The sequence below is a fragment of the Nelumbo lutea genome, chromosome 5, assembly GCF_056320005.1.
Source record: "Nelumbo lutea isolate HS-2025 chromosome 5, American lotus-T2T, whole genome shotgun sequence".
Lineage (NCBI taxonomy): Eukaryota > Viridiplantae > Streptophyta > Magnoliopsida > Proteales > Nelumbonaceae > Nelumbo > Nelumbo lutea.
Genome location: NC_142688.1, coordinates 37,361,584 through 37,423,522, shown reverse-complemented (window position 1 = coordinate 37,423,522; position 61,939 = coordinate 37,361,584). Strand labels below are relative to the sequence as shown.

The 61,939-nt window shown below is 35.4% G+C and overlaps 4 protein-coding genes and 1 long non-coding RNA gene across 6 annotated transcripts; 3 read left to right on the top strand and 2 right to left on the bottom strand.

Moving 5' to 3' along the window:
* Nucleotides 1-8,003: 8,003 nt before the first annotated feature.
* LOC148851769 (uncharacterized) lies at nucleotides 8,004-8,993 on the bottom strand. The gene has a single exon (XM_088945707.1). It carries the CDS (start codon nucleotides 8,991-8,993, stop codon nucleotides 8,004-8,006), a length of 990 nt encoding a protein of 329 aa, XP_088801833.1.
* A 14,128-nt stretch (nucleotides 8,994-23,121) lies between these two features.
* Nucleotides 23,122-24,189, bottom strand: LOC148851768 (putative indole-3-pyruvate monooxygenase YUCCA11; the record flags this gene model as incomplete). Its single annotated transcript, XM_088945706.1, has 4 exons — nucleotides 23,122-23,310; nucleotides 23,448-23,570; nucleotides 23,660-23,893; nucleotides 23,971-24,189. Coding segments are annotated over 4 exons (765 nt in total), but the record flags the coding sequence as incomplete, so codon positions are not given.
* Nucleotides 24,190-31,562: 7,373 nt separating this feature from the next.
* LOC148851767 (uncharacterized) lies at nucleotides 31,563-32,345 on the top strand. Its single transcript, XR_016099069.1, has 2 exons — nucleotides 31,563-31,954; nucleotides 32,160-32,345. It is a non-coding gene; the product is annotated as an uncharacterized LOC148851767 (long non-coding RNA).
* A 5,650-nt stretch (nucleotides 32,346-37,995) lies between these two features.
* Nucleotides 37,996-49,894, top strand: LOC148851766 (ras-related protein RABC1-like). 2 transcript variants are annotated; one of them, XM_088943885.1, is made up of 7 exons: nucleotides 37,996-38,262; nucleotides 38,397-38,554; nucleotides 40,146-40,214; nucleotides 41,909-41,974; nucleotides 47,828-47,949; nucleotides 48,090-48,218; nucleotides 49,538-49,894. In XM_088943885.1, exons 2-7 carry the CDS (start codon nucleotides 38,419-38,421, stop codon nucleotides 49,643-49,645), a joined length of 630 nt encoding a protein of 209 aa, XP_088800011.1. In that variant the 5' UTR covers nucleotides 37,996-38,262; nucleotides 38,397-38,418; the 3' UTR covers nucleotides 49,646-49,894. The 2 variants fall into 2 exon arrangements, with proteins under 2 accessions (XP_088800011.1, XP_088800012.1); XM_088943886.1 differs by having other exon boundaries at nucleotides 38,011-38,262; nucleotides 38,408-38,554.
* A 6,429-nt stretch (nucleotides 49,895-56,323) lies between these two features.
* LOC148851765 (uncharacterized) lies at nucleotides 56,324-56,800 on the top strand. The gene has a single exon (XM_088945705.1). The coding sequence runs from the start codon at nucleotides 56,324-56,326 to the stop codon at nucleotides 56,798-56,800; it is 477 nt and encodes a 158-aa protein (XP_088801831.1).
* The last annotated feature ends 5,139 nt before the right edge of the window (nucleotides 56,801-61,939 follow it).

Below are 61,939 nucleotides of genomic sequence, written 5' to 3'. Positions count from 1 at the left end.
GCTCTTCTCAACATTATTTATTAATAGAGAGAGAGAGAGAACGTAATTGAATGGGTGCCAGTAAGAGTTTGCTTCATTTGACTATAGCATCATTGTGATAAAATTGCTATTAAAGCTCAGTTAGGAATAAATATAAATACAAATATGGACAATATAAGTACATACAAAATAATATATTGCACTTTATATATTTGTATTTGTACACCTTCCATAACATCAGATTTCTGCATTTCTTTTGGATTTTTCTTTGGCTTTAAATTTTATACAATCCACATGAAATTTAAAAAAAATGAAGTCCAGTAGTTCTGTTAACTAGTTGTTTAAGCTTTAAAGTTTAAATTAACAAATCTTTGGCTTTTCAATGGTGGATCCTCACTATAGTGCGCACTGACGCACTAGGCACCATGTAAATGGGTGTGCTCTGCTGTATACAGTATCTAGGATCTAGAGCTTTTGTTGGTTAAGAATCGCTTAACCAAATCTTAACCATGGTCCAAATGGTTCAACCTCTAGCTTTTCAACTCATGTCATCTGATGAGTATCACGAGATGAAATACAAAACAGTGTACATAGAAATAGTTATTAACCCATTTCATGCCTCTGTAATCCAGATAAAGCTGAAGCTGTTTGATTGTCTCCACCACCGAATAAAGCACTAGAGTTAAAAGAATCACAAGATGTTGTCTTCTTCCTCTATTTTATTTTTTTAGCCAAGTCTGTGAGTGTTAATGAAAAAGATACCCATGTTCCATTTGTCTTATTAAACTGACATTCTCAGAGATACATTCTGCATAAAATTCTCCACCGACCTTTTCTTTTCTTTCACCCTAAAAGCTAAAATAGTTCCCACTTCTCATTTCGATGAAGCCAGAATCACAAGTTCAGAACAGATTTTTTCTGGGTAATTGGAAAAATATTAACCAGAACATCTGATAAATATATTGTGATCAATAGATAATAAGTGTATTCCGAAAATGGTATCTGTTGGTCTGAATTTAAATTTTAATCCGATTCGCTTAAGGGTGATCCAAATTCAATTCATTCATATATTGAATCTGACATGGATCTACCGCTATTCAATTTGATCTCTTGACATTTAATATCTATATTTAGATCTAGATCTGCTGACCACAATGCATTGTTGGCTACATTCATCCAATTGTACATCGAGATATAAAATATAAGAGATGTTCTCAATGTACAGCAAGATAAACGTGGACAGCAATATGTTGTGGTTATCACATCCAAACTCAAAACTTTATGCCACCTTTGGGGCATAAATTGGGACCATTCATGTCTATTGAATATTCTGTTCTGGCCTTGTATGAGGGAGGAAGAGTTGGTCTGCCTCCACAGGCTGCAATCAATCAAGTTTGGAATATTGCTTGCCTTCTTTTTCTGTTGTGCAGGAAGGGTTTTAATCGAGAAGAGCTTTTACCAATCAGAGCCCCTGAATCTTGATAAAATTCAAATATATAACTAAATCGCCTGGTCAGAGAGGCTGAAAACTCGGCTGGAATGTAAGAATTTGTCATTTTTACCCCTGGATTATGTATCTCTATAGCGTAATAAGTTTTAAGCTCAATAAACCTTAACAAAATATTGAGCATAATACTCAAGATCAAAATAGTGATATCAGAGGCTAAAACCAAGGTCACTTATGCATCAATATGCAGAGAGTTTGGAGTTTTGCATGTTTGGAATGATAAAAGGCATCCCTTTAATTAACCTGTTTAAGAATTATCAAGCTGATTAAATGACAAAAAATAAAGTATTAGTCTATCCATACACACCGATACCCAGTTTTTGATATCGGTGAGCATCAATATTTTGATCCTTGATGATAACCAATCAATTGGTATCATAAAAGAAAGAGGTAATCGATCAACTGGTATTCCTCAAAAATTCAAAATTTACAAGGGAATTCTGATTGGTCAAAGTTCTTTCATATCATTCTATTCCTGCATCATAAAAATCGCATTTAAAATGAATACCAAATTTACTACTGATGAAGGAAGATTTGGCCCGACCTCTTCATTATGTGATACGTGGCAGAACAAGGGATACACTTCGCCGAACTGACTCACCTTGTAACAGCTCGGGATACACTTCGCCGAACTAACCCTTGTAACAGCTCGGGATACACTTCGCCGAACTGACCCACCTTGTAACAGCTCGGGATACACTTCGCCGAACTGACCCACCTTGTAATAGCTCGGGATACACTTCGCCGAACTGACCCTTGTAACAGCTCGGGATACACTTCGCCGAACTGACCCACCTTGTAACAGCTCGGGATACACTTCGCCGAGCTGACCCACCTTGTAACAGCTCGGGATACACTTCGCCGAACTGACCCTTGTAACAGCTCGGGATACACTTCACCGAACTGACCCACCTTGTAACAGCTCGGGAAACACTTCGCCGAACTGACCCTTGTAACAGCTCGGGATACACTTCGCCGAACTGACCCACCTTGTAATAGCTCGGGATACACTTCGCCGAACTGACCCACCTTGTAATAGCTCGGCATACACTTCGCCGAACTGACCCACCTTGTAACAGCTCGGGATACACTTCGCATCATCATCTGGGCACCAAAGCCAAACAAGTCGTACCATGCCTGACACCAGGGAAGTCCGTGCCCGAGGGCGCCACACCTGACTGACTTGGGATCTGACGTTTGGCAGTAGCACTCTAAACGGCCACCTGCCACCGCCACTGACACCGCCATCTCCAGTTAGACGGTTAGGCAGTGACGGTTCTGTCTCAGTAGAAGGGACGACGGCCGAGTTGACAAGCGCAAGGGTAATCATACCCGGTCTGACAAGGGCCTCAGGACGAGTACACGAAGTGACTATAAGAGCCCCCTGCCCCCCGACAACGGAGGTATGCAAACTTTGCGCTATCTGGTATTACCTTGCTTTTGAAGGATTCTAACTTGAGCTTCGGAGCCTCTACACCGGGTTCCCCCCGGAGCTTTCCCATCTCTTCCGTTTCAGGTTCCTTGCTACCCCCGTTCAGAAGCAAGGCAGCGGACAGCTAAGACCAGCCGGATCACGCTCCATCAATTGGCGCCGTCTGTGGGAAAACGCTTCAAAAAGCCTCCCTCCAAACTTCGATACCCCCTTTTTTCTTCAAAAAACCCAACACTCATGGCCTCCTCCAGCAACACCGGACGTGGCACGGAGACAAACGCCACCGAGGAGCAACTTCAGGTCCCCGTAGTGTGCATTGGACAGTTCACCATCCCCCTTTCGGCGGATGGGATCCCCATCCTGAACACGCCACAAGCAGTGGCACCCGTAAGCCCTCCTACCACAAACGCCCCCCACGAGTTCTCTCTGCATCCATCACACCTACAGAAACGAGTTCGACATAAAAAAAAAGCCGCATAGCCAGAAACCTACCCGAACTCAGGCCGGCTGCAAAAAGCTCATCCTCCGTTAAGTAGTGGTGGCACTTTAAGCCTTGCCGTGCCCACTGCCGGAGACCCTTCACCGTCTCTTTATCAAGAGTTACACCCAAATCGGGAGCGGCCTCACCCCACCCGGTCTGAAAGGGCCATCCTTGTGCACTTCGCACGCCAAAGTAGTCCCGCTTCCAAGCCGGGACCTTATTAGGAAGATCGTTCAGAAGCTTGAAACCCTGGCGAGGAGTAAGGTAATACGCCCGTCTCCCCCCAGGAAGAGAACTCGCCTGTCTCTTGAGCATCAAGATAGAGGAGAATATCTCTAAGTCTAAAGGAAAGTTCTGCTCGCAAAAAAGGGAAATTGTCCCCACCAGGTTCCGGATAGAGTTCGGATGAAGCTGGCCAATGGTGACACCGAAGTGGTTTATGACTTCGACGAGAAGGGGATGGAAAGGAAGTCGCAACCTTGCAGCAAGCTGTCTCGAAAAATCACGATCTCGTACGGACCATGTTCCCAAGGAAAGCTACCCGAAGGAATAAAATATGTGTACCCCCCAGGAAGATTATAAGACAGAAGTATGGATTGAAGCCCCTCAGGCGTCATGGTCGAAGGGCCAAACCGGTCTAGCATCCGACCTCGGCGGGAGGTAGACGCCAAACTTCCCGAAGCGACTCGACCTACTGGTTCGTAGTCCTCAAACTCCACCTCAGGATCACTGAGGCAGTCTGGGGACACAGCTCGGTTGGTGGAACCTACATCGGCCCTACTCGAAGAGTCGTCTGAGCTATCAAAGCTAGACATTGGGGAAAAGATGAATTCAAGAAAGTACTCACCGGAAAGTTTGAAGAAAAACTAAAGAACCGTGAACTGTATAAACAGCCTTGACGCGAGCTGGAAAAGACTTGGACGCGAGCTGAAAGGTTGGACGCGAGCTCAGTAGACAAACCGCAGAAGTGACAAACAACCGGGGTCACCCACTATTTATAGCTACAGTAACCAAGAATCAACCGTGCAGACCGAAGACGATCCGACGGCCCACGTTCTTACCGGTCGCATAACCCTTAAGGTCGAGACGTGATTGGCGCACGTCTTTCCGAAAAAAGCGAAACGTCAGCGCGTCTTTTTGAAACCGATGTTGCTTCGACACGCGTTTTTTCGAAACTGACGCGCCGCACGTCTCCATGATAGTCGACCGCGCACGTACAGCAGTGGCGTGCCTTTTTGAAATGACCCGCTGTCACGTCCCAGCGGCGCGAGTTGGTTTGAGATTTAAAACGCGCGGTCACAACCACCAGCGTTCTTGAGTAAGCACGTTCCCAACCTCCTCGGAAACCGAAAGAACCCTAGCAAAAGCGTCTCGTATAGTGAAGGTTTGAAGGACGGGACAAATCCACCAGCTACCTCGCGAAAACTCCTCGCACCATGGCAAGACCCTCGGCGCAAGGAGTGGGGGGCAATTGATGAAGGAAGATTTGGCCCGACCTCTTCATTATGTGACACGTGGCAGAACAAGGGGATACACTTCGCCGAACTGACCCACTTTGTAACAGCTCGGGATACACTTCGCCGAACTGACCCTTGTAATAGCTCGGGATACACTTCGCCGAACTGACCCACCTTGTAACAGCTCGGGATACACTTCGTCGAACTGACCCACCTTGTAATAGCTCGGGATACACTTCGCCGAACTGACCCACCTTGTAACAGCTCGGGATACACTTCGCCGAACTGACCCACCTTGTAACAGCTCGGGATACACTTCGCCGAACTGACCCACCTTGTAACAGCTCGGGATACACTTCGCCGAACTGACCCTTGTAACAGCTCGGGATACACTTCGCCGAATTGACCCACCTTGTAACAGCTCGGGATACACTTCACCGAACTGACCCTTGTAACAGCTCGGGATACACTTCGCCGAACTGACCCACCTTGTAACAGCTCGGGATACACTTCGCCGAACTGACCCTTGTAACAGCTCGGGATACACTTCGCCGAACTGACCCACCTTGTAATAGCTCGGGATACACTTCGCCGAACTGACCCACCTTGTAACAGCTCGGGATACACTTCGCATCATCTTCTGGGCACCAAAGCCAAACAAGTCGTACCATGCCTGACACCAGGGAAGTCCGTGCCCGAGTGCGCCACGCCTGACTGACTTGGGATCTGACGTTTGGCAGCAGCACTCTAAACGGCCACCTGCCACCGCCACTGACGCCGCCATCTCCAGTTAGACGGTTAGGCAGTGACGGTTCTGTCTCAGTAGAAGGGACGACGACCGAGTTGACAAGCGCAAGGGTAATCATACCCGGTCTGACAAGGGCCTCGGGACGAGTACATGAAGTGACTATAAGAGCCCCCTGCCCCCCGACAATGGAGGTATGCAAACTTTGCGCTATCTGGTATTACCTTACTTTTGAAGGATTCTAACTTGAGCTTCGAAGCCTCTACACCAGGTTCCCCCCGGAGCTTTCCCATCTCTTCCGTTTCAGGTTCCTTGCTATCCCGTTCAAAAGCAAGGCAGAGAACATCTAAAAACAACCGGATCGCGCTCCATCAACTACCATTTCTATGATACCGATTAATTGGTTATCAACTTTTAAGTATCATGCATTTTGGGTATCATAGTCGGACTCGTGCTTCACAGCTAAGCGTCAAAGGCTCAAAGACTTCCTTCGTTCGTGTGGTAAAGGCGATGATGGAAGCCCATAAAGGATTAAGCCCTGTGAATTCACAACCTCGGAGGCCATTTCTAGTATTGTTGATATTAGGCCCAAAGTGCACTTTTTACCCCAAGTGTTCTTATACATACTGCTTTCGGCCCATACGGTCATTCCTACTGTCTTCTTTCCACGTGGCCAACCCTCCAACCATTGGCATCAGAGGCCCATCTACTTTGTACCCTCTAATCACAACGTTTCGTTAGAGACCATGTAATTATCCTTGCTTATTCAAAGCATTTTTTTTTGGCGGATCCAGATTTTCAAACCATCCTTCACCTTGACGGTTAGACCATTCGGTCCAAAAACCGGTCAGGGTATAATTATATCGGCTCTGTTTCACCCTTAAACCGTCTCAAAATCTGTTGAATCAGTCAGTAACCCGTTGACCCAGGCTGTTGAATCATTGATCCGTTTAATTTGAATAACGGTTTTTAGGTCAAATTAAATTTTATTTTTTTTAACTTTTAATATTTTAAAACATCAAGGGCTGATCTATTTGGAGTGGACGGTCAAACCACTGAACCAAAAACCTGTGGCCAAATCCAAAACGGTTCCAGTTTGGGTCAGCTTTTAAAACATTGGGTGGCATTGTATGTAAACATTCTGCAATTTGAGAAAATTTTTGTGTGTTGGTTCTAAGGATGAATGTTTTTCTGCATTTTTTTAACCTTTTCTGTATTCAGTTGATCTGGAAATGCAATTCCACCAAGAAAACGACCTTTTAAACCACAACCATGTAGTTTACTTCTATATATACTTGACCAGTTTTTTTATTGAGACAAGCTAAGCTGCTCTTTGGTTTTCGGGCTAACTGCTGTCCAATTAACTGTTGGCCCAATCCAGTGATAAAACAGTCCAGTGTCCGGTCCAAGTCTAACAACACTATCCCGAAGGCCAAGAAGATGTGATGAACCAAGATCGAACAAATGGGGTTGAGAGGATCCATTAACTTGTATTATTTATATGCGGTTAATCCACCGGTAGCCATAATCCAACTCAAATCATTTATGCAGTTGGTGGTTCAACCCATTTCCAATCCACTAAGTAAATGGACTGGTACAGGTTATAAATGGGTGGGTCTAGGTGGGTTGGATGGGTTAGCAGGTTGTTGGGTGTGAAATTGCCATGCACCCTATCTCTCCTTGTGAGAGGATTGTTGAGGATATGGGGATTGTAGAAACATAAAGCCAGTTGATAAGGATTGAATTACTAACAGCTCCTGGAGATTGGAAATGTGATAACTGACACAGCTCCTATCATGCCATTAATTTCTATTGGGCTGGTGACATGTTTGATGTCGATCGTGTCTTTCTGAAATTCTCTCACAAGCTTGAACCATTGATCAGGGTCCAATGTCAATCTATTTTCTCCCATCTGTTTGGTTCAGTCAAGAGTCAGAATCGAAATCGAAATTAAAATCAGCCGGAATGGATTTTCATTCTCAAAGGAGGGGAAAGGATGGCCATTTCCTCAAATAGGGGATACCATTCCACTAGAAATGGGAATAAAATTCCGATTCCTCGCAATCAAATAGCTGGAATCGAAATGGCCACGGAACCCTAATTGCCATTTGGATTGAATTGAGCCAAGTCATGAGAAAGGAAGAAACGTAGTTAGTTATGGGATTGAAACTAGTTCTGAATAGCAGTTAATAATAATAATAATAATAATAATCTATATATTCAACTGAAAAGAAAACCAAGAAAGAAGAGAGGAACAAGGGATATGAAATTCCACAAATGCAAAATTACCTTCTATTAGCAAGTAAAATACACAATTCATCGAATCTCTGGTTCAATTAAGAACATATCTCTATCTCAATAAACAAAAAAAAAAAAAAAAAAACAATGTACCAGAATTCGGATCAAACGTAGTAATTCTCTAATTGAATATCCTTCCCATGCAAAGGCACATACTCTCCAAGGTAGACCTCAAGGTGATCCGCCAAGCAGGACTTGTCTATGTTCTCATGGTGATACGACTTGCAGACAAAGTAGATAACAGTTTGGACGACCAAAGCCAGGAGCATCATCACGAAGAGAAACATGCAGCAAATGATCCCAAACACAACTCGGTCCCCAATCCCCAATGAAAACCCATGAACAACCAGCTTCTCAAACGCAGAATGGATTGCTGCAAAACCAAAATTAAGCACAAGAAAAATTGCACTCGCTACCTGCGTCTTACCCTTGATCAAATCCTTGCTCTTGATCATGGCCTGCATTCCATACGAATCTTCCAGAACCGAAACCACGCTGGCCAGATGCCATACCACCGTAATGTAAACCAGTCCAACCGAGTATAGCACCAGCAGGACGAATATAATCATGGTTGCAGATCCGAAGAGGATGAGAAAAATGAGTATGATCAATACAGCCACGATGTTGTAAGCGAAGACGATGATGAAGTTCCATAAGAAGGTGACCATGAGCCTCTTCCAGACCTTGGGGACTACACTCATTACCTTCTTGAACGTAATTTCCTTGGCTGTGTAGATGCAGGCGACGGTGTAGACGACTGCCGATGTCGATAAGAGGGAGAAGATGAGGACAGCAAGGAGGTACACGGCCTTGAAAAGCCAGAAGGCGGTCCACTCCGAGGAGAGGCGATCAAGAATGGTGTTGTATGTGGGGCTGTCCTCCGGGGTGTTGTCTAAGGAGTCCTGGTTGTTGGTGATGTTGGCGAAGAAGAACTCGGTGACTTGGATGTGTGCTAAGAAGATGAAGGCGAGAGGGAGGATGAGAGCTAGGGTGATCTTGATGAAGATCTCCCTCCATGAGAGGATGATCTTGATGGATTCTTTGAAGATGCCAACGATACCCAGGAACTGGAATTCCTCTGCGTCTGCATCCATGGTTGATAGTTTCTCAAGATCGATCTCCTTGGGAGGAAGGAAGTTTTTGTTGTTGCGGGGTTGTCGGGACTCGGAAGGCAGAGTTGGGGTTGTGAGAGAAGAATGAACACGAAGATGGGTTGATGGGTCGTGGGTGGTTTCGTTTGTAGAAGAGCCAGCAGAGAGAGAGAGAGAGAAATGGCCTCAACTTTGAATAGGCAAGTTGCCCTTGGGTCTATAATTTGCCACCTGTCTTTATTTCAGATGGTCTAGATTTGGGACCTACAATTAAATGGGGCCCACCAGGGTCTGCTTGAACCATTGCCATTGTGTTATAGCTTGATAAGCCTTCCTAATCCTACCATGTTTCAAAAAGAGAAATAGAAATACAAGACTACCTGAACCCATCTAGATCTACCCATCTCTCCTGATGTCTCGTATTGAATTTGAAATTCCAAATGAGTTGATACGGCAAAGTTAATTTGCTATTAGTTGTTAAATCACTAAAAATCTAAAAACCACTTAAAATGAATAAAAACTTGTTACCTTGCCTAACAGCTTATTTTAATTTGAATGGTCATGCATTCTCACACAAAAGCATATCAAAGCTTGAACCATATATGGATAAGCATAGACATGCCTATATCTTGTTCCAGAAAATGGTGAAATGTTTGATTCGGTTTTTCTATAAAAAAAATGTTGCCTCAGACCACACCTAAGAAATAGGGAAGGCATAGTATGAGAAAACATGAATGCAATATTTTCTGAGCTTCTTGCCTGTTGCTGCTAACGATACTAGTATAATGACGTGGCATCAATGTGGTATCATCTAAAGCATTGGATAATGTAGATTAATGCTGAAAATCACCAGATGGTTGAATCGGAAAAACTAGGAATCAGTCATCTGATTGGTTCCGTTTTCCCTAAAAATCAGATTCCCCTCCCCCCAAAAAGACCGTTGATTTTGGTTAGTGAACCATTGAACCGGGCAGTTAACCGTTCAAACGGTTTTGACATTTTTTTATTTTTTTGAAAATTTTTTATTTTTCTGTCAAAATGGATCGAGCGTTCGATTCAAATGGTCGGACTGTTTGACCCGATAACTGAACCCCTAACTGGTTCGGTTTTAAGAACCATGCTGAAAACTGTTATACAACAATGGTACCAAATAAACGGGTGTCATTTCCACAAAACAAAAAAATCTTATGTGTTAGCATTGATGCCAAGCAAAAAAAAATGTTGTTTTCTTAGAGAACAATCCAATAGACCTCATCCATACAGCACCATTTTCGACCCTCAAGCAACAGCAACAATGTTAAACACAAGCTTAACTTACATTTGGATAAATTTCAGGATATGTGTTTTTGAAGTCCCAATTGTAGGCTTAACACCAGCTTAACTTACATTTGGATAAATTTCAGGATATGTGTTTTTGAAGTCCCAATTGTAGGCTTTATGTTTATGGGCTTGGCTGCGTTTGGAAGAGGTGTAAAACCTCATTAGTGTATTACACTGATGACGTTTTACACTGAACCTTAAATATATATGACCGTTGTATTTTGAAATCGATATAAAAAGTGGTTTAAGTTTTACATCGATAAAATTGATGTAGTTTTTGCATTGATTATCAATTATCAATGTAAACGCATGCAAAACTGAATTAAAGTGTAGTTTTACATCGATAATAATTACATTTGTTTACCATACGCGTACAAAAGCGAACCAATGTAAATTTTACGTCGATTCTTGATTTACATCACATCAAAATACAACCTAAAGTGTTTTCAATTTAAATTATATTTTTAAAAGAAACATTTATCAAATACTTTCTGTCACATTTTTATTTATAAGAGCACAAAGTTCAAGAGAAAGATATCCAAACAAGGCTTAAGTTCTTGAGAGTATAGAGAAGGAACATCTTACGTGAACATATGTCCAAGAACCACAACATTTTCCTCAAATTGCAATCTTAATATATTTGTTTAATTATAGGATCAGGCTTGAGAGATAATAAGTATTATTTACCTGTATGAGAATTAATGGATTAATTATCCTATCTACAAGCATAACTGCGGAACAATTTGGTGAAGGTTCAAAATATTGATTTTCTAAAACATATTATTAGTGGGGTTCGACTATATGAATTTTCACCAAAATTCCGAATTCCCAATCATAGTCCCTCCCGTCCCACACAAGTACTTCAGTAACCAAGACATAGACAATGACATCGCTAGCCTCAAGAAACCCACCGCGAGGAACCCCATCACCGCTAAACCGATGGGTGATAGTTGCAGGGACCAACACCAGGCTGAAAATTACAAAGAGTGGTGTCACCACCACGATGCCACTGAACAAAGATCCCAGATCCGTATCTGTCTCCGGCAAAGACGCAGATGGGCTTTAATTTGGGATTGGGGTGGAGCAACATCTCTGTCATTTCTCCATCTCCCTTACCGGTAAAGGAGTCACGAGAGGTTGCCGGCAAAGGCGGAACACCTTCTCCGTCATCATCTCCATCTTCTGACCCATGTATCCTGCTGCATCCTGCATGCGCTGCATAGACAATAACGCCGCTAGCATCAAAAAACCCACCGCGAAGAGTCCCATCACTGCTAAACCGATGGTGTGATTGTTGCAAGGACCAACACCAGGCTGAAAATTAAGAAGAGTGGTGTCGCCACCACGAGGCCAATGAGCGAAGATCCTAGACCCGTATCTGTCTCCGGTGAAGATCTTAGATTGACTTTAATTTGGGGTTGGGGTGGAGCACCATCTCTGTTATTGTCTCCATCTCCTTTACCGGCAAAAGCGTCACGAGAGGTTGCCGGTTCTGCAAAGGCAGGGATTAACGCTACCAATGCTGGTGCTGCAAAGGCGTTGGAGGGTATTTGGGTTGTAACAGAAAAGAGTCCAAAAAACTCTAAGGTTGCCGGTGATGCAAAGGCGGAAATTGACGCTACCCGTTGAAGCCTAACTGCATTGAAGCTGGAGAAGGCCTCTAGACCTCCGTGGTGCAGCTTAATTTGACCTGCAAAAAAAAAAGACAGGAGAAAAACATGTATAGAAAGACCAGAGAAGCTACAACCATTAGATGTGGAGAGAGAGAGAGAGAGAGAGAGAGAGAGAGAGCATATGCAGGAGTGTGTACCAGCCGCTTGTGGACGGTGGAACAGTGGAGAGCGGAGGTTGTGGGAGAGAAAAGCTACTGTTCATAGTCTCCCACGTTGAGGCGAAAAACAGAGTAGCAGCGCAAAGAACATGTCCTCTCTGTTTGTCTTTGATAGGAATGGTTCTTTTCGTTCTCGTGGAAGTCCCTGTGAGCATACGAAGGCAAAAGAACACGGTCTGATGTAGGAATACCGTGATTTTTCTCTAGAAAGGCTTCCTAAAAAGATCCATTTTATGAAGGCCGTTAGGAGTTGCTTGCCCCTTCCCGGAATCAAAGAAACTCGGCGGTGGGGTCAGATTTCTCCTTTCTTTATACTTAGACCTCCCCTTCCGCTTCCTACTCTGGTCTTTCTTCTTGAGAATGTAGAGGGTAGTTTGAGCATTATGTAACATTAAATGATACACATATACACATGAACTCACGTGTAAACGGTGTTGATGGAGAGCATAAGGGTAGAGCCAGACAATTATTAGAAGTTTAAAAAATTTACCCTTATTATTATATATAAAATGCATATATCATATCACCCCCAGTCCTATAGTCCACAGATATTGAGATATACGAGGTCACCTCCTAGCGGCTAAGCGTGCTAGAGCTGGAATCATTAAAGGTTAGTTTTGCATGGCTAGAGCTATTAAGCGTCAAAAGTGTTCAGTTGAAAAAGCTGGGGCCAAAGCAATCTTAGGCGCTTTGGAAATTGCGAATAGAGAGCGACTTAAGGGTGTCAATGGACCGCTGTCCGGTCCAAAATTAATTTGAAGGGATTGGATGAATCAAAAGGACATAGTGGATCGGATCAATGTGGTCTAAAATATTTATTGGATTGGATTAGACATAGTGGATTGGATCAATGTGTTCTAAAATATTTATTAGATTGGATTAGACCTGATTTATCATAATAAATTTATATTAGATTTATTGGATTAAATTAATATACGGTCCATTGATATAAGATAAGAATATAAGTATCAGTATATCGGGTTTGGGTTGAAACCCATCTAAAATTGAAATGAATTTGAATAAATTGGACGATCCAAACATTGAATTGGACAAGTCCAAAATGAACCAAATTATTTATTGGATTGGACTGGACCTGGTCCATTTGTAATGGACTCACATTGGACTGGATTGGATTGGACTAAATCTAGTCCAATCGACACCCCTAGAGTGACTCAATGATTGTGTACTTTTCTTATTTAATATGTTTTCAGTATTTATTATATTTTTGTAATTATTATTTTTATTATGTATTTATTATATTTTCATTATAAACTTATTTTCAATGATTGTGTAATTTTCTTATAAATTTTCAATAATTATTGGATATTAAACTATTGTTATTTATTAGAGAGTAGACTATAAATTTAGTTGAAATTAGGAGTGTTCAATGATTGGTTCAGTTTAGTTGCAAGTTGTTTTGTCGACCAAATCGATCTGGTCAAATCCATAGTTTGTCTCTCAAAATTGATTGACCATTAGCTAAAATCCACCAATTCGGGTTGTATCGATTTGGGTTTATTTTTTGTTTAGTTTGTTTGTTCAAAAGATTTAAACTTAAAAAAAATTAACTTTAAATTTCATAAATTACAATAATATTAATAAAAAATAAATTACAAAAATTAAATATATGATATAATATATTTTAGACTAAAAAATATGGGAATTTTCCTACTTTTTTGTATTAAAAAATTAAATTTAAAATATAAAATATTAATATATATATATACACTTATTTATTAAACCAAAGCCAATCTGAAATACTAGAAAACCGACTAACTCGAGTTGAGTTTGATCGGTTTGTTTATTAAAAAGTTCAAATATAAAACAATTATATACTCTTATGTATTTCTATTGTTTAACTTTCGCTTAACAAAGCACGAGTCACCATCATCATGCCTCTCCTTGCTCCATTATCCCCACCCTACATTCTCTTTGACTTTCTCTCCTCTCCCCTTCCCACCACTCCCATTAAGCCATGTCACCCAACTACTTAAAAATATTCCTATAATCTCTCTCCAAAGATATTTAAACCAGTAGGAAAGTATCATGTTGCCCCACTCCCTAATGAATTCAAAAAATGCATCCCCCCAATCTATACCACTCTCCCTCATTTAAATATTCATATTAATTAATAAATAGTTAAATATGATTAATATTCAATCCCACCCATATTCAATGAGTATTAAATAGTGTTATTACCAAAAGTTAATAAATATAGTTAGTAAATTACCAAAAGTTAATAAATGTTGTTATTAATTAACCCATTAACAACATTTTATAGAAATTGAAAACTCTTTAACTAATTTCTATAAAATTGATAATTATATTTAACAACTATCAAAAAGTATAAAATTTTAGTTATTGTTATATTATAATTAATAACCAAAAACAAATGGTGGAACAAAATATTATAATGTTAGAAAATGAAACTATTACTTAATTTATTTTGAAAAATAAAAGATATATTAGTGTAATTTTGTTAGTAAACTACCAAGTAAAAATATATAATTAATAACAATTTAAAAAATTTCAATAAATCACCATAATTACACAAATATAATAAAATTTTCAAAAAAATTCATAAAACTACATTATCATAAAATAACAGTTTTGAAATCAAAAGATATAAAGTATTTGAAAGTTTATTTAAAATGAACTAAATAATTATTCAAAATTATTAGAATATTTTGGAAATTTTAGGAAAATTTATTACATTTGATAGATTTTGGAAAATCATTGAAAAATTATGTAATTTTCATTGCAAATTATTGAAAATTATTAAAGATAAATGACTATGGAAAATGAAAAACTATAATTTGAACAAATAATAACACAAATTATTAAGATAAACTAGTATAATATTGAAAAAAGGAAATTATTGGTTAATTTATATTAGAAATTATAAGATAATTTAGTATAACTCTATAAGTAAACCATTTAAAAAGAAAATAAATTTGAATAAATTTTCAAATTACACAAGTACAAAAAATTTTCTAAAATTTTTATAAAATTACATTTTTGAATGTTAAAGACAATTTAGTGTACTTTTAGAAATTTACCATGTGGTTAATACTCAATATATCATTTTGATCATTTCTATCATCAAATTGAATATTGGGTTGACGGGGACGGTGTTTTCAAAACTGTATCAAACCATATGGTTAGACCGAAAGATTGGGAACCAGACACCATTTCTCCTCAAAACCTCTTTTTGTCCAAAAACCGTTTATTTGGTTAGCGAACCGCTGACCTGGGTAGTCGAACCATCAACCCGGACAACAATTTTTTGCCTTTTTTTGTTTTTCTAATTTTTTATTTTTTTTGTCAAAGCGGGTCATTTGTTTGACAAATAGACTATTCAATCCCAGAACGGTTCCCTATCCGGTCCAATTTTAAAAACCTTGGATGGGGAATGGGTGTCTTTATCTTGAGATTGGCTTGGTGTGTGGCATGGCCTGGCCCATGGACCAACCCGACCCACGGCATGGCAAGGGTCCGTGCGGGCTCGAGCCACGGGCCATGCCGAATCGACCCCCCAAATTATCCTAGAGGGAGGCATGGCCCGAGACTCCTCATGGGTCAACACAACACGACTCGCATTATGTGCAAGCCACATGCAGGTCGTGTTGTGCCGACCTAGCACGACCCAATATTGGGGATGGAGCAAGGAAATTCGAGGAGTCTCCATCCTTGATGAGGAGTGGGGCGCCTTGCCCCTAAACTACTCGACATTGAGGAGTGGTTACCTTACCCTAAACCCATGTGACACTAGGGACGGAGCGGGGATGGGGTGCCCTACCCTGAATCCACCCTGTTGTCATTCCTATATAATTGTTAATTATTAGTGGAATTAATAAAATTGTTAGCTTTTAAAGTTTTTTTATTTATTTTAAAAGTAATCAAATTTTCATTTAAAAATAATAAAAAGAATAAAATTTATTAAAATTACTACAAATTATTAATAAAACTAAATTTATTAAAAAATATTTATTCATATTCAATTAACAATTGTTATTTTTTATAAATCAACATTAAATGAAAAATAAAATTATTAAATCTTTCAGATTTTTCCCGTGCACCACACGGATCCCTGCTATTTTAAATAAAGTCTAAACAAAAAATACAAGTGTAGGTAGGATTTGGTTAGGCTATGTGGAGGGTGGCCATCAACTAGGGGGTTATGTTAAACATGAATGACAAGACTACTTAATAGGGAGTCCAATGATTGAGTGAATCTGGGAATGAATGAATCTCTCCGCCTCGAGGAGGGTTCTTATTTATAAGGAGGGATCCCAAGATCCCGAAAAAAATGAACAAAAAAGTGATTGAATCCTATTAGGAAAGGGAATATTAGATTTGTTGCCGATCGTTAATGAGCATTACTAGGGTTTTGCCATGTGTTTTATGAGATCTCTCAAGGTTGACTTTCCTTTTACCCGAAGACTCTTATAATCCATGCATATTACTTCCTTTCACACCCTACTTGGCCGACGTGGCACTGGTAACATTATTGTTTGGCGGACGCATCCAAACTTATGTGGCATGTTACCACATGCGTAATTTAAAGTCATACGTTTAACTAATATTCAATTCTGGCTCATTGTGACCTACACTTCTATAATGGTCTAAGGTTCATCACAGGTCCGTGTATCTCCGAGGTTCATCACAAAACTGTGTGTCATAGATTTATCGTGGAGTCATACACGTTCAAGGTTCATCGTAGAATCAAATTCATATGAAATTTATCGCAAGTTTAACTAGAACTTATTTTAAGCTCAGGTAAAGAGTGAGTCCATCGCGAACATGTGATGAACCGTGAGTTTATCGCAAATGTGCTATGAGTTCATTGCAGGTGACCGGTAAGCTAAAGACTAATTGCAGGTATCCATATGGTATATTCAATGTCTTCTTGAATCTGAAGGATTGAGCAAGCACTATTTACCTACAAAAAGTATTTTTAATTATTTTCATCATATGTATACATGTTTTTTATAAAAAATAAATAATTTAGCAATCTTATAAAAATATAATATAAAAAATATATATTTATAAATATATAATACATACTGGATCGAATCATGATCCGATCGATTTGCACCCCTAGGTAAAGAATAAAAACTCTTACCTATCAAGTAAGCTCCTATATATGAATTCTTAAGTCTACAAATAATTTTCATATAGAAGTTTAGGCCTTATTTGGATAGACTTTGTGAAAGTATTTTCATGATTTTGAAAGTACAAAAGTATGAAAAATGCCACATTGTGTTTGGATGGCATCCTACTTTGACTTTCATCTATACTACCTATAAAAGAGCGAATGCCCTTTCTTTCTAGAATTTTCATTGGATTTTTTCTACTCCTTTGTCGAAGCATACACAACAGGCATAAAGAGGCCATATATGTCCTTTACTCTCACTTTAAAAACTTCCCACCTATAACCGTTTAGAAACTACCACTTGTAACAATTCAGAAACTACCCATGAATTATAAATAGTTTTGTCTTAAAGATACTATCACATGCAAATGCATGTACATGTTTACTAGTACTTTTTAAAAACACGGAACACCCCAAAAGCATAAAGTTGACTTTTATTAGTTTGTGCTTTTGTGGAAGTTTTGCTTCCATCACATTACCACCTTTTCAATAAAACCCCTCGATTGAGACTCCCCCATTCGCTTGTCACCTTCAAGCCCTAACCTCTTTGCTATAATGGATTCTTGCTCCACCATTGCCACCAAAAGCATAGTCCTTGTCGGAATTGCAGGTATGGATCCTGATTTCATATCCCCCCTTTTAATGCTTTTTCTCCATTTCATGCACTATCTTCAAGCTTAATGGCATGTGTTGTTGCATGTTTACCACCATTGGAATCACTGTCGTTGAGTTCTTCATTTCCTAAACTCTTCTTGAAGGTTAACGGAATTTTTTTGTTTATTTATTGTAATGTTATAGATAGCATTCTACTTGTACAAAACTAGTTCATTGCTTGTTGATCAACTGTCTCTATCAATGAACTTTGGCATGTATGTGTATCTTCGATGTATACAAGTGGCTAATCATGGGTAATAAGACATTTGTCATGTGTAAGATCAGATGAATCATATGACTGATAGTGTGCTTTTGCCAAATGGAAAATGATTATTTTGTTTTCTAAATCATACTTTACAATTTTTTTACCCAAACAGTTTTCACATAAAAAATACCAAAGTAAAAGTTGTTTACATGCTTTGTACTTTTGTACTATTAAAAGTACAAAAGTAGAAGTCTATCCAAACATAGCCTTAGAATATGAATCCTTCTTTCCTTTTTTTTTCTTTTTTCTTTTTCAAATTACCTGTAGGAACTTCATTGCAACTGATTAAATACATTAAGTCCATGCTTTTAAATGGAATTTAAATGGATCCATGCTATAACATGCTTCAAATGGTGTTGTTTAGATGAGGTTATTAATAATTAGATATGTAATTGTCGATCGAAGATAAGGATGATTACTCTTTTCTCAATCAAAACTTAGGGTCCATTTAACTTGCAGACAAGACCGGAATTGAATCAAAATCTCCTAGAATCAGAGTTGGAATCACCTATTCCTCATGCTTGTTTGGTTCAATCACGAATCAGAATTGGATTCTGATTTTTGCCATTTGGTTCATTGGGAGTTTGAAACGGAATCAACTAAAAATTTTCAATGTTGTATTAATCTATTTGTTATTTTATTAATATTTTTTGAATATATATAATTATTATCTTATTAGTATTTTGTTATGATTCTTTTATTAGTATTTAATAATTAATATCTTAGTATTTATCATAAATTTATGAATATTTTATTAGTATATCATTATATTATTATTACTTTAATTATAATATATTAATATTCTATTGGTACTTAATTATTATTAAATAAACAATACCTTTTCTTTTTATTAATTATTTTATTAATATGTTATTATAGTATTACTATTTTATAAATGTTTACTAATATTTTGTTATTATTTTAATTATTAATATACTCTCATTTTTTATTAATATTTTATTATTTTAATTATATTATATTAATGTTTTATTTATACTTTACTATTATTATCTTTATCTTTGTTTATTATTATTAATTTATTAATATTTTATTATTTTATTAACATTAGTATTTAGGTACTTTTTGTCATGAGTTCTTTATTTCTTGACATACTCTAGAATGGGATTCCCATTCCTTGGGGGTCGGAATAGCCATTCCTCCATATGAGGGAATGGGATTCCATTCCAACCAAACAAATAATAGGAATCAAAATGGGCCATTCTGATTCCAATTGTAGATTTGTAGGCACCTATTCTTAGAAACCAAACAGACCCTTAGCGACATGAGATCAAAGGTGTGTAATTGCAGGCACTCTGTGGCAAGGTCGATGGACTTCATGTAAACCCTGCTTTGCGTCCCTACTTCTTAATCTCCTATAATGTGTAACTGTATATAGGTTTTTTATTTGACTTAAGAGATTAATTAATCACTTTTTTATTTGATCTATATTGTATATCTAATTTGAATTTCTTATTTAATTTTAAAAGTGATAAATAAGGTTTATATTTGATAACATATTTCATCTAAGAGAATGAAACCTACACCATTAAAAGCCCTTATAGTGAGCCTTTTGCTTGAAATAGGAAATCAAATTAAAAAGATTATTATGGGTCCTAAATATTTTTGAAGTGAATACCTTTTTTCATAAAAAGCAATATGTTAGAATTTAGCATTATTTAAGAGTGGAGTTAACCGCTCTCATTTTTTTCTAAAAATACATAGACACATGCAAAAAAAACTTTATTGAAGAGTAAAAAAAACACTCTATATTTGTTTTTTTAGAAGATAGTTCCATTTGTTTAAAGTAAAAGCACCCTATTTTGAGGGTTTTCCTTTAATAAATATAAAAGACATTAAATGTGGTGCTTAAATTAGTGTTGGACATTTCAAATTAAATATAAATTGGATGAATGTATTTGAAACTTTGTATATGATCCAAAGTAGGTCCTAAATTTTCTGACATAATTGCAAATAGATCCTTCTGCTAGAATCTTCTAACAAGAGGCATGAAAATGTCCAAAATACCAATAAAATTATTATTGACCAAAATGTTTATTTTTTGAATGTTCTCTTCATATCAATTGTTACGCCAAATCTTTCCAATCTCTTTTTCAAAGTTGATTTATTTTCCAAATTCGCCCTTGATATCAATTGGCCAAAGGTAAAGCTACAACTTTAAATTCTCTTTATTATTGTTGTTCATAAATATTGTATTATTATTTTTCTCTAGAAGCCAACCCCAATAGAACTACATGGGTATTTTGGACATTTTCGTGCCTTTGTTAGAGGATTCTAATAAAGGGGTCTACTTGCAACTATGTCAAAACATCAAGGGAGGTGATTGTAATTACCAAACTTTAAGAGAAGTTTCAACAACGGTCAAAAAGTTCAAGGGGTTTCAACAATTTACCCTTAAATTAATGATCATACATTCCAACAATTTTTAAACTCAATTAAAACTTTTCCTAAAGTAATTTTTTTCTCAAGGTTCATAGAATTGACATGTATCATTTCTTACTTATTCATTTGGAAGTTAATGCCAAATTCATTCAACATAAATTAAGTCTCGAGAAATACAAAACATTCCCTTAAAAAAGATTCAACATTTAAATAAAGTTAAAAGAGATTAAATGCATGGAAACAAATTATCATTTAGCATATTAGCAAACATAAGTAATTACTATTATCAAATTAGGAAACATGATTGAACTTAATCGAAGGGAAACCTAGATCAGGAGGCACATTTTGTGAAACCGTGTATGGAGAGGACTTAGCTAAATTTCCCTATGAAAATTCATACTTTCATAAAATGCAATTTCTAGGGTAGAGAAACAAGTTTATATATCCACCATAAAAGTATTTATTGTAGTGTGCAAATGTTGCACACCTGGCTATACTATTGTAGATATTGCATTGATTTATTTTGCAAACAACAATGTTGCATCCCATAGTATTTTTACAATACTTGTAGTATAATGGGCATTATTGTATCACAACAATGTTAAAAGAACGTTAAGAGAGAAAAATGTCAATAAATTGACTATATTTTTTATTTAGCATTCAGAGTATTTTTTTTCTATTTTTACACAAGAAAAGGAAGGGCATCACTTAATTACAAGTTTGAGTCATATTCATTGTATCCTCCATGAATTTATGATAAATAATTAGTAAAGAAAAGGTGAATAGAAAAAGGTAATAAAGAGTTTTTTACATTCTAAAAACATAGAAACTATACCCTAAAAAAATGTAGCAATTTTCAAAAGAAATATTATCTAAAACACACCATAACTTTTTCACATCTCTTAAACTCACCAATCATCATGACTTTTCAAAACCTCTAGAGAACCCTATATCAGTGAATTTAATTGTCCAAAGCTCACCTTTCGTTAAGCTTTCCATTAGATCACTATTATCGACCATTAACAAAAATTGTTCACATAAGCGTTTAAATATTTTGCACGACCAAACTACCTATAAATGGCCAATCAAGCTTATTAAATATTTTTTTATAACAAAATTATCCATGACCTGGGTCCAAGCCTACACTAGGCTAATAAATTTTTGAGTCAAACCTCAGCATAATATTTCAAGCAGCCCAAGCCTAACCCAACCTACATTACTTAAAATATATATGCATAATTATTATATATGAGCAATCAGGGATAATTTTGTCATGAAAATGTTTAATAAGGTAGACTGGCCATTTTTGGGTTAGTTTGGTCATGTAAAATACTTAAATACTTACACCTTCTTTTATTGCTCACTAATGGTGACGGGCTCTTTGAAGTGAGTTTTGAAAGCAATAAAAATATTTATTGCTCCCTTTTCAAAAATATTTATTGCTCACTAGTGCAAATTTATTAGCACAACCCACATAAACATGGTTAAATATGTAAGTAATGATTTTATCATAGAATTCTTTAATTTTATTCATTCTTTAATATTCATTTTTAATCATTTATCCTATACTAGGTTTGAAAGAAAACTATTGTGAAATTTCTATTAAACCAAAGAAAGCTTTATGGATTAAAGTAGGAAAATGTACCAACACACCAAAATCTAAACCAATTTTTTTGAACCCAAAAAACAAATTAATTGCTATTACATATTAATCTAAACCAACATTTACTTATGTTTTTAAAATATTATTTATCTATTAGATTAATTAAATAATGCATAAAATTATAATTTATATTGTTATTACATAATTTCATTATGAATTTCATAAGAATATAAAGTTATTAATAATATAAATATGGAGTTAACAGATATCACTTTTTCTAAGAATAGATAAGCACATGCAAAAAATAAAAGACTTTATTGAAGTGTAAAAAAACCATTATATAAATATTCATTTTTTAGAAGATATATTGCCATTTGTTTAAAGTAGAAGCCCCCTAATACAAAGGTTTTTCTTTAATATATACAAAAGACATTAAATATGGAGCTTAAATTAGTATGAGATATTTCAAACTAAATTAATTAAATTGGATGAATGTATTTAAAAGATTGTATATGATTGGCTAGTATTGTATTACGTAATGAGCAAAAAAAAGTTAAGGGTATAGTAGTGAATTCAATTCCAACTTTAGTCTCAAGGCATATTCAGTTCAAGTTTGAATTTCCTACCTACGTCTACCCACATATCATTGTAGACACATATGGAAACATCTCATCTTTCTACTTAGTATTATGCATGGGAATAGTGTTTTGGGTAGACGTGGGCAAAGTTATCATGGGTAGGAGATTTGGAGTCATTCGGTTCAATCTTACCCAAATGTTAATTTCAACTTTGCTAATACATATCATATCATATCATGCGGTGAGACAATTGACAACAATGATAAATTACTAATACCCTTTCTAATACACCAATAACATAGTTGCCTACTACAATCCTGATGCTTTAGAACAATTTTTTCTTGTTATGACCAAATGCCATGTTTATATCCTCAGCTATGTTCTCTGCATCCATGGACACCCCTCCAAGACCTCTACTTGAAAACCCAGCAAAGTAAAGACCATTCTTCCCTTTCCATTGGTTGGGAAAAGGTGTCTTAGGCATCCCGTTATCATTTAAGAAGTCACCACCCACCTGTCAAAGAAAAAAAATGCTAGATTAATTCCAAAAGAGGAAGATTTACATGCTTTTATTTCTCTAAAATAGGAAGTTCTGTCTTATGTTTGGAAGGGTTGTGAGCTCAAAACAACTAAAAACAATGAAATGAATACCTCAAGCCAGTCCTTGATTGTGGTCTTGAATCCAGTGGCAAAAATTATATCATCAAATTTCCACACTTTGTCGTTCTCAAATGTCACATTGGTTCCTTCAATTCTCGAAATCCTTGGGAAAACCTATCCATAATTATAAGAGATAAGTCTAAAAGACAGTTAATAAACTTTAACAATATGAGAGGATGCAATACTACATGGGTAATAAGTACCTTGATATCTTCATTCACGATCAAATCCATTGTTCCAACATCTAAAACAGGAGATCTTCCAGTGGTTTGTTTGAGATGAAATGGACCCTTTTTAGGCCTAACAATCCCATACCTTGACAAGTCCCCATACTGCAATTTGGAAAGCATGGTCACCAAATTGTCCACGAAAAACATTGGAAGGAACTTTAGTAGATTCATCCCCAAATACACCATCTCTCTAGAGAGAACATGGACCTACATCAATATTAATTCAAATCAATACAATTAATAAGTTATTTCAGAAAGAACATTGTAATATCCAACTATCATACCGGACTCTGAACAACTATAGATGTTTTTGCTCCAAAATAGGCAAGATTGAAGGCAATTTCCATGCCAGAGTTCCCAGACCCAACAACCAAAACATCCTTACCAACATATTCTCTCCCTGATTTGTATTGGCTAGAGTGGATAAAACTCCCCCTAAAGCTGTCTAGACCAGGAAACTCAGGGATATAACCTTGGCTGTTTTCCCCAGTTGCCACCACCAATCAAACAAGTAGCTCTCTCTCTCTCTCTCTCTATCTATCTATCTATCTATCTATCTATCTATATATATATATATATATATATATATATATATATGTAAATCAAAGAATGAATACAAAAAAGATACTTGTTTTAGATTCACTATTTTTGGCAAATGGTAGAAATTTAAAGTTCTCTTTTCTACTGTTAGGATTCCACATTTAATAAGATTCTATTCCTATTCTTTTAGGATAAGTTTCTTTTTTTTCTTTCTTTTTTTTTTTTTTTTTGTATTTCATATTAGACATTACATGGGGATTAAGGGGTGGGGATACCATAAATATCTAGTAGTCAAAAGCCATAAATTGCTCTTCACTACCTATTAAATCAATCTTTAACTTGATGTTTCCCTCTAACTCAATCCAAATTATCCTTGAAAAGTAAGTAATTCATTAAATATTCCTTCTGATTGCAAAAAACCAATGTGGTAGATCACTTTTAGCAAAATGTAAAATCATGGCAAAATATAATATAGGGATATATGTGGGGTTTAAACAATTTTGATTAGCAAAAATTGTCAAAAATGAAAATAGAAAAATGCATATAGGGGATTAATGAAAAATATAGCATAACAAAACTAAGAATACAATTGGACTCCAAATGTCATTAAATATGTATATTAACAATGATTATCATGGTAACCAAATAAAATTGGATTGAGGACCATTTTAACTAATAATACATTGTCAACAAGAGGTAGTTATGAAAAAACATATACTGATACATATTATATTTTAACAATTCATCATCAGCATTTAAACCTTATCCTAACTATATGGGGATGTCTACATGAATCCTATTTTACAATTGTATTTGTTTAGTGTCATGTTCTCACATCCATTATTAAATCAAGGGTAAATTATTGAAACCTTTACTAAAGTTTGATAATTACAATCACCTCCCTCAATTTTCAGACACAGTTGCAAGTGGATCCTTCTATTAGAATCCTTTGACAAGAGGCACGAAAATGTCCAAAGTACCCATGAAGTTATTTTTTGACCAAAATGTTTGTTTTCTGAATCTTTTCTTCATATCAATTGCTACCCCAAATCTTTTCAATCTCTTTTTCAAAGTTGATTTATTTTTCAAATTCGCCCTTGATATCAATTGGTCAAAGATAACGCTACAGCTTTAAATTCCCTTTATTGTCGAGTTCATAAAGTTTGTATTAATTTTTTTTTTTCTGTAGAAGCCAACCCCAATAGTAATTGCATGGGAATTTTGGACATTTTCGTGCCTTTATTAGAGGATTCTAATACAGGGGTCTACTTGCAATTGTGTCAAAACATCAAGGGGGGTGATTGTTATTACCAAACTTTAGGGGAAGTTTCAGCAACAATAAAAAAGTTTATGGGGGTTTCAACAATTTACCCTTAAATTAATGAGCATACATTCCAACAATTTTTAAACTCAATTAAAACTTTTCCTAAAATAAGTTTTTCTAAAGGTTCATAGAATTAACATCTATCATTTCTTATTGCTTATTCTTTTGGAAGATAAAGCCAAATTCATTGAACATAAACTAAGTCTTGAGAAATACAAGACATTCCCTTAAAAGAGATTCAACATTCATATAAAGTAAAAAGAGATTAAACGCATGGAAAAATTATCATTTAACATATTATCAAACATAAGTAATTACTATTATCAAATTAGGAAACATGATTGAACTTAATCAAAGGGAAACCCAGATCAGGAAGGCACACTTGTGAAACCATGTATGGAGAGGACTCAACTAAATTTCCCCATAAAAATCTACACTTTCATAAAATGCAATTTCTATGATAGAGAAACAAGTTTACATATCCACTATAAAAGTATTTATTGTAGTATGTAAATTATTGCATACTGGGTTGTACTGTTGATATCAATTGTAGTTTGCTAATTACAATCAAATTCACCCTTAATATCAATTGGTCTAAGGTAAAGCTACAACTTCATATTTTCTTTATTGTTGTTGTTCATAAAGTTTGTATTATTTTTTTTCTGTAAAAGCCAACCCCAATAGTAACTACATGGGTATTTTAGACATTTTCATGCCTTTGTTAGAGGATTCTAATTGCAACTGTGTCAAAACATCAGAGGGGAGATTATTGTAATTATCAAACTTTAGGGGAAGTTTTAACAATGATCAAAAAGTTTAAGGGGTTCAACAATTTACCCTTAAATTAATAAGCATATATTTCAACAAATTTTAAACTTAATTAAAATTTTTCCTAAAATAAGTTTTTCTCAAAGTTCATAGAATTAATATCTATAATTTCTTACTGTTTATTCTTTTGGAAGATAAAGCTGGATTCATTGAACATAAATTAAGTCTTGAGAAATACAAAACATTCCCTTAAAAGAGATTCAACATTCATATAAAGTTAAAAGAGATTAAACGCATGGAAACAAATAATCGTTTAGCATATTAACAAACATAAGTAATTACTATTATCAAATTAGGAAACATGATTGAACTTAATCAAAGGGAAACCATGTATGGAGAGGACTTGTAAAACCATGTATGGAGAGGACTCAGTTAAATTCGCCCTTGATATCAATTAATCAAAGGCAAATCTACAACTTTAAATTTTCTTTATTGTTGTTCATAAAGTTTATATTATTTTTTTTTATAAAAGCCAGCCCCAATAGTAACTACATGGGTATTTTGGACATTTTTGTGCATTTGTTGGAGGATTCTAATAAAGAGTCTACTTGTAACTGTGTCACAACATCAGGGTAGATGATAATAATTACCAAACTTTAGGGGAAGTTTCAGCAACGGTCAGAAAGTTCAAGGGTGGTTTCAACAATTTACCCTTAAATTAATGAGCATATATTTCAGCAATTTTTAAACTCAATTAAAACTTTTCCTAAAATAAATTTTTCTCAAGTTTCATAGAATTAACGTTTATCATTTCTTATTAATTATTCTTTTAGAAGATAAAGCCAGACTCATTCAACATAAATTAAGTATCGGGAAATACAAAACATTCCCTTAAAAGAGATTAAACACATGGAAACAAATTATCATTTAGCATACTAACAAAAATAAGTAATTATTATTATCAAATTAGGAAACATGAATGAACTTAATCAAAGGGAAACCTTGATCAGGAAGGTACGCTTGTGAAACCATGTATGGAGAGGATTCAGCTAAATTTCCCCATTAAAATTCACACTTTCATAAAATGCAATTTCAAGGGTAGATAAACAGGTTTACATATCCACTATAAAAGTATTTATTGTAGTGTATAAATGTTGCACATTCGATTGTACTATTATAGATATTGCATTGATCTGTTCTGTAAACAATAATGTTGCAATGTTGCATCCCATATAGAGTTCTTTTGGTTGTAACATATACAACCTAAATGTGCAACATTTCTAACCCAATAGTGTTTTTACAGTACTTGTAGTATAATGGGCATTATTGTATCACAACAATGCTAAAAGAACTTTAAGAGAAAAAAAAATGTCAATAAATTGCCTATATTTTTTATTTGACTTTCAGAATATTATTTTTTTTCTATTTTTACACAAGAAAAGCAAGGGCATCACTTAATTACAAGTTTGAGTCATATTCATTGTATTCTCCATGAATTTATGATAAATAATTAGTAAAGAAAAGGTGAATAGAAAAAGATAATAAAGAGTATTTTACATTCTAAAAACATAGAAACTATTCCCTAAAAAACTCTAGCAATTTTCAAAAGGCATATTATCTAAAACTCGCTATGACTTTTTCACATTTCTCTTAAACTCACCAAGCATCATGACTTTTCAAAACCCCTAGAGAGCCCAATATCAGTGAATTTAATTGTCTAAAACACACTAGAGATACCATTATGTTTTTCTACTGTGATCACCCAGTTGAGCAATCACTGTAGCTCAAAATCGAGTGAAGAAGACAATGTTTTTGGCGGGTCATGGAGAACCACCCAATCTAGATCCAAATCCAAATTTATAATTTAATAGTTCTGAAATTATTAACAGTATCAGTAATTATTTATAATTTTGAAACTATTAACAATATTTAATACTAAATACTAATTACTGTTTTTTTAAATAAAATTTCACCCAAATTATTGTTAATAATTAGCAATTCTTCAAATACTCTTAATAGTTACAAAATTTATTATAGGAACCATTTACCATAATTTCAATAAAATTACTATCAAATATAATATTTTCAGAAAACGTTATTATCAAAACCATTATTATATTACTCTCACAAAATAACAGTAAATTATTCATAGTAGTTGTTTAATTAATATTAAATATCAGAATTAATATTTTCAAAAAATAATATTCATAGTAAATTATTCATAAATTATTCTTAGTAGTTATTTATTAATTATTATTAATTAATATTATCTGAAAAATTTTATAATTTCTACTAATAATAATTTATATTGGTTATAAAAATTAATTACTGAAATTAAAATTATCCATCAATATTTGAAATTAACAAATTCAATAATAATTTAATAGAATAATTAGTTTATGGAAATCAATACCAAAAATTACTAAAAATATTTTATTTCAATTGTCCAATAATTTCAATAACTTCTTGTCATTATTATTTTTTCTCAAAAAATGTTTATCAGTAAATAATTTCAGTAATATCAATATAAAATGGTAGGTTATTGGTATTTAATACAATAACCATAATTAACAATCTTTATTAACAGTAATAACCTTATATATTTATTAACAGTATTAATACATTAAGTAATTTCAGCAATTATTTTCTAATTATTACCGAAATTTAATGGTATTATCTTATTTTATATAAATTTATTACTGGAATTAAAATTATCCATCAATATTTGAAATTAACAAATTCAGTAATTACTAAAATATATTCTGCAAATTTCCAATAATTATGAAAATTATAATATAGTAATTATTTATAAAAATAATTACCAAATTCATGATAATTAGTTTATGTAAATCAATACAAAAAATTGCTAAAAATTTTATTACAAACTTCTTGACATTATTATTTATTTTTTGAAAACAATTTTATCAGTAAATAAAATGTAGGTTATTGGTAATTAATATGAACCATAATTAACAGTCTTTATTAACAGTAATAACCTTATATATTTATTAACAGTATTAGTACAGTAAATAATTTCAGTAACCTTATATATTATAACTTTCTAATTTAATCCAGTACCTAACAAATATTGATAGTAACGATGATCATCAAATTTAAACCAATATCTAACAAAATTTGATAATAAGAATAGTCATTAATTTTAACAATCTTCAAATCACAAAATCCATAAAATTAAACCAAAGATCAGGTATATAGACTAAATTACCAATTAAAATTTCTACAAAATCAATAATTTAATGACTTTCCAATTTACCAAACACCAAGGTAAAATTACCAAAATTAATTTTCAAAAATATCAATAATAATTTAATTTTAGTAATTAATTTTTAAAATAAAATGATATTTAATTTCAGTAATTGGATTTTTTAATTTTAAGTTCGATTGCAGTAATTGGATTTTTTATAATTTCACTAATTATAATTATAATTTCAATAATTATCCATCAATATCCATTAATTATTTTTAAACCATTATTAATAATTTCAAACATTGATGGATAATTATTTTCAATAATTAAATATTTTCACTAATTATCAACAACATATTTATCCAACAATTATCCACCAATATTTGAAATTACCAAAATCAGTAATTTTTAGATAATAAATTACTAAAATATATTGTACAAATTTCCAATAATTATGAAAATTATAATATAGTAATTACCAAAAAATTACTAAAGATTTTATTAGAAACGTCTAATAATTTAAAGGCAAAAAATTCCCAATATTTATGCGTAAATAATTTCAGTAATAACCTTATATATTTATAACAGTATTAATACAGTAAATAATTTTCGTGATTGACAGTAATAACCTTTATATATTTGTCATATTTATATTAATAACCTTTATATATTTGCCACATTTATACCATAATTACTGATAACAGTAACTGTATTTAACAGTATTAATGCTGCTAATTAAATTTTAAAATTGACCGGATATGGGTCGGCGTCCATTTAATTTTACCCACATCATAGTAGTTAAACGGACCGGGTTGTGTATTAACCCAAACCGTACCCAAAGTACCAATCGTCAAAACGGACCGGATATGGGTCGACGTACTTAAGCCACACCGGATTAGTTAAACGGACTGGGTCGTATACTAACCCAAACCGTACCTGAAATAACAATCGTCATCTTTGCCCGATTTACGTCTACAATGTCGCTCGGAAGAGTGAACGTAGTAGATGTAGGTGGTGTTCGGAACCACGTAAATCTCGTAGACAGGACCATTTCACGGGATTTGGTCGAGTTAGGTTGGGTGCGGATGGGACTGGTCCTATCCACACCTCAATATAGCATGAACAGGTTCTATTTACACCCTAATTTTTCATTCACAGCAAAATCTTGTGGTTAGGGACCGCTCACACTTGATTTTTGATCCCCTACTTCACACTTTCCCTAAAAGGCTATCCTATGTCTGTTTCACATTTTAATATTTTTGTCAATAAGATATTAATTATTTTACTTAATTTGTTTAATTTTAATGTTTTATCAATAAAATTATATTTTAAATATATTTTTTAAAATTTTAATTATTTTACTATTATTTTTATAAAAAACTAATGTTTATTAGTTAATATTAATTCATTGATGCATTTTTCAATATATTTATCATATAAAATGCAAAAATTAGATATTTATGATTAATTGTGTAGATTGAGATTTTCGAACCGCCATTGACCCAAACAGTCGGACCATTCAGCATAGGAACCCGTTTTTTGGCCAAAAACCGTTGAAAAAGTCAACAACCCGTTCAACGGTTTTTTATAGTTTTTTATTTTGAATTATTTTTTTATTTTTTTAATTTGTTTGTTAGAACGGGTAGTCCATTCGAATTAGACGGTTGGACTGTTGACCAGGAAACCGGTGGCCATAATGGTTCCGTTTCCGGGTAGTTTTTTAAAATGTTGGTGTAGATCATTCATAAATGTATATGAGACATGGTTTCCAAAACCGGACCAGACCGAACGATCGGGCAAGAAAAACCGGTAGCCGGTTGGCCCCTACATCCGGTTATACTAGAAACTGGAAATTCCAAAAAAAGAACATTGAAAAAGTCAGAAAACCACTGATCCGAGCAGTCAGACCACTAAACCGTTCGACCTAGACAGCGGTTCGTGGGTTACTTTTTTTATTTTCAATGTTTTAAATAAAAAAAAAACAAAAATAAAATAAAATGTCTTCAATATCCCCAACCCAGAATTGAACATTAGTCCCTTTAGGGTTAGAACTCCATTTTCGTTCCAACCCTTCCCTCCTCTCAACCCTTACACCCAATTAATGGCGACCAGCAACAACGAGTTTACAGTAGTAAGAGTTGTGATGGCCAGAACTTGTAGACTCCAGTAGTAAGAGTTGCGGCGGCCAGCACTTGCAGCGGTGGACGACGAATTTGCAGCAGCTGTCCGGCAAGTTTGCTGTGATGGGCGGGGAGAAACACTTGCAGTGGATGGAAGTAATACCACCATTGGGCATTGGCAATTCTGCAAGTTGGAGCAGCACTTGCAGTGGCAACTTGCTGCGGCCAAGCCCGAGCCCACCGGTGGCAAGCCCACTGTCACACCACCATTACCAGCACTTGGAAGTGAAACCTTAAAGGACCTAAAGGTATAATTTTTTTTTTTTTTTAATTTTTTTTGTGAGGTAAACAAGTTAAAATTCTTTGCAGCCATCAACTAGTAGTTGTAAGAAATGGGGATGATGATTTTTTTGGTGTGTAAGTCGTTGGTTTTTTTCTTTCTTTTTTTATCTAGTTTATGATAGCCTCCTTAGTTTACTCTGAGTAGGATCTCAATTATTTACTGCCCTCCAGTAACTGTTTTATTGAGATGATGTTTTGGTCAAGAGGAGCTCCGGAAAAGAATGCTGCACTACTCTACACTGGTTGGATGCAATATTGTTTTTGGAACCATGAAATGATAGGTGCATTTCCATCCCTTTAGATTTTCAAGTTTTTTATGAAAATTTTTCTTACTGAAATTTCTGTTGCTTGAAATTATTAGAAAATAGTGTTGGGCTGGAATAGAATTTCTGTTGCTTGAAATTATAAGGGGTTTCTACAATTCTTTGGGAAGAAATCCATACAGTTCCATGATGAACATATGACATGGAATTTTGAAAAGGCTAGTCAATGCTATTTGAATTGCCTGATTTCTAGAAGATATGGAGATTGATTGTGAGTGTTTTAACACCTAGGAGCAGTTCTAAAGAATTCTCAGAAATTGAAGAAAAACAGAGTTATGAAGTTATTGCTTGGTTGAAGCTTAGGGAGCAGCATTTATAGGGAATCTATCCCTGTGAATCTTGATTTTAGGTCAAGGATTTTTGCATTTTAAGATTTAACATTCTAGAATTTTTTCTGTATTTTTTGCAAATTTCTGTTTTATTTTTCTGTATTTTTTGATTTTTTTTGTATTTTATTTTTATATTTTCTATGTGCTTTGTAATGTATTGTTTTTTTATTTAGATAGTTTTATTTTCTATATTTTTTCTGTTTTTATTTAATTTTATGCTATTTTTTATTATTTATAAATATTATTATTTTTAATTTATTTATGACGTCATGTGGCAAACCGTTTGACCTGGACGGTTGAACTGCTTAATCGGAAACCAGTCCCTTGGCCGGTTCTATTTCCAGTTCGTTTTTAAAAACCATGATATGAGATACATGGATTTAAAAAGTGTGGACGCCTACAGAATGCCACTGTGGGTGTGTACTAGTCCAATGACTGGTCTAATCTACACAATTTGTCTACAATTCAGAACAGTTGTGAGTTCTGGTGTGGTGTGGATCGGTCCCTGCCATAAGGCGTGATTCACACCCACCAAATTTTCATTTATACTAAAAGTGCAAAAAAATTAAATAACAGATTAAAAATGCAAAAAAAATTAAAAATAACATACCTGTGTTTGCAGAGTTTCTAATTATAGAAAAGGATAGAAGTAGCGTGTTGGCTCTAGATTTGTGTTTAGAATCCTGATAAATTTGGATGATAATGTGGCATGTTTTCCTTCCTAAATTATTGGGGAAAAAGGGAGATTGCCATGCTGATATGGCAACTCCTAATGTTTCTAAAGGGAATCTTGTACTTCCTCTAAAATTGCTTGGTTGGGGTAATCAAGTAAAGAGAGAGCTGATGATATGGCAAGCTCAACTATACACTAGTGGAGACCCATGCGATGAACAAGAAAACCTAAAAGATTGAATAATTTTATTTACTATTAATTAACTGACAAATTAATAATAAAATTTGATGTTAATTAACTAAAAACATTCAAGTTATTATTAATATTTAAAATTTTAATAATTACATGTTTTTATTTAATGTTGATTGATTCACAAAATATATTTTTTGTTAATTTATTATGAATAAATAATTTTATTAATAATTTATCATATTTTTAATAACTTATATTATTTTTATTATTTCTAAATAAATTATTGATTAAATTTAAATAAATAAAAATAATTACAAAAGTTAATATTTTTATTAACTTCACTAATAATTAACAATTATATAGGAATGGCAATGGCGCGGGGTTTGGGACAAGTCACCTCCTCCTTGTCCATACCCTGTACTCAAGACACTCAACCCCATCCCCACTCTATCCCTAGTGTCGAGCGGGTTTAGGCCAATGCACCCACTTCCCTAGGGATGGTAATTTTCCCCATCTCCCACAAAACCCAACTTCCTTGGTGTTTTGGTAGGGCGGGGATAGGGATTAATAGGAATCCACGATCGGGGTTGGGGGTGGGGATTGAGGTCCCCGCCCCACCCTAGCCCTAATATGTATACGCACACATACACACACACACACACACATACACACACACACATATATATATATTTTATACATATATATATATTATATATATATTATTTATATTATATATATATATTATATATATATATATTATTTATATTATATATATCAAAACATATTTAAAACATTATTTATAATTTAAAATTTTTATTTATTAAATAAAAAACTATTATCTAAAAACATTTCGGGGATTCAGGTCCTCATGAGGAACCCATCCCCGTCGGGGATTGAGGATGGGGGACAAATTTTATCCCCGATGGGGATGAGAGTTAATTTCAGAATTAGGATCGGAGATAGGGAATATGATCCCTAGCCCGAACCCACTCCATTGCCATTCCTACACTTCCCATCAAGGATGAGGAATCCTTGAATTTTTCCCCACCTCGTCCCTAATGTCAAGAAGGTTTTAGGGCAAGGAACCCACTCCCCATCAAGGACAGGGAGTTCTTGAGTTTTTCCCCGCCCCACCCTGATGCTGGGTGGGTTTAGGGCAAGGCACCTACTCCCCATCACTCTGTCAAGGCTGGAGAAATGCCCCCTCTTCTTGAGTTTTTCCCCATCCTGTCCCCGATGTTGGAGCGGGTTCAGGGAAATGTCCCCACTCCTCGTCAGGGGTGGAAAATCGTCGAAATTTTCTTGCCCTAGGGTAACCACCTAAAATAATCTAATTTGTGGTTATTTTACAAATAAGATTATGGAAATTTGGGGGTATTTTAAGAATTAGATTATAACAATTTGGGGTACTTAATAAATAGAATTATGGAACCGTAAGATTATAAGAACTTGAGAAAAACTTAGAGATATTTTAAAATTCGATATTAAATCTAGGGATATTTTACTAATTTACCGTCAACTTCAAGATCAGGGAAAACTTGGGGCAAAAATATTTTCCCCATCCCTACCCCCTCCTTGCTCAATCCCCATTTAAGATAGGGAAAACTTGCCCCCGTTCGGGGTGGAGTAGGACAAGGCCCCAATTTTATAGGGAAAATTACCACCCCTACAATTATAATTAATGAAAAATATAAAGTTAACATATCAATGACTAAGATACTTAATCACTTAATAAATGGTCAGAGATTAATATATTATCTAAGTTAATATAACTAATTAATTTTGAGCTAATTAAATTATTAAATATTAAAAACTAAATTAATATAAAAATTTAATTAGTCGTGTCTAAGTACATTTAATCTAACTGTAGTTTGGTAATAATAAATAAAATTAAATTAACATATTATTTGTATTATCCTAATTAATCATTTTACCCTTTAGCGTTAGTTAATTATAATGTGATTTAATTACATTTATGTGGTTAATGTGTAATAATTACATTGACATAATATGAATCAATTATCATACCTTAACATTAAATTTGTCACCGTTTAACGTTGATCAATGTTAATTTAATTACAACTAATCAGTGTGATTTAGGCTTAAAAAATCAATGTGATTTAATGACTGTCACAACTTAGCCAATGCAGCATTGCGTGTAGGTGAGATGACCTGACCCGTTAACCCAGATATGATCTTTCTATCTTCACCAATGTAAAGAAATATTTCATTTTAATATTCCGAGTGATCCGCATTTTCAAACAAAAGAGATGCCACAGTTTTCTGATAATAAATTTATTACTCAAAAAAGTTATGTAATTATTTTCAATAAATAAATAATTTTTATAATTAAATTGTTTACTATAATTACGGTAAATAAAATTTTATTTAAACAAAATTTTCAAGTAAATAGTTTATTATAATTATGGTAAATTAATTTTTAATTTAAACAAAATTTTAAAACAAAAAAAAATACTGTAAATAGTAAATAACATAAATGGGTCGGATATGAAATGAATATAACAAAGATATAATCCATTTTAATCATGATGTGTTACCCGCATTGCATCTACAGTGATCGCTCGAATGGGCAACCACAGTAGGTGAAGCTGGTCTACACAGTGCGATGCATGGACCTGGTGATGATTTCCATTTCATAGTGATCATTTCCAACTAACAAAGTGCAGTGGAAGTATGCTGGAGAATATATGAATGATTCACCTGAAATGGAGGTTTCAAACCAATAGAGGTATGCTAGTAGTGATTTCCATGTGTACTACTCCAAAATCGCTCAGAGAACAATGGAGTGGAGGTGTGCTGGCAGTTCGAATTACTTGGATTGTTGAGCTACAAGATAAGAAAATAATACGTTAGCAACACAATGGGGCTCCCTTGTATGCATTTTGTATGTATTTAGCAATACAGTTCCATGTTTTTAAAATTTTTGAAAAAATAATAAAAATTTTAACATAAATTAAATAATATATACAAAAAATTTAAAAATATTTTAAAATTTTATTTTATATAAATTTTAATGTATACAATTGTTTATATATGTAATAATAAAATAAAATAATATAATAAAATTGAAATAAAATTATATATATTAGTATATTATATATCTATTATATATATGTATAATATATTATATATATATATATATATATATATATATATATATATATATATATATATATATATTTATAACATGCGGGCCATGGACAGCACAACCTGCTCAATCGTATTGGCCGATGGATCTAAAATCCTAGGCCTGACACAACCCATACAATTGTGCTTGACATGGATTGCAGTCCATCACGCCGAATCGTGCCAGGCTGTGAGCAGCACCCATGTTCCCTATTCACAAAGGGGATGGGTTGTGGGGAGGGCTCTGTGTGAGTAGGGATGTCAATGGATCGGGTTAAATGGTAAATTCGCCTGACCCAACCCTATAGGATCAGATTAGGGTAAAGTGTATTTGGTTTATGATCGGGTTAGGGTTTTGATTCTTTGACCCGAGTAAGATTGTGTTCGGGTTTTGGCTGACCCACCCCATTGGGTTATGATACTTTGCATATGTATCAAGTATTCTTATAATTTTTTAACTTATAACTATATAGGCTTAAAGTTTTTAATCTAGTTATACCTTGATTTTGATTCTCTTCTTTTTTCTTAAAATGAAAAAATAACACCTTAGAATCTATAAAACAATTTTTTTATTTAAATTAATATATTTTAAATCTTCAAAATATATTAAAAAATACATTCAAAACTATACGGATCAAATCGGGTTAGAAACGAGTTAAACTCTATACGGTCGGATCGGTTTCGGATTAGAGTGATGGAGGCTCGGATTAGAAATTTAGAATTGGGGCAAACTCGTGCCGAGCTCGACCGTTGACATCCCTATGTGTGAAGACCCCATCCCATGTCGGTTGGGTTGACTTGCATAGTGATGACTGTGATGACTGATGAGTGATGAGATGCGCAAGAGAAAGATGCTTATTTGGCTACCTTACGGGCTTCAGTTCAGGAAAAGTAAAACATTCGTTACATTCCAATCCAACGGTTTCCCGTCGTGATCAAATGAGGATGCCACCGCCTGTGGCCGTTGCAACGCCCTTGGTTGTTCAATATTTTTGGGTGGGCCCGCCGTACGAACCCAGCAGCCGATCCCACATTTGCTTGGTAAGTGCCAGGCTGGCAGGCTGTCCGCATCTAACAGCATTTAACTACTTAAAACTTTACACGTGGCTTATGACCTGGTCTCCGCCTGTTTCTTAATCTCACAACCTTTCCCTTTTATCACCTGGCAACTAAGTAAAGCAATATGTAACCTCCACGTGGCAGAATATTACGCGTTTTGTCAGTGGCGCGACCTGTACTGTAAGTCATCAAGAAAGGTCAGACTCCATTTATGAACCGTTCGATTTCCAGATTAACGGTCAGTGCGTCATAGAACATTGTAATACGATAGTTCCTGAAGTACCAAACTGGAGTATTTTAACAAACAATTGGCGGATGGCGGATGGCGGATGGCGGAAGGCGGAAGACGGAAGACCAGATTCTTGATTCTTCTTTGGCTAACAGGAACAGCTGAGAGGACTTTTTGAAGCTTTCTTTGCCTGTCTGCAACCTCTCTTTCTTGTTCTCCTGCTTTATTTACTTCTTATCTTTCTTCGATGTATCTCTCTTTTACATCTCTTGAGATCTGAGTTCCTTCGTCTTCAAATTTATACAGATTCGAAATATAACAGGTACACGAATATAATGATCTCTGATTTTTTCTTATTGTTTCCCCGAGATTGATAAGCATTTTGATTTTTCTGTTCTTGTGGGGATTTTATTGTGATTTGCTCATATTGTATAATTTAGTTGAGATTTGTTTTAGGATTGTTTCAGGGGAGAACTCGATGGATTTGTCAACGAGCCAACCTGAATTTGATTATTTGTTCAAGTTGTTATTGATTGGAGACTCTGGAGTTGGGAAGAGCAGTCTTCTTTTGAGTTTCACCTCCGATACCTTCGAAGATCTCTCTCCCACGATTGGTGAGTTTCGCCCTGAGCCATTTTCTCTTTCCATAATGGAATCTTCTTTTGTCCTTTTTTAATGTTTATATGGTATTTTATTTCTTTTCGTTGGATATTTATTAAAAGATACTGCAGTGTAGCTTTTTTTTTTTTTTTTTTTTTTTTTTTTTTTTTTTTTCTGAGTGGGTGAAGGAAATGAAAAAAAAAATTATGATTTTTCATTGGATGGAATTTCTAAGTTCCAGTGTTATAAATCGAGAAGTGCAGATCAAGCACAGAACTTGTTACTCATGTATAAGTGTTAGGAGGTTCTGTTTTAAAAGGTATTAAGTCTTAAATGGTTTAAATTTTGAAGATTAAGTAGCTAAAGTAGTCATCTATCTATCTATCAAAAAGTAGCTGAAGTAGTCTCTTCTACATATTCTTGCAACTAGTTAATTTTTATTCTTATTACTAAGAGTAAAAATCAATTATCCGGATTCATCTAGACAACTTGATGTGCTTGAGAAACTTCTCCTGTAGTAGAGGAAAAGTTTTCTCCCCTTATGTGAGGAATGTAATTAAGACTGATGGCAGTTTGGCATTGAGATTTACATGAGGAATCCAGACTTGTGACAAATTCAACTTTTAAATTCCTCATTGTCATAAATACATATTAAACCCTTCAATACCACATCTGATATTACTCATACTTTTAAGTTTTATCTATCAAGAGCACATTCCATAAGTTGAAAGAGAGTTGGGATGTCAATGAGCATGGTCCCAAGACTTGATAAATTTGCTTTCTTGATGTTCCGATTATCTTTGTCAAGTGATAAGTTACTGGAAAGTTATTTTTCTTATTTGGTGAAGGATGGTGCACAGATGAGTCAACCATCCAGGGAAAGTTTCAAACTTCAAATAATCTCAATATGGTTTACACCATTGAACTCCTCAGTGACAAGAGCTCAATGTGTATAGAAACATTAATACTGCTATATGGTAGGTTATACTTTACTAGTGACTACTTACGAAATTCTTTCCTCCTAGATCCTGCAATGAAGATCTTGTAAGGTGCTTCTTAGGATTTTACCTCAACCTTCTGAATCACCCTATTCTCTCTTCATTGTGACTGGAACCCCCTACATTCCATGGAAAAATCCCAGTCCACATACAAGGATCATTATCCGATATCGGTCCCAGCTATACATGGTGTTGGCCTGTTGGGATGAATGGACTGGATATTTCTATCAGAGTAGGACCTGCATTAGCATGCTTGTCAGCCACCCAAGGTTTTACTTTCACTTTGGCAAGAAAAAGGTCAAAATTGTCTTACTAGTTTCACAATGGATGAAGATGGTTGAAAAGTTTATATGTTCTATATTTATAATAAAAGTCAGCATGTGGAGATGAATCTTTTAATCATCTGCCCTTTTGGATTGATATTTTCAAAGCAGATTCGTAGAAATTCCTTTGCCTCAACAGAAAGTAGAAGACACGCTTTCTTATATTTTGTTAAGCACTAGAAGGATTTCTTTATCAGTTGACTACTTTCATGTATACTAGTAACTGCTTCTGTTTGTTTCCATTATCACCTAATTTGCATTTCCTTTCCTCTTTTGGTCTGTAGGTGTGGACTTCAAGGTGAAACTAGTCAACCTTGGAGGGAAAAGGTTGAAGCTTGCAATATGGGATACAGGTAATGTTTTTCTTCTTGCATGTTTCTTAGCATTATTATTATTTTTCATTTATAGAGTTATTTGCAATCATCAGTATCATCTCGATCAATATTATGTATATATCATTTTTCCAAAGTAACTACTAGTGTCTCTAGTGCTTGGAGAAGAAAAATTATCTGATTTTGCAGCTATATGTTTGGGAATTGACATTTGGTACAAAGGATTTATATTATGCTGTTAAGTGGTAAAAAATGATCACATATGGAAGACAAAAAGAAGAAATTGTTAAGCATTGTAGGCTACTAGTTTAGAACCACTAGCATGAAGCATGGAATTATTATTATTACTATTGTTTTTTGATAAGTGAAAGTATTGCATTAATATGAATATGAAGGGGGTCAGAAGCCCACCAAAGCATGACGTTGTCAATAAGTAGTCCTAAAATTGCTCCCAGTGAAACGGCAGTTTGGATAACTAGCATGAGCAGATTGACACACAGAACTGCCATGTGAGAAGGGGAAACGTCTTTATTGCTAGAGAAATTGACTCAAAGTACATATGTGGGTGTTTTTATGGACAGGTGCTGAACTAGACCCTTCTCTAGATTACCCTTAAATTTTATGATTTGTAACATTTTCACTTTTTACGGAAGATCTTAGACTGGATAATGTTACTAAACCTATCAAGGAATTGGTGAATTTGACATAGCCAAATAATGGGTCCCAATTTAGGGATATATCTAGGAATGTTGGATCACTTGAAGAGTGGATGAAGGCTACAGTCATTGTGAAGCGATCCACCCCTCCTGCAGTTGGAAACAATATTTTAAAGTGTCTTCAACTAGATGACTATAAAATTCCCACCAGTGGATGGTTGATATGAGTTATTGATCTTGGTTTGCAAAAGCATATATATTACTATCAAGGTTTAAAATATCGATACAGGCCGATATGCCGGTAGGGGTGTATCAGCCTTTATTGAAGCTCGCCCACCTTTTTTTTTTCTTTGAAACTGGTTCAGAGGGGTCGTCTAAGGCTGGTCTACCCCGTGAACCAGGTCATACCCTGATATGACCCCTGTAGGGGCATATCGTTAAGCCAATGATACGATACGATATGTGATGTTTCACTTAATAAATACATACACGTTTCTATATATCCATCTTATATTAACATAATAGAGATTTATCCCCTAGTTTTTTGTAGGCCAATGAAATGTTGTTTTTATTTGCCTTTAATGTTTGGTTTTCTCATATTTGTTCACTACTTCACTTTTATTGTTTTTCTAGTTGCTACACTAACTAGAGAAACAAGATAATCATAAAAGAATAGGGAGACAAAACAAACTAAAAACAAGATCTTTAATATAAATAATCATCATCGATGCCCAGGAGACAAGGCACTCCATTGTCACCCAGCCTCAACTTAGAGCCTAACAACAATGGTGCAAGACACATTTGACAGTTGTGGCCTATGACCAAATATTTCTTTTATTTCTTTCCTAATCTCTGAGTTATACATATAAAGTTTCTTTATCAAATACTAGAATCTGAACTACCACTTACTTGATGATGTTGCTTTCTTGTTTTTCTTTTCTAGTGACAATAATGACAAATTTGCCTGTTGGTCATTTTCACCCAACCTTCATCTGGAGCCATCAGATATTATTTTCCACAATATAACTAAACAGGTTTATCTGTAATTTCATTGTCCAGCTGGTCAGGAGAGATTCAGAACATTAACAAGCTCATACTATAGAGGAGCACAAGGGATCATAATGGGTACATTATTTTCTGTCCCTTGATATTTCTTGTACCTGTGGATAATGTAATTTATATTGTAATTTCATTTGTTTTTTATGTCAAAACTGCATTTCATGACCGTTTGTTTTTGTTTATGATGTTTTCTGCATACATAAATTGGAAAATGGTTGCCATTTTCTCTGTTGTTTTTCTTTTTGTAGTGTTATATATTTCATAAATAGTAATTACATTATAACTCCTTACAGCCATAAGCCATTTGAGATTTTCTAAGTTTATCATAATACATAACATGTGTCTAGTGAATCAGGGATGGTTCAAAGTATTGATGTGTCTATTCACTCTATTTGAATGCTGATTTGTCGTAACTATATGAATCAAAATGCTAAACAGGACACCTAGTGGCTCTTATTTTGTTTTGTTGGAAAACCATATAAAACTGTTAGGAGATTTGAGATAAGATCAATTATGGTTCTAACAAAAAAAAGTTGTTATTATGATAAGGATGAGATGGAGAGTTTGAGGTGGCCCAAGATAATTTAGGATAGAATTTAGATATATTTTTATCTATACAAGAGTCTCTTACATTTCTCTGTTTAAGTTGTAATAATCTGATTATCTTTAGTAATGCGATATTTTCAACCTTCTTTTATATTTCACATGGTATCAGAGCTGGAGGTTTATCAAACTAGAGTTCTCTCAAAGTTCTTCCCATGTTTCCTGTGGGTGACCTGCATCTTTGCCACCCGCTGTGTGTAGTTTCATACTTAGCTTTATTCATTTATTTATTTCCATATCTTAAATTTATTTTGTGTTTATACTTAAAATAGTTATCTCCATATCTAACTCTTTTACTCATCCTCATCTGTGTGCGACACCCACCAATGCTCTCCCCTGCATCTGCGAAGACAACAATGACTTTCCAACTTTTTAACTAGTTTCTACTCTTTCTTAGACTCTTACATCAGTGCACCAGCACCGGCCTGAACATATCTCTCTCAAATTGCCATCTCTGGTAGAACAATAATCTGCATTATAAACCATTGTCATTCCTTCCTGGGAATATCACTACTTGAACGGAGTCACCCTGCAACAAATTTGGAGCTTTGGCAATGATCCATCTCTTCTTCATGGAGCTCCTCTACTTCTTTTACAGTTTCATTCTCATACTCTTGTTCAATTTGGTCTCATAGGGCTCTGTTTGCCGAAGACACATCTATCAGCGGATGTCTGATCGATTGGAAGAGGTCTCACCATCAAAGACCCAATATTAGATGCCATTCTCCTCTATGTTGCCCCTCTATCAACTTCTGCACAACACACCTCTTAAAACTAAATTGGACTCAAGCTCTTAGTCATCCATCGTTCTTCCTATCTTTCCTTCTCCTTAGAGGTGTCAGACCTATCCTCTCTTCAATGATCAGAAGTGCTTGAGACTTAACTAGGGATGTAGGAACAACTTGTGTCTACCCTAATCTTTGCCGCTGGTACCACCTCTGGAGACTAGGATGAGTGGTAAAAATAGGAGGACTAGCAGGAGGGGGAGGAATGGGAATAGGAGATCTAGAAGGAGAGGAACCCTCCATGAGAGTGGGAATAACTATGGAAGGCTAAACACAAGACTCAACCGGAGCTGGCAAAGGAAGGGATGAAGAAAACAGTTCAGAACTCTTCCCCTCAAAAGGATGACTATAAAAGGGAATTGATTCTGCAAAGGTGACATCCATGGAAACAAATCGAGAACCACTAATGGGATCAAAACAACAATACCCTTTTTGTGTGTAGGCATAACCAAGGAAGATACACTTCTGAGCCTTGGGTTCAAACTTATGTCTCTTGGAACTAGGAATGTGGACATAACAAGTGCAACCAAAGACAGAAAGAGGAATGAAGAATACCTCAACATTGGGAAAGAGGACACCAAAAGAAGATTTTATCTCCAAGACTCGGGAAGGCATAGGATTAATAAGATAAGTGGTTGTTAAAACTACATCACTCCAAAATTTCATAGGAACATGGGTAGCAAAAAGAATACTCCTTGCAACTTCCACAATATGTTTATTTTTCCTCTCCGCTATTCCATTTTGCTGTAGAGTATGCGCACAAGAACTTTGATGAACAACCCCAAGTTTTTCAAAATAGGATAGGTTATCAAAATATTTCTTAGCATTGTTTGATCGAAATATTTTGATGCAAGTATCAAATTGAGAGAGGATACATTCGTGGAATTGTTGCACAAACACTTTATCCACAAGACTTGGGAAGATATGGTTAATAAGATAACTTGGTTGTTAAAATTGCATCACCCCGAAATTTCACAGGAACACAGGTAGCAAAAAGAATACTCCTTGCAAGTTACACTATATGTCTATTTTTCCTCTCTACTACTACATTTTGTTGTAGAGTATGGGCACAAGAACTCTGATGAACAACCCCAAAATTTTCAAAATAGGAGGTAAGGTCCTTCTCAAAATATTCCTTAGCATTGCCATTGTCTGAATGGAATATTTTGATGCAAGTATCAAATTGAGTTAGGATATATTCATGGAATTGTTGCACAAGTTTAGGCACTTCAGCATGAGAGCGCATAAAGTAGATTCAGGTATATCGTGAAAAAATCATCAATAAATAGGATAAAATATTTATGTCCACCCATACAAGGTAAATGGTAAGGCCTCCACAAATCGGAGTGAACAATATTAAAAGGAATAGTCAATCTTTTATTGCTTGTAGGATAAGTGTTCTTACAATGCTTTGAGAACTCACAATGTAGACTTGACAAACTTATTCCTTTAACTAGTTCTAGAAACAATTGATTCAATGAAGAAAAGGATAAATGGCCTAAACAATAATGACATAACATAACACGACTAGTGGACTTTGAAACAAAAGTAGCTCTTTGAGGTTGTACTTGGCTTTGCTCAGGCATGTCTAACGGATATATCCCATTCGCCTCATGGTCACTTTCAATCACTTTCTGAGATTTCATGTCTTAAAAAACACAACTTAAATGATAAAAGGTCAAACTACAATTCAAGGATTTAGTTAAATTACTAACTAAAAGCAAATTGGTGTTAAGTTTAGACATGTAAAGAACAAATGATAAGGTCAAGGCATGTGAGGTCTTGATGCCTCCCTTTCCTGTAATAGGGGCAAGAGAGCTATTAACAAGGGATATTTTGTCCCGACTAGAAAGAAGCTGGTAAGAGGTGAACAAAGTGTGAAACACTAGTCATGTGGTTAGAGGCACCAAAATCAATTTTCCAAGGGATTTTATAAGTACCTAAGATTTGTGGCATGAATACCTGAGTGTGCATATGCAGAGGAAGGAATGGTCTCTGATGAACTAGATGTTGTAGCAGTAGAGTCCAAATGATTACTGATTATTCGACCATACTTTTCATACTTAGCCCTGGCAGCTACAAGTTGCCCTCCCATTGACTTCTCACCACTCTACCCCTATTCGTTTTGTGAGGAGGTGGTTACATTTGCATTCCCACCTTTTCCATTCTCAATCCTTTTTTCATTGTTTTCTTTCTTGAGTCTGGCAGGAATGAGCTCTCGGTGCAACTTCCAATAGGTGTCTTTAGTATGTTTAGGCTTCTTGAAGTACTCAGACAATCTTTCTTCCCAGTATTGACCTTCGGCTTCATCCCGGCATTAGCATAGTGATCAACCTGTGGCTCTACAGATTGATCTTATCTTCTACTTTCCTCACTACTCACCATAGCATAAGCCTGAGACAAAGTCACCTCATCCTTTGCCACTGCTATGTAGTTTTCCTGCATCCACCTTTCATAGGTAGGGTCGTCCTCCTTCGGTTTTTTCTTGCTCCCAGTAATGTACCCCCATTTCTTTCTAGTCACACACATTTTAATTGATTGAGACCAGGATAAATAATTGGTTCCATCCAACTTCACAGTGGTCACTACCCTTAACGAAGTCTCCATAGACCCTCATGTCCAAACCTAGAATTTGTAGAATATTTGGTTTCTCCTCTAGTTTGCTCCATTGAATGAATGAATGCAAACGGAAATCAAATTAAGGATTTAGTAGGCTGGATTTGCTATTTCAAGCAAAGAATTGCTCTTCAATCACCCAAAACTAGGGTTTCACAGGACTTGCCAGGATGAGAGAAGGAGAGAAAGCTCAGTCACTCCTACCAAAGGTTTCAGAACTCTATCCAACATAAACAGCCCTTCATAGAAACCAAACAGCTCCCCTTTGATTCCCAAGTGCCAGCTTCAAAGTGTCTCTAGGACCTATAACAAGATTTCTCTAGTTATCTAAGGTTTTTGGGAAAAAAACTCCAAGAACCTGCCTTGGGCTTCAACTAAGGATGAAAGTCTCTACAAAACCTCTCCCAAAACCCTCCAACCTGGGCTACATAAGCTGCTAATTGATCAGCCAATCAGTTTTTCATACACACTGTGTATGGGCTAAGAAAGGAGAAAGATGTTGAAGGTGAGAACCCGTTCTGATACCAAGTTGTGAAATACACCTGCAGTAGTTCAGAAAAATATAGAAAAGAAAAGAAAGGAAGTAGAAGAAAAGATTTCAGCAAGAGCTTGTGGAAGAAGAAGAAGAGAGGAAGAGAGTAGAAAAGATCTTTGATCCCTTCTCTAATCCCCTCAAGCTGTCTTTTATTTCTAAATCTAAAAATGGAGTACAGTTCCTTAGATGCCCTTAATAGGGCAGCCGACACTAAAGAATTAATAAAACAAACAAAGAAAAGGCCCATAACTAAAAGAGCATAAACTTAAACATAACTTAAAACGAATAAAACCACTTAGGATTCAGCCCATTCTCACTACAGAGACATCTGCACATTGCAGCCGTTTTGTCAAACACATGCAGATCTGTGATCCACATGTGTTAGGAAATTTGAGATAAGATCAAGTTGTTATTATGATAAGGATGAGGTAGAGAGTTTGAGATAGGTCAAGATAATTTAGGATAGAATTTAGATAGAGTATTTATCTTTACAAGAGTATCTTACATTTCTCTATTTAATTTGTAATCTGATTATCATCCTTAGTAATGCAATGTTTTCAACCTTATATGATATTTCACATAGACTCTTGGTTCTGGATAACATGGTGGAAATAAACATAAATAATGGGCTTTCTATCAGTTGATTTTCGTTATTTAAACCACATATTTTATTTGATGATCTCAAAGGGTTTTAAGTGAAGTCTGTATATGGAGAAACAGTGAGCTTGAAGCTTATATTGATGTTTCTTTTCCAATTGCTTTGACTTTTGTAAACCCTCTAGTTACGGATGTCAGTGGATTGGTTTAAATGGTAAACCTACCTTGGGTTTTAGGTTGGGTTTGGTGTGGGTTGTTTGCATTGGTAGCATTGAAACATTTGCAAATATAGCCTTCACTTAGTGTAAGGGTACCATTTATGGGAGGAGCAGGTCGGCTTTGGTGTCCCATTCTATTTGGTGAGGTTGATTCAGGTTAGAGCTTAGCAAAAATAACATGCCGGACCCAATCCATTGACATCCCTTCCTCTAGTATTTGGTTCTATAGAAATAAAGCCTAATTCTGTTTCCATGAAGAGAGAACAAATGGTGTTGAATTTCCCAATGTTTGAATCTGATGATTGCATCGAAAGCATAAGATTAAGTCGATAAATTGATATCAAGTGTCCATCCTTCAATTCTATCTATCTAGATGGGAAGAGGTTTCTCTATTTGATCTTTAGAGGTAACCCTTTTGCATGTATTCCCAGCACTGCATCTTCTATATCTACCACTTTTATTGTTGTCTTTTTAAATCAACCAATTTGTGTAAGTATATACATTATTGAAATTAAAAAATTCTTGTGCAAAATCCTGTAACTGTGTTTTCTCTTGGAAACCACAGTTTATGATGTGACACGGCGAGAAACATTCACAAACCTTTCTGATGTGTGGGCAAAGGAAATTGACCTCTATTCAACCAATCAAGATTGCATCAAGATGCTGGTTGGAAATAAAGTAGATAAGGTACTTCATAAGATATACTGATCCTTATGTTTTTACTGAGCCTTTGAGGGGCACGTTCATAACAAGAATTCTTTGATTGATACCAAAGAAATGAACTATAAGCAACTTTCTTTTGTTTCATGTGCATATTTTTTTACCAGGAAAGTGAAAGGGTTGTCACAAAGAAAGAGGGAACTGAATTTGCTAGAGAATATGGGTGCCTCTTTCTTGAATGTAGTGCTAAAACAAGAGTTAATGTTGAGCAATGCTTTGAGGAGCTTGTATTGAAGGTATGTGCAATGCAAACTTCTTTTGTCTCTTTTTTCCATGATTGCATAAACATGCAATTTGTAGAATTTGCCTTTAAAACTTGATCAAGAACATCTATAAATCTTCCTGATTATTCTAGAATTTATAGATGTTCTTCAATTTAATTATGCTGAACATCATTTCATTAATGGAATTGAATACAAACCTTTACTTTCAAGGACAGCAAACAAGAACAACAGAACTCAAAGCTGGTACCCAACAAAAAACTAGGAAAACCTTCAAAAAGGGGTAAAAAACAGACAAAGCAAAAGCCATACAAATAATGGTCCCTATGTTTGTAAGTTCTGCATTACAATGATATGGTATCTCCTGATCCTCTCCCCCAGCAAGCCCCACAGCAATTAGGTCAGAAGATCTGAGTCCTGCTGAACAATAGGATCAACCTAAAAGACTAGGATCTTGCCTCTCTGATGATTTGATTAAACCAAGGTTCAAAATATCGATACGCCCGATATGCCGGTATGGGTGTATCGGGCGAATCGATACTCCTTTCGGTGGTTTTTTTTGCCAACTGGTTCAGGGGAGCCGGTTTAGGTCTTCGCCACACCCTGAACCGGTCAGACCACCGATACACCCACTGTAGGGGCGTATCGGTGAGGTGCTGGAATGATATGTATCGGCCAATACGTGTCGATATTTTGAACCTTGGATTAAACCTTAAACTCCAGGGGCCTTGGGAATAATTTTTTATACTTGCTTCAGATCTTGTTATGTCTTTGGCTTTTGCTTGCTTCAGGATAAGGGGTTCTGTTTGGATTGATGTTGTCAGACTGGAACCAAGCTAGAGAATTGAACCAGTGGGCAGGTTACCTTTTTGGGTGCTATTAGTAGGGGTGCAACTTAGGCAGGCTTGGGTCGGGCTTTTGTCAAAATTTGAATGAGCTAGGGCCAACCCAAGTTGCACCCGTACCTGTTGGCACTTTGGTGGTTTCCATGGTCAGAATTTGTCAGTGGGACGGTTAAGCATTAAAACCCTGTCCCAATGACATCCAGTTCTGTCCAATTCAAGTCAGGCAACAATGGTTAGCCTATTTCTGCCTGACCATGCAAAACAGCCAAAATACATCATATTCATGTTATTTAATAAAATCTGTTTTAATTTTATATTCTATTCATACTCCAAATTAGGCCTTCATGTTTGCACCGAATAAATAGATAATTGCACTTCCTCATCAAACAATCATGCTTCAAAATTGAAATATGCACGACTTTTTTCCTTAGTTTAACAGGCGAGTAGGTGGAATTTATAGCCTGTGATGACGGTTGTGGTGATATACAGATATTGGATACACCGAGTCTCTTGGCAGAGGGTTCAACAGGCGTGAAAAGAAACATCTTCAAACAAAAGCCTCCACAGCCTGATCCATCGACCAGTACTTGTTGCTAACGCTTGTAGCTAACACAATTTACCATCCATGATTTCTCCCATCTCCACATCCGACAACAGTGGTTCCTGCAGTGATAGTTGTGGTGTTGGTGTGCATGACAGTTTATTACTTGGTCTATTGGTCACTTATATGTACTATTTGTTGAATGGGAAGCTGTAAATTTGTTTTAATAGTACACTTCGTTGTGATTTTGTGATCTACTCTAGAACTATTATGACAAGGAAATGTTCTTATTCTTAGCTGCTTTATATTTTAGGCTTTTAGCAATGTGCAATGCACTTCAAGGCGGTGTGGACTACCCTAATGAGTACTCAAATTGTTGTTTTGAAGTCTCCAACTTTTATGTTTGTCAAATTCGGATACAACTTTATTCGATTTGATAAATATTTAAATTTGATCGATTATTTAATTCTTATATATAATATATAAAATATTTAAATATTTTATATAATATATGTATAATAATTAAATTATATAAATAATTTATATATTTATATATTTTATATAAATAAAATATTTATTTGATATATTTGTTAATTACCTAAAACAATTAATCCGTCAAATTTAAATCAAATCAAGTATTCGAATTCAAACATTGATTTTTAATATCCGTCTGATATTGAATCGAATTCGAATGAAGGGAGAGTATTCATTTGTACGAATTGATTATTGGATTCATATTTGTTCATTGGAGTCTAATTCAATGAAGGAAAATATAAGTTCATTCTATTTATAATTGGATCAAATATAGATCCATCTCTTTTTGTTCTTATAATGCATATTTAATCAATAATCTTGATGAAGGTAGGATTCAATCCCTAAGTCTCTACAACCAACCAAAAACTTTTCCAACCATGATTTTGAAAATCGGACCGGACTAGATGGTCATACCGGTTAACTTAGGAATCGGTCATGGATCCCAATATGGTTTTAGGGCCTGTTCGTTTCCTCTTTACTCTTATCTCTTAAGAGTAATTTTTTAACTTTAAGAGAAAAGTGGTTGTTTGTTTCCTCTTATCTCTTATCTCTTAAAGTGCAATCATACAACTTTTTGTTTTTCAACGATGCCCCCAAAAAGATAAACAAAAACTCTCATATATGAGGTAAAAATGAATATTTGATAATTTCAAGAATTTAGAATTCAGAAAAACATTCTCTACATTCAGAGTTCAAAGGAAAGAAAAGTTCACCAATACCAATATACTTCAATGTAATTATTGCACTTTCAGATGTTAGACTTCAGAGCAAATAAGCAGACCCTTAGACCCCAAAACTGTCCATCGAGGTCTGAACTAGATAGTTCACCATTCCAATGTTTAACAAACATCCACTAAGACAAAGTATAAAGTTAGCGGGTGATTTGTTGACTTTTGGTCTGGCACCAAGGTTCCAATCTTGTAGTTTTTATTAGGGGTGCAATTGAGTCGAGTCGAGCCGAACTTTGCGATGTCTTGGCTTGGCTTGACTACGGTACTAATAGGGTTGAATTTGAGCTCAAGTTTAGATCAAAAGCTTGAAAATGAATATATATATATATATTGTAATACATAGTATATTCTTATATTATATATAAAATATAAAAATATATTTTACACAAAAATATATTTTTATAATATATTATCAAATATATTTTTATATTCTATAATACATGTGTATGTATGCATGTATGTATGTATGTGTGTGTTAATCGAGCCAACCTCATGAGCTTTTGAGCCAAACTTTCTATTGGTTGAGCTCAAGCTTGAATAACTAATCAAGCTTACCTCAAGGTTTGAAATCGATTGGAACTCAATTAGAAACGAATTTCAATGACCCTAATTGAACTTGAGCCCGAAATAATTCAGTTAGAGTTTGATTCAATTGCAACCTTTTTATACCAAGAAATTATAGCTTATGGTAATCAAATAAATTTAAGGGATTTTGAGTAGCTACGTGTAAGGAGTAATGCTAATTTGAATTTGGAGAGACTATTAAAAAAATAGCAATATTTTCTTAACTAATACCACAAGAGTACTGGTTCATATTTTGTGCCATGTATAATTGCCAAAAACCATTTTTGTTTCTAATTTTATGACTTTTTGCAAAATAAATAATGAAATTTGTTAATTTGACAAAATCATTGATGTTTAAAATGTAATGAAAATGAGTAAATCTATGATGCCGGGATGACATGATATTGGAAGAGCTTTGACCAATCAACCCAGTGGTGTATTTGACAACTATCACCTGATTGGTTACCACTTTTATGACATTAGTTGATTGGTTATAAGGTTTCTTGGTATCATGCCTTCCTAGTATCATATTCAAACCCAAAAATAAAACCAGTGAAAATAAAATTTCTTCTTTAAATAAACACATTGGTAACCTACGATGCCCTTTCATTGATCTAATTATCACAAAACCTATATCCTAAACTAGCCATTATATTATGATCCTTGGGTATCACTTTGTAGAGCTCTGCTCCAAGCCTTCTCTTTAATTTATGAAGAAACCCCTTAAACTATCCCTAAGTTTTAGGAATTGGATTTATACATTCTACGCCTATGGTCTTCACTTCAAGAACTATTTCCTAAGGGTGATTAGTGAGAATGTAGTCATCTTCCATGAAGTATGCATTTATGTTGACAAAGATTTTTTTGTTCAGTCAAATCATAGAATAGGTACCCAATAAAAATTTTGGGGTAGCCTACAAATAGGCACTTCATTATTCTAGATTCTAGTTTGTCAGTACTTACATTTTTTACATGTATTTGACAACTCCAAGTTTTCAAGTGTCAGACATTTGGTTTTTTATTGATCCAGAGCTCATAGGGAGTATTTGGAATCGACTTGGTTGGAACCCAATTTAACAAATATATCTCAATTTCTAATGCATAACCCCAGAACGATATGAGTAACTCTAAGAAAATGAGTAAGGAAAAAACCCGTGTTTGATTCCTTCTTCAAATACATCATTTAGTTGTGGTGTAGCCAGAGGGATTAACTGTGAAACGATTTCATTTTACCTAAGGTAGTCCCTAAATTCATCTAAGAGATATTCATCTCGATCTATTTGATGGTCTTTGATCTTCCTGCCCAATTACTTCTTAACTTATTGTTTAAATTCGTTGAACTTTTCAAAGGAATCAAATTTGTGTGGCATCCGATATATGTACCCATACCAAGAAAAATCATCAATAAAGGTGATGAAGTAGACATATCCACCTTGTGCCCTTACGTTTATATTACCTATGGATCTTTGGGATTTTCTAGTAAATGGACATTTAGTAATTTTGCACTATATGCATAGTTCATAAATTTACACATTTTTTAATTTTAAAATATCCAAAGGACCATCCTTAACCAATCTTGTGATTATTTATTTGTTAATATGGTTAAGTCTGAAGTGCCACAAGTAGGTAGGGTTAACGGTTTCACAAATTCTTTTCATGAGAATGGTGGTTGTAATTTGTCCAATAACATTAGATTCTAAGGAAAGCTACAATATATAAGGACCATTCTCTATTTCTCCAACAATAATGATTTTGTTATTCAACTTAATGGAAATCTTATTATTGAAAAACAAGAATATCCATCACTACTAAGTTTAGAGATAGAAATTAAAATTCTTTTAATTGTAAAATATAAAAACAATCTTTTATAAAAACTAAAACTCCCCCCTAAAAACTTACTCTACTATGCATATGGATGTAGTTTTAACATTTGATGACATCTCCATGTAAAGTACCACCTTGCTATTAGTCACATTTTTTCTTTCTTTGAATCCTTGCAATGTGTTATACACATGAATAGATGCACCTAAGTCAATACACTAGGAAAAAGCAGAAGTAACCAACAAATTGAGTTTTATCACATAAGTTTTGGTCTTACCTTTGATAGGTTTTTTCTTAATGGATTCCATGTACTACAGGCAATTTGCATGCAATAATGATACTTGTCGAATGATTTGTCTCTCTTATTCATTGGGGTGCCCCTGTTTCTTCTGAGGTTTCTTTTTTTTTTTTTTTTTTTGCTTTTCTCTTCTTGCTTGTTCTCCTTAATTAGCTCCTCTACCCTCTGTAACGTGTTGCTGAGTTCTTGCAAGGTAAATTTCATCTTATTCATATTGTAGTTCAACATGAATGGATTAAATGGAGCAGAGGAGGTAAGGATTGCATTAATTTTGGTCTCACCATCCAATTCAGCACCAAGAGACACCGGTTCATTTATGTAACCAATCATCTTCATGGTATGGTTGTGGAATGACATACTCTTAGTCATCTTTGTAGTCCTCAACTATTTGAGGACCATTTGCCTGGTATAATGATTCTGCTTCACAAACATGTCTTTAGACTTTCGAGCATCTCCTTTGTAGTAGAGAGATTTTTATCTTGCTTTTAAAGTGATTTATTGATGGATGTGAGGATGTAACATTTTTCAAGAGAATTCTTATCTTGCTAGTCACTGTATGCTTTTCTTCTATGCTCAAAAGCATCATCTCCAAGATCTTCAGGTGCATCCTTAGTCATAACCTTTTATAATTTCTTAGGCGTAAGGAATGTATTTAGGTTGTGTTTCCAATCTACCTAGTTAGGTCCTTTGAGATTATAGTCGTCAAGCAATTTGTCAAGGGGACTAAATGTCATTTCTAAGAGAAAGAACATTTAGTCAGTTTACGACCTTAATTCATGTTACCTAAGATGGGATTTTGTTTAAGTTTCACTCTCATTTACTCATCTTTGAGATTTCCCTCGTATCCATAAAAGGAGGCATTTTCACACCTCTAAGAGTGTAAGGAATTACATAGGTGCATAGGGTCAACTATTTTAACTGCACAATCCTGTCACTTCTGTGAAGGATACCTCATCCATTCATCTAATGAACTTTCCTTTAGCTTCTATTGTACTGGGATTCATTGTTATTTTAGGTTAAACCACTTCAATAGCTAAGTGCAAATCCATCACAAGAAACACCAAAGGTTCCATGAAGAGTCTTCCATTTTAGGATTGGCCTTCCCAATCAGTTTTTAATGTTGTGTCATCTTATGAAGTGATCTAGGTGCATCCACAATCAAGTAGATACCCCCATTTTAAGATGCGTCTCCACTTAACATTTCAACTCACTATCTCACTAATGATGGAAGGCTTTTAAAGATGACTTCCTAAGTTCATCCCTATATGTAGCACTTATATAATCAGTGAGAAAACATTTAAATTTGCAGTCCCAACTGGTCTAGGGTTAGGTTAACTAAGGTAACTCCCACTAACCATCATAAGACTAGAATCCCTAAGTCCATATGGGTTAAGCGAATTGGATGATCCCTTTGGGAAGAATCTGAAATTGACTTAGTTTGGGAAGGAAATTATTTAATAAACCTTGGAATAGGGTTGAGTTGGTTTGACCCCATGGAACAAGCTAGAGTCACCAAAAATCTCACATGGCCAAGCACTTATGGTCATGTTCCATTTAGCATACTAATTATGTAAACACAATCACATAAAACAATCAATAGAAAGAAGAATTAAATAAATAGTTGAGGCCTTAGCCCATTTAACGCTAAAACACTATAAGCCCACATAATTAAGTGGCCATGTGACTAATCACATTACTTTTTAACAGTCCAAGTAATGGGCCTTGTTGTAATAAGCAATATGGCCCATACGTTAATGCTGTCAACATTGGGTTTACCTTTGCTTTAATGTCCATGAGTTTTGTCAAACGTGGATCAATTGAATTAAGGTTTCAGCACTTCAAACCTCTGATAATAAGTGAATTATTCACAGCAATGGTGTGAATTTGGGCTGCAACAAGTTTCTACTAACATGGCTAGAAATCGGCCATCAGATGGATAATTCTTAGCCATCGATTTTAGGATTTGAAGTGTCGCAACCTTAACCTAATTGTGATAATGTGATTTGAAAAGTTATTTTCATTTGCCGAAAAATATCATTTGAAAAGTTATTTTAATTCGTTGGAATAGTGAGGCAGTAAAATACCACTTGTTGCGACTTTGCTAGCTATTTATAAACGGTGAGACTTATGCAAGTTTAGACATTTCTTTATTCTATGGCGGATGATTTAGGGGCTATTTAGCATTGCCGTTGCTTTTTGTTGCTTTATATGACAATTAGAGAAATAAAAACTGATGTTTCCTCTGGCTCTCCATCCAGAGAGAAATAATTATCTGATAAATAGATTAATCAAATAAAATTTCAAACTTCATTCTTGAAAATGCCTATATGATACTGAATTGACACCCGCTATCTAATACGGAGCCAAACTGTCATGTGCAGCAATTTTAATTTATTTTAGTTTATTGAGTCGGCCCAAATAACTACTTGTAGTGTGCTAGAGTTGCTATTTCTTTTAGTTTTTATTTTCTAGCAGTTGCTAAGTTTGTTGGGCCTGTAAACTATAAATTCTATTATTTTCGAGCAATGAAGGGAGGAGATGAAAAAAAACTTTCAAAGGCTTGTCTTTGAATTCTGTTTCCCAAATTCTTTGATTCTGCTCTTACTTTGCCTTAGCAACATAGCTTGAGGTCGAGGTAGGGGCGAGGAAGGGGTCGGGAGTGTGCCATCAACTCAGAACGTGACAGGTTGGTATCAGAGCCAGTTATGGCTGACGATCAATGACTCCAACGATTTGAAATTCAGGTGGAGAACCTGAGCTCAGGTCAAAAGAGACTCCTTAAGCAGATGGAAGAACTAATGGGGACAGTGAACTCACGATTAGAATTGTCAGAAGAAGGGTCCGTCAATAGGAATCGGGGACCGCATGGACAAGGTGGTGCTAGGTACGCAAGTGGAATGGTGGTTCCTAAGCTTGCAAAGCTTGATTTTCCTCGCTATGATGGCTCGGAAGATCCAACTCTATGGATTTGCCGTGCAGAACAATTCTTTGAATTTCAAGGGACATCATTGGAAGAACAAGTCAAATTAGCAGCCTATCACTTAGAGAAAGATGCTCAATTGTGGTACCAGCGAGGCAAAAACCAAGGACACTTGGTTACTTGGGAAGGAATGAAGGCGGGATTACTAGAGAGGTTTGCTGTGACCGAATATGAAGATTTCTTTGGAGACCTATGCAAGCTTAAGCAGATGGGGACTGTTTCAGATTACCAAACTCTGTTTGAGAGACTTCTAGCACAAGCTGGTACTTTGATAGATAAATAAGAAGCTGAGTGTTTTATTAGTAGACTAAAAGATGGGCTAAGGGCTGATGTGAGAGTCCAAAACCCTCAAAATCTGTCCGCTGCAATTGGGTTAGCACGTACCTATGAATTCAAGGCCCAGGAAGTGAGGCGCTCCATTAACACAACATTCCTTTCTTCAGTTCGCAACTCCAACAACCAATGGAATAATTCAAACCCGAATGGTTCTAAAAGCACCAATTCAGAAAGGATTTTACCAATCCGAAAATTATCTCCAACCGAACTCCAAAAGCGGCGAGAACAAGGGTTGTGCTACAATTGTGATGAAAAGTATACCATGGGTCATAAATGCAAGAAAATATTCTTCATTGAATTAGAAGAAGATGATGAAGGAACCACAGAAGAAGAGTATGTAGAAGAGACACCGGCTATCTCTTTACATGCCTTGGCTGGGGTTCAATCCCCACAAACCATGCGGGGCCACTCACAAATTGGTAAGACACCATTAACAATTTTAATTGATTCTGGTTCCACTCACAATTTTTTGCATCATAAATTTGCCAAAATCAGCGGACTCAAGCCGGAAAGAAGCTACTTGCTTAACGTGGTGGTCGCTAATGGGGAAAGGTTGTCAAGTCTGGTAAGTTGTAATGGAGTAAAACTATCCTTGCAAGGCATTCCAATTGAGGTAGATTTTTTCTTGCTTCCTTTAGAAGGTTGTGATGCTGTTCTAGGAGTGCAGTGGTTGGGTACTCTTGGCCCAATATGAGATTTTGGAAGGATGCAAATGCAATTCACTCTAGCTGGGCGAAAGGTGCTAATACAAGGTTCAACATCCTTAGAACTTCGAGCTCTCGAAGGTGAAACTATTCCTAGAACATTGAGGCAAAGTGATGCTAGGGGAATTATCTTACAACTTTGTGCAATCCAGCATGAGCATGCAGATTGTGAGGAGTTACTGCCTGAAACAATGGGGCCTTTACTCATTGAGTTCAACGATTTGTTCGAAGCACCTATGGGACTACCACCTCCGCGCTCTCATGATCACAGGATTCCTCTCCAGCCAGGAGCAAGACCAACTTGTGTACGCCCGTATCGGTACCCGCATTTCCAGAAACAAGAGATTAAACGCTTGGTGGAGGAGATGCCATCACAAGGTATAATTCGTCCTAGTCAAAGCCCATTCTCCTCTCTGGTACTTTTAGTGCGGAAACACGATGGGAGTTGGAGGTTTTGTGTGGACTATCGAGCACTAAACCAGGTGACAGTCAAAGATAAGTTCCCAATTCCTGTTATAGATGAATTATTAGATGAGCTACACGGCGCCAAATTTTTCACCAAACTGGATCTCAGATCCGGGTACTTCCAAATACGAATGAATCCTCTTGATGTACATAAAACAGCCTTCCGAACTCACCACAGGCACTTCGAATTTCTGGTAATGCCTTTCGGCCTCTCTAACGCCCCATCTACATTTCAATCACTTATGAATGAAATTTTTAAGGCTCATCTAAGGAAATTCATCTTGGTATTATTTGATGACATTCTAATTTATAGCAACACATGGGTTGAACATCTGAAACATATTAGAATTACCTTTTCTATTCTATGAGCTCATTATCTTGCAGTCAATAAAGAAAAATGTTAGTTCGGGCAGACCCAAATCAAATATTTGGGGCATATTAATTGTCAAGACGGTGTGAAGGTAGATCTAGAAAAAATAAAGGCAATGGTGGAATGGCCAAAAACCAGCAACCATTAAAGATTTGAGGGGATTTTTAGGATTAACGGGCTATTGTCGAAAGTTTATTGCAGGTTATGGCAGAATTGCAGCCCACTTGACTGACATGTTGCAAAAAAATGCCTTTTTTTGGTCCTAAAAGGCAGAAGAGGCGTTTGAATTATTGAAACAAACCATGATGCAAGCTCCAGTTTTAGACTTGCCAAATTTTCAGCTCTCGTTTGTGGTGGAATGTGACGCATCAGGGAATGGATTAGTGGCTGTCCTAATGCAAGAACAAAAACCTATTGCTTACTTCAGCACCACCTTGAAGGGAAAACACCTTTTGCTGTCCACTTATGAAAAGGAACTTATGACACTGGTTCTTGTAGTAAAAAAATGGCGACCTTACTTGCTTGGACGTCACTTTGTGGTTCGAACTGATCAACGCAGCCTCAAATTTCTTTGGGAGCAACGAATAATGACAGAACCACAACAAAAATGGCTGCTCAAATTAATGGGTTATGACTTCTCCATCGAATATAAGAAGGGTAAGAATAATATGGCAGCAGATGCTCTATCAAGAAGAGAAACACAAGGGGGAATTCAATGCAGTTTCTAGCCCTCTTCCTCAATGGCTGGAGTCCATCAAGGGCGAGAACCAGTCACACCCAGAGCTGCAACGAATTCATCACTTACACGAGCAAGGAGAAACTATTGGACCATGGGAAAATCGACATGGCGTAATGTTCTTTAAGGGACGTATCTATCTTCCATCAAACTCAGAACTCATCCCAATCATTCTCCAAGAAATTCATGGCGTTGGGCATGAGGGACTTTACAAAACTCTTCATCGCGTAAAGGCAATATTCTATTGAGGGCAGATGAGGAAAGTTGTACTGGATTACATCAAGCAATGTGATGTATGTCAATGCCATAAGATAGATCATCAAAAGCCGCTAGGACTTCTCCAACCATTGCCTATTCCTACACAGGTATGGGTAGACATCTCTATGGATTTTATTGATGGCCTACGCCTACCCCCATCTAAGGGGAAGACAGTCCTCTTTGTGGTGGTAGATCGGCTATCCAAATATGCACACTTTATCCCAATGTCTCACCCATACACTGCACCAAAAGTGGCTCAAATATTCTTTGAAAATGTGTTCAAACTCCATGGCATGCCGAGTTCAATAGTATGTGATCGGGACTCCACTTTTATAAGTGCTTTTTGGAAAGAGCTTTTCCAATTGCAGGGGACTAGCTTCAATTTCAGCTCCTCTAATCACCCCCAAAAAGATAGCCAAACGGAGGCAGTAAATCAGACTCTTGAGATGTACCTACGTTGCTTTACTAGTTCAAGACCAAAGGAGTGGGTTCAATGGGCTCCTTGAGCTGAGTTCTTTTACAACACTAGCCTACATGCTTCTACTCGCAAAACTCCCTTTGAAGTGGTGTATGGAAGGGAGCCCCCCAATTTGCTTTCCTATGTTCCGGGTGCGTCAAAGGTTGGGGCTGTAGATGACATACTCCAAGCAAGAGATCAAGTTGTTAAAGACCTAAGAGGCTAGCTCCAACAAGCACAAACTAGAATGAAGACTACTTATGACCAAGGAAGAGTCGAGAGAGAATTTGACTTGGGTGATTGGGTATATCTGAGACTACAACCTTATCGGCAAACTTCGTTGGCGTTGAGAAGATCACATAAACTCTCCCCACGATTTTATGGGCCATACCATGTGCTAGAACGAATTAGGTCGGTGGCTTATTGGCTTGATCTTCTGCCAGGAAGTAAGATTCACCCAGTTTTCCATGTGTCACTCCTAAAGAAACAACTGGGTACAACTGATAAAATTGATTCTTCTCTTCCATTAGTATCAGAAACATCAGGTCACCTGCAACCTCAACCTATAGAAGTTTTAAACTCTCGAGGCAAAGGGCATAAACATGAATTACTTATACAGGGGCAGGGGCTTCCAACAACCGATGCTACTTGGGAGGATGAGTATAAACTTCGAGAGAAATTCCCAGACTTTATGTGTCCTTGAGGACAAGGATGTTTTCAAGGGGAAAGGATTGTCATGTGCAACAATTTTAATTTATTTTAGTTTATTGAGTTGGCCCAAATAACTAGCTGTAGTGAGCTAGAGTTGTTATTTCTTTTAGTTTCTATTTTCTAGCAGTTGCTATTTTCTAGTAGCTGTTATTTTCTAGAAGTTGTTATTTTTTGTAGTTGCTATCTTTTAGTAGTTGCTAAGTTTGTTGGGCCAGTAAGTTATAAATTCTATTATTTTCGAGCAATGAAGGGAGGAGATGAAAAAAACTTTCAAAGGCTTGTTTTTGAATTATGTTTCCCAAATTTTTTGATTCTGCTCTTACTTTGCCTTAGCAACATAGCTCGAGGTCGAGGTAGGGGGCGAGGAAGAGGTTGGGAGCATGCCATCAACCCAGAACATGACACAAACACCTTCTTAAATACAAGGTCTTAGCCATTAATACCGAGTATGGACCCGAACTGGGCTCACATAACTTGTGTCCAAAACTTGTTTATGGTTGCTTCTTTGAAGACGTTAAATGTCAGAAATAAAGAGGGTGTTTGGAACCATGGCGTTTATTAAATAAATACTGTAACATAGGCATCACTTCAGCATTTCCCCCCATTTGTAAAAGCAGGCTTTGGTTTATGTGCACATCTAGCGTTTGGAGAAACTTCATTTTAACACTTTCTCCAATAGGTAGGCGTTTATTCACTATTTTGCTGATGTAACGCCTAATGACGTTTAAGTATCAATAAACAAGTTCATTATTGCTTTTCTCAAATTTCTAAACAAATCAAATATAAAACATTTAGTCAATAAACATCCACAATTCAAAACACATACAAAACCTATTCTGAAAAGTATACTTGAACTGAGGAACCCCACCTTTTAGTATAACTATAACACACGATAAGCGACTTCTAACCATTTGAACAAATTAATTAATAATAAAACAAACTTTTTTACCCTGTTACTCCTCACTTTTGTAAGAAATCGGATTTGGTCTCACAAGCTCACCCTTGCAGCCTTGCATGGAAAATATCTTCCCATGAGAAAAAGCGTACAAATAGGAAGATATTCCCAATGCATGGCTGTGGTCTTGTGAGCACTGAAGCTGATGTCCTTTTGTAATCCAGATTTCATGCTCACTTTTTCTATTGACGTTCTTACCCACAATACACTACATTGGCACATTTCACAATACAAATACAAGATGCAATTCAAGGCAAGTGGAGAATTGTGAAGTGTGGGTAGAAAATTGTGGGCAGGAAACCAGTATTGTCGAGTTGAATCTTAAGTCTCAGCTTGGAAGGAGTACAAATACACATATGTAGAATGCAAAACCTTGTATTTTATATTATTTTGCAAGGAAAATTTTCAATTAGTACCCTGCACTTTGGGC

Excerpts from the sequence above, each read along its gene's own strand:
- LOC148851765 (XM_088945705.1), top strand. The coding sequence starts at position 56,324 with ATGGAAGAACTAATGGGGACAGTGAACTCACGATTAGAATTGTCAGAA.
- LOC148851769 (XM_088945707.1), bottom strand. The coding sequence starts at position 8,993 with ATGGATGCAGACGCAGAGGAATTCCAGTTCCTGGGTATCGTTGGCATC.
- LOC148851766 (XM_088943885.1), top strand. The coding sequence starts at position 38,419 with ATGGATTTGTCAACGAGCCAACCTGAATTTGATTATTTGTTCAAGTTG. Across the intron at positions 40,215-41,908 it reads GCTTGCAATATGGGATACAG|CTGGTCAGGAGAGATTCAGA; the intron begins GTAATGTTTTTC and ends TTCATTGTCCAG. Across the intron at positions 48,219-49,537 it reads TTGAGGAGCTTGTATTGAAG|ATATTGGATACACCGAGTCT; the intron begins GTATGTGCAATG and ends GGTGATATACAG.